Genomic DNA, 71,820 nt, shown 5'->3' on the forward strand with positions numbered 1-71,820 from the left:
GGAGCTGGGGAAAAGCATGGCACCCACAATCCGCTCAGCTACAGCCAGAAAGAGTGTCTTGCAGTCAGCCCCTGACTCCGGATGCAGAGAAGATAGTCATTCTCAGCCAAAGCAAACACTTCCCCATCTGGGAGACCCACCGAGTGACAAACAGCGTCTGATGTAGACATCACTCCCCCATACCCCCTCCCTGAGAGCTATTTGCCTGGAGGCTTTGGGGGGAGAGGAAAGAAGCCTGTCTGCCAAGATGTCATGCTATCACATTTTCACTTCCTGCAATGCGATCCTCATGGGTTTGGGTAGAAGCGATTCCCCTGGCACTTTCAAAGGAAAGTTGCTTCTGAAACCAGATTCTTCCTGCCAGAGCCCTGACATGCTCTTATTAAGTCCGATGAAATAATCTGCTGAGAATTGAACTCACAGACCTTTCTGACCAGAAATGAACAGAAACCCAGGTAGAGATCTGAACTCCACTGAGCTTAGCTGTCAGGGATGCCAGGTGAGGTTTGTGAGTGGGCTAGGTTCATGAGGTTTATGGAGTCTTTTTCCCAGAAAGACTGAGAAATTGTTTTGGAAAACTGAATTCCTGTTCTAAGAACATCACACTGAGAAGCAACTCAAAAGGAAGGCACCCTTGGGCCATTGCCAAGAAATAGAGTGTGTCTTAAAGCTGGTCCACCTTTGGGGAAACCTGAACAGAACACTGTATTATGGAAATTTTTGCTCAAGAGTATTCCTTAAAAAAAAAATCACTGATAAACTTCTTTATTTTAACTGGAGTATAGTTGTTCTATGGGGATCCCCAAGTGGCAAAGAACCTCTCTGCAGTGGAGAGATGCAAAGGAGATGTAGGTTTGATCCCTGGATCAGGAAGATCCCCTGGAGAAGGAAATGGCAACCCACTCCAGTATTCTTGCCTGGAGAATCTCACAGACAGAAGAGCCTGGCAAGCTACAGTCCATACGGTCGCAAAGAGTCGAACACAACTGAAGTGACTTAGCACACATGCATGCATACACAATTGACTTACAATATTGTGTTCCTGCTGTATAGCAAAGTGAACCAGCTGTATGTATCCATACATCCCCTCATCCTTGCTCTTCCTTACCATTTAGGTCACCACAGAGCATTGAGCAGAGTTCCCTGTGCAATACAGTAGGTTCTCATTAGTTAGCCCTGGGCTATACAGTAGGTTCTTCTCATTAGCTATTTGTTTTATACACAGTAGTGTATATATGCCAATCCAATCTCCCAGTCCATCCTACCTCTTTCCCCTCTTGGCCTCCATAAATTTGTTCAACCACTCTGGAAAACAGTATGGAAGTTCCTTTAAGAACTAAAAATAGAACTACCACAAACAAATGATTTGTAAACTTATGTACATTTATGAATTCAGGTGGTTCTCATTAAATTTCATCCTACATTTTCCCTAAGCATTGAACAATGTACCCCACACCCAAGTCCCATGAAATTCTTTATTGCAAGGAACTCTGGTGGATGCACTGCCTGGAGTCCTGCTAAGATGCCATGTGTCCAGCCTTGCAGCCCTGACTCAGCTAGGCTGAGTCCCATTTCAGAGGTTCAGTGCTGGGCATATTGGGACAGCCATGTTAGACACCTTCCATGCCATCTAGCTGGCATCTCAGTGACATTCAGACTCAGCCTTAAACTCTCCCAATGCACGGTGAACAATAAGCAGCTTGAGCAGTGTGAAACTCCTGCTTCGTTTCTGCCCATGGAGCCTTGGTTCGGGGCACGAGATAGCACTTGGTGTTTGGAGCCGTCTCGCTGAGAAACCACACTGCTGTCTCTGACCAGTTGTCCTGCCTGGGGCTGGGTGCCAGGCTGACAAGCCCGAGGGAAGAAGACACCTCAGGAGAGGGACTGTGGAGTCACAGTCATTTCAATGCGAGTATCTGCCTGGGACATTCCCCACGTGACCCCCTCTCCCCCTCCCTGCCCCGGCCTCAGTGCAGGGGAGGGGTTAGAGCATGGCAACCAGTCAGAGTTGAGCAGAGGGTCGAGGAGACAGAATGCTCTTCCTCTGGGGGTGCTGTCATTCTGGGAGTGCATCTAAGGTAATTCAGTGGAAAACGGTGCTCACAAAACTCATGTGCATCTGTTACAGCCCACCGCATTCCTACACATTTTAGAGGGATAGTGTTGGCGTGACATGCCTGAGAAACTGTAAAATGTTCCTTTGAATTCAACTTTGGATATTAGTTGTGGAGCTCACTATAGGCACTGTTGAAGTGGAAAAACAGAAAGACCCTTAGGTGTAAAAGACAGAGGCTTTGGGGGCCCCTGTGTGAATTGGGGTGTGCTATTTTTCAGGAACGAGGGTGAGACAACGCTGGGTTTGGCCACAGAAGACGTGGCTCCAGCCTGGGTGCTGTCACTCACCAGCCATAAGGACTCTCCGGCAGGTCACTTAGTCTCCCTAAGCTCTCTGTGTGCTCTGACCTTGGAGATCCTGAACCACCGGTGAGCACTGGCATGCAATGAGGCTTGTGAAGGTGCTTTGGCAGCTGTATGGCCTTGGATGATGAGTGGGGCATTGTTTTTCATAAGCAGCGGTCCCAATCATCCACTGTAAACCATGCATTGGCCTCAATACCATCAACACATTGGTTAAGCACTGACTGTGTACAATATAAGGGACTGGGGTCGTTTGAGACTTGGTTGATGTCCTCAGGGGGCTCAGGGTCTACTTAGTGACAATGAATACACTCCATCATCCTTCTTATTATACTGAGAGAAAAATAGGACTCTCCTGTCCAAGAGGGAGCCAGGAATGAGTCAAGAATACTGGGTCAAGGGAGACCTCCAGATGGAGTGAGGGCAGAGGTGAGATGGAAGCTAGCTTTCCTGGGTGGGATAAGGCTTGATCTGAATGTTGAAGGACAGCCAGGGTGCTGATGGGTCCCCAGGAAATTTGTGACCACACAATGATGGTTGGTGGAGATGGAAGTTATGCAGTCTAGATCCCAGTCCTGCTTTACATTTCACCTATCAGTTCACCTTTCCAGACCTTCAATTCAGTTCAGTTCAGTTGCTCAGTCATGTCCAACTCTTTGCAACCCCACAGACTCCAGTACACCGGGCTTCCCTGTCCATCACCAACTCTCAAAGCTGACTCACACTCATGTCCATTGAGTCGGTGATGCCATCCAACCATTTCATCCTCTGTCATCCCCTTCTCCCAGCGCCTTGAGTCATTCCCAGCATCAGGGTCTTTTCAAATGAGTCAGTTCTTTACATCAGGTGGCTAAAGTATGAAGTTTCAGCTTCGGCATCAGTCCTTCCAATGAATATTCAGGACTGATTTCCTTTATGATGGACTGGTTGGATCTCCTTGCAGTCCAAGAGACTCTCAAGAGTCTTCTCCAACACTACAGTTCAAAAACATCCGTTCTTCAGTGCTCAGCTTTCTTTATAGTCCAACTCTCACATCCATATGTGACTGCTGGGAAAACCAAAGCTTTGACTAGACAGACCTTTGTTGGCAAAGTAATGTCTCTGCTTTTTAATATGCTGTCTATGTTGATCATAGCTTTTCTTCCAAGGAGCAAGCATCTTTTAATTTCATGGCTGCAGTCACCACCTACAGTGATTTTGAATCCCCCCAAAATAAAGTCTCTCACTGTTTCCATTGTTTCCCTATCTATTCGTCATGAAGTGATGGGACCAGATGGAATGCAGAATTCCAAAGAATGGCAAGGAGAGATAAAGAAAAAGCCTTCCTCAGTGATCAATGCAAAGAAATAGAGGAAAACAATAGAATGGGAAAGACTAGAGATCTCTTGCAGATCTTGATTCCCTCTTAATATGTAGATTTCCTGTCTTGATTCCTACATATATCAGATGAGTGTTGTACCAAAGCAAAATGATATTTCTAGCACCAGGACTTGAAGCCGTTTGGAGAGTGAAATCAGGTAAACAAAGAGACTATTATTATGTCACTCATACTTTTCCAATATTTTCATTAGACAGCAAACTAGAGACTTCTGTTTATACAACCCAGGGAGTCCACAAGTGAAAGGTCGCCTGGATGAAGGCATTCCTTTCTCAGTGTTCAGACCACAGAGGTGTGTGAGTGAAAGCTGGACGAAGAACCTGGATTTCTTGCCCGGTTTCTGTTCACTAAGTCTCATGGTGTCCACTTACAGACACACTGATACCAAACAGAGCCCAGCGGTAGCGTTCCCAGGGCTTGTGGTCTGCTCTTCACAGCATCACTCCAGGGATATTAAGCGTTGCTTTTCTTCAGCCTTTCTTTCCCTTCATGGTACTGTTGGAGGTACTACAGAAGAGAAATTCCAGACCTTCCAGGGTTTGTCCCCTAAAAGGTGATAATCTACTCTCCAGTAAACTGCTCCCAGAGAGGAGCTCCTAGAGAAAGCCCCTTTGTGGGAGCACTTGTGAGCTGGATTTGCTTAGCAATGCTTATCCTACCCAAGGGGCAGCAACCTCCACGTCACAATGCCCTTGGTTTTCTTCATTCCAATGCTTTCTCTGATGGTCTGTTGCCTTTTCAGAGTTGAAAAGAGGGGGCGCTGCCCAGCGATTAGGGATTAGGCAGGGCCCACAGCTGGCTCAGGGCCTTCTGCAGGATGAGGGCTGCAAACAAACACGTGATTCATAGCTGAGGGGAGGCTGCTAGCTCCAGTTGCCAGGGTATGATTGGCACTGGTTGAGAAGGTGCTCTCTGCTCTGTGCCCTTGTGTGTCTTGTGCACTGGAAACACAGCTCCCCACTCCCAGCTTCTCTCTCCCATTTCTTGTCTCCACGTGGAGCTGTTCGACTGGACGGAACAGCCAGCAAAACCCTTCATTCTGTCCATATTCAATCAGGTACTTGAAACGATTCATGCTGAACTCAGTCAAGACCAATAGTATCAGGCTCCTTTTGTTGAAGTGTTAACTCTAAGTTCAACTAACAATTTCCACCAGTGGAGTTCTTGTTGCTTACATGGCACTGTCTACTGTCAGGGAAAAGCCACGGAAAGGCGAAGCCACAGAGCAGCACCATCTTTTCCCTCCTTGAACACTCTTTCTGGAAGATCATCCCGGGAGTGTTCTCCTCTGAGACCTGGCTATAGTCAGGTAAGGGCTCAAGGCAGAGCTTATCAAAGAAGTGTTGGGTTCTAAGTGCAAGAACCAGCAGTACCACTCCACAGAGGAGTGAGGGTGAAGGATAAAAAAATTCATCATTAAACTTAGGGTTCTGCTGACTGCCGGTGGTTTGGGGCAAACCTCAGGATTTCTATCTGGGACTAAAAACAGTTCATATCTCGCCATGGAAATGAAATCGGTTGAACTGAGGAGCTATAGTCCTAAGAGATCATTAAAACTTTGGGGGATGAACACTCTTCTAGCTGTGCAAATGATGCTTTTAAATACCAGGGTAGAAGGTGATGAAATCCTGTCAATTCTCTGAATAATTAAGTGAGAGATCAAGTTGCCTCCCCACTTTAAGAAAGCTTCTGGGGGGCTTCCCGGTGGCTCAAGGGTAAAGAATCTGCTTGCCAAGCAGGAGATGTGAGTTCAGTCCCTGAGATGGAAGATCCCCTGGAGAAGGAAATAGCAAACCAGTCTAGTATTCTTGCCTGGGAAATCCCATGGACAGAGGAGCCTGGTGAGCTACCATCCATAAGGTTACAAGAGAGTCAGACAGGCCTTAGCGACTAAACAACAACAATGAAGCCGAGGACTGGGAATCCTTGAAAGACCCTAAGAAGTTTCTATCAGTCTGGGAACACAAGTATTTACCTACACTGTGAAGATATAAACATCCGCTGAATATGCGTCTGTAAATATCATGATTAGTAAAACTTCAAACATTTTCATAAAACAAAGAAAGCTTCTGTAAACACACTGCTAAGAGAGAAGAGTGAAGTACTCTTATATCGCCAGTCTACTAACTTATGAATGAGACAAAAGAAATATATTTGCCTCTGTACGTCCGTGTTCGTGGCACACAGGAAGGATAAAGAAGAAATGATTGGGTTTGGGGACTGCAACAGATGGGTGGGAGCAGGTTAGAAAGGATGGAGAGATGGTGACAGGGGCTGGGGGGGGGCGGTGGTGACACTTCTCTGAGTATCTCTTTTTGAATAGTTTGGGCTTTTAGTGCCATGTTATGTTTTACATTCCCCAAATAAAGAAAACGAGTAAGACTGAGGGGTAGAGGAGAAGGCAAGCTCAGCTACTCCTTTGTGCTTAGTCGTCCAGTTGTGTCGGATTCTTTGTGACCCCATGGACTTGTAGCCCACCAAGCTCCTCTGTCCATGGGGATTCTCCAGGCAAGAATGCTGGAGTGGGTTGCCATGTCCTCCTCCAGAGGATCTTCCCGACCCAGGGATTGAACCCAGGTCTCCTGCTTTGCAGGTGGATTCTTCACCGTCTAAGCCACCAGGGAAGCCCCCTAGGAAAGCTGAAAAATCATACTAGTGATGGGAATAGTCAATAAAGAAAGGTCATACATAAAGGGCACAATTCTTAGTCTTTCAGATTTTTTTTTTAAAGGAATTTGCTATAAACTCGGAAGTTGAAATCTACACAACCTGAAGTTCTACAGCTTCTGCATAGCTGGAGCTCTTTGAGAACACAGTAGTGATTGTATGACTCCAGTAAAGGTCTGACAAGTGATGCCGTAGACTGAATGTTTGTGTACCTCCCACTGCCCTCTCCCCTAAATCCAAAACTGAAACTCGATCCCCAATGTGATGGTAATATTAGGTGGTGGGGTGTTTGGGAGATGCTAAAGTCATGAGGTTGGGGCCCTCATGCATGGGACTAGAGACCCGTTTTTAAAAGAGACCCCAGAGAGCTCCCTTGCCCTTTCTGCCATGTGAGGATACAATGAAAATATGGCCATCTGTGAACTAGGGAGGGAGTGTGCTCTCATCAGAAATGAATCTGCCAGCACCACGATCTTGGACACACCAGCTTCTGTAACTGTGAGAAACAAATTTCTGTTGTCATAACCCACTCAGTTTATGGTATTTTGTTAGCAGCCCTATTGGACTATGACACAAGAATATCTTTTGGAGGGTTGTGGGAAGTCCTCGGGGCTGGATCCAGGCAAGTGGGAAAACAGATGGTTTGTCTCTGAATCTTGCCTTCTCATTTCCTGCCTTCTCTTCCACCCTTAGAAGAGTTCAGTTCCCATGCCCAGCTTCCTTAACCTGTCTCCATGCCTGATTATCTCTGATAAGGTTCTAAGGTGGGAGCCTGAAGGATGACCTTTAGGTCCTAATACTGTACATAAACATTTTGGTCATCTAATCACATCCGGTGTTCAGGACAGCATTTTTGTAGGAAATAGCTGCAATTATTTCTGGTAAAGGGTCTGGAAAGATTTGAATCCCGCCTTCAGGATATGTGAAAAGTGTACATGTTCAAATCCCACTGGGATAGTTCTGTACAAAGTTGTCTTGCTGGCATGCAGAAAGATCCCAAGTAAACTTGACTTTGCTTCCCTGACTCCAGAAAAGAAGACTGAGTACCCAAGACAGAGCAAGTTTCCAAACTGACCATGACCCCAGATCCTCCTCAATCAGTGATACTGTGTTTGGGTTAATCTGGATGCTTTACCTGAAGATGACCTTCTTTCCAGGGCATAGGTCCTCCAAAGGCATCTCTGACCTGGAGTAGGTCTCCTGGAGTTTTGTTAACTGTGTTAATTAGCATTGGAAAAGAGGAAGAAAGAGTAATTTGTCAAGACTTTCATCCCATAGAACTTGCCCCAGATGTTTTGTTCTTGCCTTTTATTTTTAGCAATGACAGCAACTGGTTTAAATTTTGGTTTCTAATAAATCAATTCCATTTACCTCACCCTCTATTAAACATGCCAAGCAGATTTTACATTATAAATCTATTACTTTAATGGGACTTAATAAGCTTACTCTTAGATCTTCAAAGACTTATAGACACTCATCAGAGTGGGAAAGGGCTGCTGCCTTGACTGGCGGTATATTAAAAGAATACATTTCAGAGAAGTCATTAAAGGAATGTGTGTCTTCCTTCTTCAAAATCTTCGTCATTGTTCTCTGTACATGTATGCCTCACAAGAGGGCTTTCTCCAGCCCCAAGCCTTTGGAAACCAGGATGCCTCACACAGAGTGGTAACTACAGCTCCCCAGAGCCCCATCTTTTTAGAGCTGAACCATGTGCTACCATAAACAAATCCTCCCTGAAGTACTTATCTTGCTTCCGGCAAGGATACAATAATTTAGACACCTGCCTTGTAACACCTGCAGAAAAGAATTTAGGAGAAGAAAACGATTCTACATCTGGGCATGGGAAAGGGAAAGGCCCGTTAAAAACCCAACGTATAATGTGGAAAGGCTATGTGGGCGACTTGATTCAGAGTTGGAGGGAAAAGAACCTAGAGGTTTAAATACTAGTAGTTGGGTCTAAAGCTGAGAAGAAAGGAGAGGAGATGAACTCACAGATAACAGGACTATTAGATAGCCAGATGTTCCAAGACTGTCATTATACAAAGGTTGCTGCCTCTTTCTGAACCTCGGTCCCCTGTGGAAGAAACTCTTTGTTTCTGGATTTAAATTTATTTGGTGCTTGACGTTTCTGTGTAAATGCATCCCAGGTATATGTTGGGGTAACAGAAAAAAGCTATATTTGGAATTCTGTGTGCCTGAAGCTGTTTGCCAAACCTAATATTTGTAGCCGTGTGATTTGTCGTTCATGGAAAAGGCTGATTCGTGGAGTTGAGTGAGTGGCAAGGGCCCTGCAGAATCATCTCAATGAAACTAGGCCTGAATGTTCATCTGTGGATTTCACCAATGGTGGATATAAGGAATTGTCCTATCTAAAAAAATGTCTTTTTAATTTGTGTGTGTGTGCTGTTGGGAACATTATTTAATGCCTTTGAACAAGGAAATCCTTGACAAAATCCCTTTAAAATCAAGCATCAGGAAAAGGTTTGTTCCTGCTGATGAACTGTCTCCTGAAATTACCCAAAGAATTACCCAAAAGTAGAGAACACCCGGCTGTTCTCCACTTTTCTTAGGTTGGTGGACCTAAGCTCAGAAGTCTTATGTTTGATCACTACCATTCTTCTTAATTAGAATTTACTGCTATAGTTCCTTCTCTTTCCACCTTTACTTTGGGGTTCATTTTAGTTCTGAAAATCTTTTCTACCATCTCAGTGTTGTTGGTGTTGTTTTTTTCTCCCCTGAAGTGGGTGGCATATAAAAAAGGTGCAATTAATTCAGAGGTTTAAAATGTGCCTCTTGTGACAGTTATTTCCAAATAGCATCATTCCCCCTGGCAGAATATTTGCTTCCTCCCTCTCCATTGTTTATTTATTTGATGTGAGAAAGAACAAGAAAGCAAAGACAGCAAACTGAGGGTGGAGGGTTTGCCTGGAAAATTCCCAGGAAGAAACAACTGACAAAATAATACCCTCTGAAACAGATGGGTCCTATGGAGAATTATGATTTCCATGTTCAAAACTCTTTGTACAAACGTAGCTGGAAGCTGGTTTTTCCCTCAATGCTCAAGCAACCACTGAAATAACACAGGTGCCTTGAAGCTCCAGGGTTCACTTTAGATGCCTGGAAGTGTGGGTGTGTTTACCTGGAGTCCCAGGCTGGAATGGCTGCAAAAAGAGTGAAATTAATACGCAGAAGGAGCACTTGCCAGTGGCTCAGTGGTGAAGAATCCTCCAGCCAATGTAAGAGGCAGGGGTTCGATCCCTGGTCTGGGATGGTCCCACATGCCATGGAGTAATTGAGCCTGTGCGCCCTAGAGCCCGGAAGCCGCCACTACTGAGCCCCTGCGCCCCAGAGCCCGGAAGCCGCCACTACTGAGCCCGTGCGCCCCAGAGCCCGGAAGCCGCCACTACTGAGACCCTGCGCCCCAGAGCCCGGAAGCCACCACTACTGAGCCCGTGCGCCGTAGAGCCCAAGCTCTGCAACAAGAGAAGTCACCGCAATGAAACGCCCACACACTGCAACTTGAGTGTAGCCCCTACTCATCACAACTAGAGAAATGCCCTCGTGGCAATGAAGACCCAGCACAGCCAATAATAATAAAATTATTTTAAACATATGCAGAAGGGGACCTGGGAGATTTTGCCATCCTGGTTGCTGGCCACTTTCCTAGATTCCTAGGATCCATTAAGATCTTCGAATTTATTTTAAACTTGTCCATTGTTATTAAGAAGGTTTGAGAAATTCGTTCACAACTTCAAAGATAATCTTTTAGGTAGCAATACAAGGCTCTTGGGCTATTTCCCTTCAAATGGGTGTTTATTGATTTTTTTCTGTGTTTAGTTTTGAGGAAGAAAGATCTGGTGCTTCTGAATTTTCTTTGAAGCACTTTTTAAAGGCATGGTAACAAATGCTGACTCTAGTAGGTGCCAATAAACGTGTCAACTGAATGAGTTTTAAAAAATGGAAACCCAAAGGAGCTTTGAACAGCAGGTGGTTGAGTGGTCTGAAAGTGGAAACACTGAGTTCTTGCACTGCCCTTATCTAGGACAGCATTAACAGCGGGCTGTTTCCCACCCGGCACTCCACTCTTTCTTCCCAACCCTGCCAGGGAAGTTAGTCTTGCCAGCTGTATCACCAAGGCCCCCTTGCTCTCTGGCATCTCACTGGTCTTGGCCTGGGGATGACAGGTGGGGAACAGATTGAGTGAACCCTCCCCATTCCAGTCCTTGCTTTTTGTCTCACCATCCGTTGTTTTTCTCTTAATCCTGCCCGAAACTCTCTAAGTGGTCCCCTGCTAAGTTCTTGTCATTTGAACCATCTGGGGTGGCTTCCGCTTTCAGCCAGGCTTCTGATGCAAATGATAACCAGCTTTAGCAAACTGGAAATGGATTTCAAGCAGTGGGATTAAATTCTGAAACTCTGGGTCACACCAGCTGTGTCTGGCTTCTTCCTAAGAGGCTGTTAGTTGGAGAGAGAAGCAGGGAAGGTGAACTGGTCCCCACATGCCTGGGCTCTTGTGGCCTGATGTTCCTTCTGATGAGAAGTGGAAGAACAGGGACAGTTCAAGTGGTCTTGAAGCCACTGTTTCAAGGGCTTAAAACGATTTTACCTACCAAAGGTATTAACGCACTTGGGAATAAAAGAGCTTTGCTCACGAATCGACCAGCAATTTTAATTTAAAATGGAGGGTTCTTTTTGGTTTTAAATAGCCACTTGACAAGAAGGTAAAGAGACCCCTTAATGGGGTAGTGAGACCAGAGTCCAGGCTTCATTCTGTGGGTGGCACTGTCCTCATGACCTTGCAAGAAGCTAGAAATGTACATAATTGCAGAGAAAACTGCAAGACTACAGGAGAAAAGGAGGCTAGACCACGGTGGGGAATGACATCCACAGTCTTTCATATTTATATCTTATATATATATATATTACATCCAAGTATGACAGTCATTTGTACCATTTCCCAAGAGACATGGATGTTTCCAAGGCAAGGCAGGGCACGGGGAAAGGGGTAGGATGGGGGTCCAGCCCAGAGGAGGGGGCCGGGAGCTGCCTCACAGAAGCTGTAGGAGCTTCAGCGATTGTAAGAGGGCTGCAGGCTCGGCCGACGCCAGATACTGGCAGCAGAGCCAGTCCTCCAGCTCCACCCCGCGCCGGCGGTCCACCGCCTTCTCGGCGAACTTCATCATCATCAGGGCTCGCTTCATGTCGATCCAGTTATGGAGCGTGGCGCACAGCGCCTCCTCTGAGGTGCCTGGCGGCTCCACCAGCTCGCGCCGGGGCCCCCACAGCAGGCACTGCAGCACGCGCTTGGCCTCGCCGATGCGGATGCGCTTGATGGGGTCGGCCTCCAGCAGCAGGTGGGCGAGCCGCTGCAGGCCCGGCGAGTAGAGGGACAGTGCGGGCAGCGGGGGCAAGTCCTCCTGCCGGTAGTCCTGTTCCCGGAGCTGTGCCCGCACCTCGAACGGGTTGGGCTGGTGGAGCAGCTCATAGATGAGGATGCCCGTTTGGAATTCGTCGAACTTGCGGTACTGAGAGGCAGACACGATCTCGGGAGCCAGGCGTGCCTGGCTCTTCTTCTGCTGCAGGTTGGCGGTGCCACCCGGCTTCTGCTTGGCCTTTAAGAAATTGCTGATGATAAGCCGGGGCAAGTGTTTCTCACTGGACCCTCCTTGAAAGGCGGGGGCGGCTGGAGGGGTGGGGGTGACGCTGGTAGGGACAGTGGCTGAGGGGCCAGAGGACGGGGTGGCCGCGAGGGCAGGGGATGTGGTGGTGGGAGGAACGGAGGCGGCGGGGGAGGGCTCGGGGGAGGCCTGGGGGGCGCAGTGCACCAGGAGCAGGTTCTCCAGGCACAGGTCTCGGTGGATGATCCCGTGCTCCTTCAGGTGCTCCAGCCCGTTGCAGAGCTGCAGGAGCAGGAAGCACACCCGCCGCTCGTAGACCTCGGGCTCAGACTGGTGGCTGGTGGCCAAGTCCCGCACAAAGTCCGAGGCGGTTTGGTGGGGCACCTCCCGAGTGATGACCACCACGCAGTCCTGCTCCTGGGTGGGGGGATGTGAGGGCAGGGCAGACAGAGGGTCCTTGTGTGCGTCGGGAGAGGTGAGCATGCTGGAGGGCACGGAGGCCACAAAGTGGCCACAGTCCTGCTGGATATTGAAGTGCACGGGTACTGACGGGCTGCAGTAGGAGGCTGCTTTGGGCTCGGGGGTCTTGCAGATCTGTGGGGGAAAGCGGAAGTGAGGTCAAAAGCCAGAGCCTTCATTCTACTCAGTAAATAGTGCTGGGACATTTAGACATCCACACGCAAATGGTGAACTTACACCCCCACTGCCCACTGCACACACACCATTTAACTCAAAATGGGTCACAGAGACCTAGGTCACAATGGGGAGGCTTAGGTGTGAGAGCCAAAGCATATACACTTTTGAAGAATACACAGGGCGGAATCTTTGAGGCCTTAAGCTAAGCCAAGATTTCTCAGTGACCACACCAGAACCATGGTCCAAAAGAGAAAAAGGTGGACAAACTTGACCTTATCAAATCTTAAAAGTTGTGTAGTTCAAAAAGTATTAAGAAAATTGGGAAGACAAGTATTAGAGTGGGAGGAATTATTTGCAAAACACCTATCCATCCAGAATGTACCCAGAATTCTTGCAAAGCTGTCGTATGATAAATTATCCAGTCAAAAAGTCAGCAAAAGATATTCACAAGCATTTCACCCAAGAACTATGTAAATGGCCATAAGCACATGAAAAGATATTCAACATCATGAGTCATAAGGGAAAGGCAAGTCAAAAACACAATGAGAGCCCAGGAGATGCCCACCAGAATGGCTGTAATAAAATGGTAATACCAAGCGTCTATAAGGATGTACAGAAATGGGAAGTCTCAGATACAGCTGCTGCTAAGTCGCTTCAGTCGTGTCCAACACTGTGCGACGCCATAGACGGCAGCCCACCAGGCTCTGCCATCCCTGGGATTCCCCAGGCAAGAACACTGGAGTGGGTTGCCATTTCCTTCTCCACAGATACAGCTAGTAGGATGTAAAATGGTACCACCCCTTTGGAATACAGATGGTCAATTTCTTAAAAAGTTAAACCTAAAATGATCATACAATCCAGCCAGAATGAGTTCCCTTGATAGGAAGACATCTCTTTGCCCACAACGTGGACTGGAAAAATTCTCAGGAAGCCAGATAAGAGCTTCCTCAGGCAACCAGTCTCACTCCCCAGCCCCTGCACCTGACTTGGCAGCTACCTGACAGCAGATATGTTTGGTCTCTGGGATGTTCCCTTTTTGGGGAATCTCAGGGGCAGAGATGCAGGCCCTACACCTCTAGGACTTGGTCAAATTCTCTTAGGCTGCCCTGGTTTCTAGATCCAGGTTAATATGCCATGCCTACCAATTGGCACAATCCATGGGGCTGATTTTAGTGGAGCTGCTAAGTGCAAGAAAACAGAAAGCTCTCCAGCGAATAGGGAAGCCCAAGGGCCGAAAGGCACCCTCTGAACTGAAGATGGAAATAAACGAGTGGAGGATCTCAGGTTCTCTGGGGAGTTCCTACGCTGTGCCTTTCCCTCTTCTACATCTTTTTGTACTAATGACAGCGTCAGCCACCTAAGGATCCTGAGCAACAGGAATCTTCATCTGGTGGCCGCACAACTGAGAGTCTGGAGTCACACACAATGGCCTCCCATCAGGCCTGATCCCCTCTAATTAATTATACTGAAAGAGACTGCAGATGGTCTGTGGGTACTCCTCTGCAAAGGAGATGGTGCAGCCCCAGCCGTGCTTTGTAGAAGGGTAAGGATCAGTATGTAATCCTCAGAAGAAAGGCATCTGCCCCATCTGCAAAATATCACCCAGCAAACAATCTCAAAACAACCCTTCGGCTGCTGCATGGCTACACCTGAATGGTCATGGCAGTGTTTATGGAGTGCCACAATGCTTAGAGGTGACGTTTTTAGAAGTTCTGTTGCAAGCGCCTTTTCAAAGAGATTTATTTATATTGCAGCTCTACAAACCTCAGCATGAAACCTGGCATAAAGGAGCTCAGCTACTAAGAAAACTTTTTAATAGATAATCGGAGGGTTGGGGGATCAGGGGGAGGGAACACATTAATTTAGTGATCTCTCATATTAGAAAAGTAGAATAGAAATAAAAGGGAAGCTCATTTTATCCCAGACAGTGTTTCCTCTTCCATTAACAAAAGTGATTTCAGGATACATGTCGAAAAGGCACTGCTGTAGGTTCCTTCTTATCTGAGCCCAGCCAGCTATATTCCATTTTTAAATGGCAGTTTTCTGGAACATCGTCGGCTTGGGTGGTCCTCAAAAAACAGTCTAGTGTATAAATACCAACAACCACTGTGTATGGACTGTTTGCAGGGCCATCCATCCATGGATACAAGTGAGAGCTTCTCAACTACAACATACCCAGAAAACTTTCACATGGTGTCTATAAAGCATATTTCCTGTAGTGTCTCTTTAAATCTCACTGAACAACTCGATAAGATAGATGTTACTACAGAGCAGAAAGCTGAAACTTTAAAAAGTTAAGGTATTTTGCCCAAGATTGTACAGCTGAGAAGTGTTCTGGAGGTGAAGAGTATGAGCTTTAGGGTGAAAAGGACCTTAGTTTAAATATGAACTCTGCAAACATTGGCAAGTTACCCTTGATTCTTATTCTTTTCGGTTGGTCGTTATGTTCTATTAAGTAGTCACAAACACTGAACGCATGAATGCTGAGCCACTGCTCCTAGGGAAATGCAACGTGAAGTTCTTACAAATCTCTGGTCACAAGAGGTTCATCAACCGGCCAATGTATAACCCTGCTGTATGTGTGTTTCTGTTTAAAGACTCCTTATTCATAGATACTGTTGAGTATTTCAACTGTGCTAACAGTGACTCATGGCTGACAGCAGTGTAGCTCATGCCTGAAAAGAAGCTGATCTTTCATCACAGTCTTCCTGACCTTAGGATCATGAGACAGGACTTCATTGCTTGGCACGGCCATTTTAAAGGGTGAAATCACCCTTAAAAAAAAAAAAGTGTGAATATGAGGCACTTGTTTATAGTATGAGAGCTGAGAAAGAAGGTGGAGAGTCCCTGTGTAGCACCTCAGCTAGGGATTTGTGTGTTGAATAACTCAGATCTCCCCAACTCTGCACATGGCCAGGAATGACCACTAAAGCACCCCGGGTTACAAAAAAATTTCAGCACCAAATTCACAAATATGAAATCCCCAAATATTGAGAATTGACTGTATTTATCTCAAAGTCTGTTTCTTCTCTGTATCTCAAGGGCAGTGTCCCTCCTCACAGGGCCACTGGGAGCATTAAAAGACACAACACAGATGCAGCTTTCAACACAAAGCCTAGCCCAGGTGAGCATTCACTGGGAAAGGCTGCTATGGTGACTGCTCTTGTGGGTCTGATGGTAACCTGGTGGTGGAGCCAGGCAATCCAGAGGTGGCTGGCAGGTAATTGTACAAACCCAGAGGGCGCAGCTGCCGGGCCTGGGATGCGTTTCCAAGGATCCTTTTCTCCAGGGTATCAAAGGCTTGAGCCCAGCAAAAACTCTCCTTGGGAGTCCAGGCAGTTTGCACAGAGATGTAAATGAAGGAGCAGAGTCAATGACAACTGGCCTGGATGGGATTCAAAATCAGTGAGCTGGTCTTCTGGCAAGACCTCACTGCCTCGAACAAAAGACGGGGTGCATGTTAACCAGTGGGGCAGCCCTGGGCAGGGCCCCTCAAGATCATTCTACAGAGTCAAATTAGGAGTGAAGGTAGAGGAGGTGGGTGAAAGGCTTCTCTTCCACCCCCACCTCCCCTCACCATCCCACAAGGTCATTTTCAGGGGTCTGTGCTCAGGTTTTGGCTCAAGACCTTCACACAGACTGGTTCAGCTCCAATTTCAAAGGTTTCATTGAGCCAAGTCTCGCTTTAAACTTTGATGCCTTGGCCTGCTTCGTGGTTGAAAATCTGGGCTAAGTCATGTCTGCGAAATAAAAAAGGCCCAGCCAACTTAACCCAGGTCCCTAATTACTGGAGTTCTGGCTGACTGAGGCCATGAAACAGCTTCGACAGCACACGTAACAAAGGCTTTTTCTCCTACCCTGTATTCGTGGAGCAGGGCTACACAAGCTGGCTTCACTCTCTCACTGCCGCAGGAGGCAAAGCCCGCAAACAGAGGAACCAACACGAGCCCGAGCAGGTGCGAGCCTGCAACCGAAGCTCCTGCAACCCAGATATGGATGAGCTCGGCCTCAGCCGGGCGGCTCGGGAAGGAGCCTGCTCCCCTCCTGGGGACCCAGAGGATTCAGATGACTATCTCATCCAGAACCAGCACTAATGAAGCGGAACGGCGGCGCGGGCAGGAGTATGCTCTGCACCCCGCCTCCACCCCATCACCAGGCCAGGCACATCTCCAAATCGATGCTGCTGTTCCCTAGACTCTGAATACTTGAAATTCTTTTTCAAATTTCCTTTTCATAAAATATTGAGCTCCAATATTAAAAAAAAAAAGTTCAAATTTTAAAAAGAAATTTCCTTTTCACATGCTACAGAGATATACCCTGATCTACCAAGGCTCCAGCAGAATCACAGAGAACACTGGGACTCTCTTCCTTAACAGGCCCAAGGTCTATCTGCTGGTTTCCTTATTATTATTATTTTTTGATATGGACCATTTTTAAAGTTTTTACTGACTTGGTTTCAATATTGCTTCTGTTTTGGGTTTTTCGGTTGGGAGGCACGTGGGACCTCAGCTTCCTGACCAAGGATCAAACCAGCACCCCCAGCATTGGAAGGTGACGCCTTAACCACTGGACTGTCAGGGAAGTCCCTCCTTATGGTTTACATTTCAGATGAAATGAATAACACTACCTTCTAATCTTCTCTGGGAATGCGAATCTTCTGTACTGTTCTTCAGAATTGGCTAACTCTACATTATTACAGGAGGTCTTAGAATCCAAGCTGCATATCACAATCATGAATCTAAAAAACCAAACCCCTTGATCCAGAAGTTCAAGGGGTTTGAACTTGAACTAGACCTTGTGCTAAGTGGCCCCTTGGTCCACATCACTTTCTACCCCATGGGCAAGAAGGATTAAAAGCCTGTCCCACCAGGCTTGTTCCTCCTCAAAATGGAGAGGTCAGCTCTCTCTTGACAGTGAAGGAGCCCCCAGGTCCAGCCCCAGGAGGCAGGGGACAGTAACTGATGCACCTGAACACAAGAAAATGTTCAGGGTGGAAGCAGAGAGATGATTCAAAGATCATTTTCTCAGGTCCACTGGGTCAGCAGAAGCAAAGAACTTCCTAAAGGCACCTCTACTCCCTTGACTTTCAAGGAGCTCAAATTTACATCCCTTCATTGGATAGGTACAGATCCCGGGCTCTGGGCTGCCAGTGATGACCAGGCTGACCACATTCAGCTCGCTCTTTCCTCCACTGAACACGTGCATACAAATCACACTGCACCATGTCCTGGGCCAGGCAAAGTGAACTCACCGAGCATTTCCAGGAAACGACCCTCCTCTGGGAGGTGGCCGAGGGGACAGGAATTCTCAAGCCACAGGGCTGCCAGTCAGGATCACCAGCCACATGGCGGGGGAGCGGGAGGTGGGGGTGAGACCTACCTTCACGGCGTAGGTGCTGCCGGGGTCCTCGGAGCAGGTGGCGCAATAGTAAATGGCATCCCCCGAGTCACAGCAGGGCTTGTTACAGGTCAGCTTGAACAGGGACCAGTTATTCTCGCTGAAGTGCAGCTCCTTCTTCTGGCCGCCCATGAAGAGGTCCTCGCACCTGGCCACGAGGCGGACCAGGGACTGGGCATACAGGCCCCCCAGCTTGGCGTAGGTGCCCTCCTTGCTGCTGATGCTGTTCAGGAGGCTGTGGAGCTGCAGCTGGGTGCTGCCCGCCGAGGCCTGGCTGGATACGCTCAGCTGGGAGGACGAGGTGGAGGAGACCCCTTTGCCCTGCAGGCCTTTGCTGCCCCCTAGCCCTGGCGTAGGGCCCCGGTGGCCACTGCCTTTGGAAGTTTTCTCCAGCGGCTCTGAAGCGGAGAAGACGTGCTGGTGGCGGCCGCCGGGGCCTGAGGCATAGCTGAAGTGGGAGTCCTCATGGGCACAGACGTTAGTCTCTGAGTGGCTGAGGTTCAGCTTGGGACTTGCTGTTCTGGGCTTGGGGGAGCCCTGGGGCCAGAAGAAGCCATCGGGGGAAGAGGCCGCCCGACTCACGAGCTTCTTCTGGGGAAGAGGCGGGGGCTGCAGGGGATCGCCGGGGGACACATCCTCGGTGGAGCCCGAAGGGAAGGGGACGGGGGCAAAGAGCTTCTTCCTGCTGTTGGTGGGCGAGTGAGCTGGCTCAGATGATGGACCTGAGAGAGAGAAACAGAAATTCTCAGGCTAGAAATCCATGCTGCTCAGTTCCAGGATCCTGTGGGCTTTTTTTTTTCCCATCAAAGTAATTTATATTGTTTTTATCTATTTCTTGAAAAGACAACATATGCATATGAACAAATTAAAAGTGCAAAAAAGGTATACAATGACAATGAGTCTTCTTCCTATCTGGTCCCTCAGCATCCAGTCCCTCTAATCTAAAGGAAACCACTGCTGGCAATTTCTCATGCATCCTTCTGGAGATCCGCCAAACAACCAAAACAAACACACATGCAACATACACACGTTTACACAGAGGAGAGCAAACAGTGCCCACTGATCCCAATATTCCTTTTCTTCATTTGCCACTATGGATTGGAGATAGTCCACATCAGATGATGTCCAGGTGTATTTCATTCCTTTTAACAGGTGCCCCATATTATATCATTTTATGCAAGTATCATAATTTGCTGGATGGCTACTTAGGTTGCTTCCAATATGTGGCAAACAATGTTCAACAGCAACAACAAACTTGAACATGTGTGGCTTGGCTGGATTTTTTTAAAAAGTCAGTTTATAGAGGGTAGTGTTTAGCTGCAGTAAAATGCCTCCTTTTAATGTGTAATTCTATGAGTTTTGACAAACTCCCTGATGGCCTGGGGGACAGGGCAGACCCACAGACATTTTAGAAAGCAGACAATGGTGGTGGTGGTTTAGTCATTAAGCTCTGTGCATCTCTTACGACCCCATGGACTGTAGCCCGCCAGGCTCTCCTGTCCATGGTATTTTCCATGCAAGAATGCTGGAGTGGGTTGCCATTTTCTTCTCTGGGGATCTTCCCAACCCAGGGATTGAACACGAGTCTCCTCCATTGTGGGCAGATTTTTTTTTTTTAACCACTGAGTCACCAGGGAAGCCCAGAGGGCAAAGGAAGGTGATTTTATAGAAGAAGAAGCAGAAAAGCGAGTGGTTCCTAGGCCTCTGAGTTCCCAGAGTGGTGCACATGGATACTGATATGATTCTGGGAAAGTTCCGTCACTGCCCCAGATCTCCACAGCACACAGGTACGTCCAGAAACATCACAGAAGGTGAGATGGATGGCCAGTCTAGGCAGAGCGAAGACTGGACTTAGTCTTCGTGTCACTGCATGAAATGGAGAGTTCACAATGAAATAAGAGTTCAGGTAAAAAAACGTTTAAGAAAAGGTACTGACATTGGAGACAAGGAAGTATCAACTGAAATAATACTCATTTATTTCATTCTAAGAACTGATTCAAAGATGTAGCCATTATTTTAATAAAAGCTTTTAGGGGGATTAAAAGAAACCCATTAACTATATCCATATGTGGTAAAATGCATGCTATTATCCTGAAGGTTAAAATGTGAAAGAAACAGGGGTCTCAGATTTAAGGAAATGGACACTTATGATGTGCACCCATCATTTTCAGGGGGCCCCAACCTCCAGGATCTAATGGCTGATGACCTGAGGTGAAGCTGATGTAATAATAATAAAGTGCACAATAAATGTAATTTGCTTGAATCATCCCCAAACCATCTCACCCCCCACCACCCACAGTCTGTGGGAAAACTGTCCTGCAGGAAATCAGTCCCTGGTGCCAAAAAAGTTGGGGACCACTGTGACTGTGCATGTCCCCTCCTAAGGGCCGGGTATGCCGTACCTCTCTGAACTCCTCTCCTCTCAGCAGGACGACTAGAATGAAAGACGCACAACAAACACAGAGGCCTGAGACACGTGGAGAGAGCCCCCATAGGAAGGCCACTGTTAGTTTTGTGTCACTTCACTCAAGGCCTTTGTAGGGCTGCTTGTGCATATGTGATAGCTGTTCATGCCTGAGTCTCTCTCTGCTTTCTCCAGCCAAAGTGGGACAGAAGTGGCCGGCACCAAGCCTTTCATATCCACATAGGGCAGGGTGGGGGATGGGGGGTGGTTTCCTTACTTAAGATGCTTCTTCACAGGCAAGAGAGAGCAAGGTGGATGACCACGTCCTCAGGCATTGACATCCGTGCCCCAGCCTCTCTGACCAGCATCAGTGAGCGACAGCAGAACAAGCCCAGTGCGAAGCCCCCAGAAGGACAGAGTTAGTACACGCAGCTCACTGAACCCAGGAGCTGGGAACCAGGTTCAGGCAAAGAGATGTATTATCAACACTCAGAAGATAAGGGTGGGAGAGGCGTGGAGTGTGATCAGAATTCCGGTCAGTCAGCCCTGATGTTCACTGGAAGGATGGATGCTGAGGCTGAAACTCTAATACTCTGGCCACCTGACGCGAAGAGCCAACTCATTAGAAAAGACCCCAGTGCTGGGAAAGATTGAGGGCAGGAGGAGAAAGGGATGACAGAGGATGAGATGGTTGGATGGCATCACCGACTCAGTGGACATGAGTTTGAGCAAACTCTGGGACATGGTGAAGGACACGGGAGCCTGGCGTGCTGCAGTCAGCCCATGGGGTCACAAAGAGTTGGACACGACTGAGCAACTGAACAACAACAACCAGCAACAGGGACACCCTGCCTATGACTCCTGGTCCCCAGTTCAACTGGCCGGGGAGGTCTGTGACAAGTCAGTTTGTGGACTAGTCCCCTCTTTTAGCCCCATGCTTATACCCACCCCCTTATCTGGTGTGCTTTTCTTGCCTTCTTTGTACGGCTCTCACCACATCCCTTTCTGCCTCTACCCTGATCTGAGGGTGCACAGAGAGATGTCAGCTGTCAATCTTACTCAGCTGAGCTTCCTCATTTAAAGCTGACCAGACTGCATCCCCATGAAGGCCCCTTCCAAAACTAACAGTCTACAATTTCAGCCACGGTTTCCATTTTCAACAGCTCCTCATGTGTATTCTGTCTCAAAGCTGCCCCCGAAAGAAAATACCTCTATACTGATGGTTATCTGGCTTCCTCTGTCCCTCTAGCTCTAGCTCTCCTACGCTGTGGCTGGAAAACTTTTCAGTCTTTAAGAATAGCAGGAATCTTAATCTACATATATATATATAATCAGCAACACTTCTTACCCTGGATTACCAAAGAAAACCAAGAGGTTGTGCTTTAGCACAAAAAATAACGTGTGTGTTCAGGCAGTTGGAAGGAAGTGATTTTTCTCTCCTTTGCCCTGTAGGTGTTCCCTTGCTTTCTTGTGGGAACTGTGAGTCAGTGGCTTTGATGAGATCTATATCCTGCAACATGTGAACTAAGTCAGGCCAGGAGTACTGGATATTAGCAGGAGGCGTGGCTTCAAGGATTAGTGTGTAGGCTGGCTCCTTTTTCTGTATTTCTTAGATGTTAGGTGTTTGTCACCCAGCAAGCACCGCCTAAAGCGCCGAGCGGTCAGATGATGGCACTGCACAGGAAGGCTCCCAGCCAGGCGCTTGCCTGGGGGAGGCACAGGACTACATGACACAGACCTCATCCAGTGAAGTGAGGTTCACCGGAAACGTGCCCTTTCCCTGTACAACTGGGCATTACATACGTGTGTGTGTGTGTGTGTGTGCGCGTGCATGCCAACTCTCTTCAGTCGTGTCTTGACTCTTTGTGACCCTATGGCCTGTAGCCTGCCAGGCTCCTCCATCCATGGGATTCTCCAGGAAAGAATATTGGAGTGGGTTGCCATGCCCTCCTCCTGGGGATCTTCCTGACCCAGGGATTAAACCTGTGTCTCTTACATCTCCTGCATTGGCAGGCGGGTTCTTTATCACCACCTCCACCTGGGAAGCCCTTTACATACACACATTGTCATTTTTTTCAAATGAAAAAAATCACCTAGTTTGGTAACAGGCACCCCACCACCTTCTGTCCTGAGGCATTCTTAATCCACGCTTCAGACTTGGATCCATGACTGATGAGAAGACTGTAATTCTCTCTGATGGCTCCCAGGCACCACGGGACTGAATAAATAACATCTCAGCTGTTAATATTCTTAGGGCTTCTCAGAAAGAGATGTCCATGTGTGACCTTTCTCAATGAAAGTGTGATTTCTCCACCGCAAGACAGGCAGCAGCCGTCTTCTATGGAATCACCGGGAGCCCCCGAAAGCCCACTCTGGATCTGTCATGCTCTTGACTCTTCCTTGGGGCACCTCCTCAGAAACATGGCTGTGACCTTGCAGAGGCTAGACTCTTACTATGTGTGGCAGCTGCCACTCTCTGCATGTAGAAAAGCCAGAAAGAAGAGGGAACAAACATGCCTTGACACCTAAAATAGTCTCAAAACTCCCAGGCAAGCCACTGGTTTAGAAAAATGTGCCTAAAAAAATCATGAAACACTTTGGCCAACAGCCCATATTCTCAGGACTTGGATCCAAGGGCGCACGAGACAGAGTCAAATATATCCTGGGGTTTTAGGCCAGTGTTAGGTCACTCTGTTTCTAAATTCTGGCTTACAATTAAGGGTATAAAAAGGGTAAGAATGGAAAATACTTTCCTGGGACGTCTGCCTACATCACAGTTACATCATTGGTAGTTTTTTAAAAATGACTTTGGGTACTAATAGGGCCAGAGAGCTACAAACCCCTTTTCCTAAGTTTTCCTTCCAGTTTTCAGTTCTGCATATCAAGCTGGTAGCTAGCTATACAGCAGAACAGCTCCGCATCTCTTTAGTGCCCGTGCTTCAGAGAAAAATGTTTCCTCGGACAAAACTATCGTGTGGTGCACGGGGTGGGATCTCAGAACAACCGACGGGAAGGTGAACTCATTTGGTGCCATCCTATTTAGAAAGCAGAGAAGAGGAACCAGGATTTCAACGGTCCGGAAAAAGAGCTTAACTCCTATGCAGAAACGCAGGCCAAAAGTTCAACCCCAGCACTGTGAGGTTTTCTTATTATAGAGTCCTCTCTTCTGGCTGGGTTTTAATAGGTACTTTCATTGTTCTCTACAGCCAAAATGAGAGCTGGGCTGCAGGAGGAAGTGGTCAGTCCAGTTTTGAAACGTATAAATAAGCCCGTGCGGCTCCCTTGGCGCCCGGCTCTGCCTTCTGACGGCGGATGTAAAGGACTGAATGACACAGACCTTGACAGCAGGGAGGCCAGATCAAATGTGGGGACAAAGGGCAGGGTCCCAGCTAAGAGTCCCCCCGCCCAGCTCCAAACTTTAGCTTCGGCATCTGACTGTTCTCCACCTTGTAAAGGAAAGTAAATGGAATTTTCTTTTGTTCGAAACACTTAAGTGTTTTTTGGATCTTTTTTTAAAATGAGGGTAAGAGGAAATGACTGGCTGGCTGGAAATGACTGTATAGATTAATCCATTCATTCACTCATATTTCCTGAGCACCTACTACAGGCACGGCAGAGGGAACAAAGTAGATGGAGAAACCTCGTCCGCACCATGGCCTGCTTCAATCCCTACATGTTCAAGGTGAGAAACTGAAGCCATCGGTGGAGGCCAGCATCACACAGGAAGTGGTAGTCTTGCAGATTTTAGCCAAAACCCCTCCCCACCCCTCCAGAAGATGTTAAGGGTCGGGGTGGCGGGTATGTTTTAGACTCACAGAGAGTAATTTTTTCCTCCAAAGGAGAACTATACAAGCTCTTGTTTGGTTCCACAATCAAAATAGACTAAGCTCTATTTTGTTGTTGTTTTGTTAAAGGAAGGCATATGGCATTCCTTCAAGAGAAATGCTTACTTTTTCAAGAAGGCAAACGTGGTCTGAAAATGGAAACACATTATTAGCATTTTACAGTTGTATGGAAAATGCAGCATTTGTGAGATGTTTCTCTGGACTGCTTAAGCATCCCAAGAAACAGTGATCAAGATGGGTAGGCCATTGACACGCAAAATGGGGAAGCACTGTCTGTTTGGAAAACAGGCTCATGGAAAATATTTCATGTCTACAGCCCGTGTGTGTTTCCAGAATCATGATTTTTCCCATTATAACACAATCACTAAGGGTTTGCTTCCAAATTAACAGTAAAATTAAATGTTCAAGGCACTTTTGCATGCTGCTAATGGAAGCATAAATTGACATTTTTAGAGGTTAATTTGGTAACATCTATTTTAAAATGCATATATGTTTTAATATATCAATTCCACTTCTAAGAAGTTATCTTACAGATATGCTCAGCAAATTATCTCAGTGTGTGTCCCAGGATGCTACTGTAGACTTCTAATGAAAGGAACCTACATATGCATCGACAAGAGGAGGGTTTAACTCATTCAGACAATGAAAAAATACGCACCATGAAAAGAAAATGACATTGACCTAGAGGTTCTGATTTGAAGGACTTCAAGATACAGTAAGTACAAAAGTGTGTAGAACTGAAGCTTATGATATTTGGAATATGGATACAAATTCGTGGGATGATATAGAAAAAATGTTCCAAGTGGAGGTGGGAGCTGGGGTGGGAGTGTCTGAAGACTGGCTTTTCATTTTATATCTTTCTCCACTGTTTAGATTTGTATCATAGACATGTATGGACTTTACTGAAATAACATACGTTTTCAAATTTAGTTTAAAGGGAATAGCTCAATCTAAGATGAAGCTTTACGTGTGGTGATATTGTGAGGGCTCAGGCCACACTTAAAAATGAGTTATCTTTTCTTTAGGATAATTTCTCCAACCTTTAGTAATAGATCTTTCAGAACAGAACCCATTACTCAGTCTATCTCCATGGAGGGCTGGGAGGAGAGATAAAGTGTTAGAGCAAAACACGGATGGAATATATTAAACTGAACCCATTCAGTTAGGATCAAGTGTTCTAACAAGCCTGCTTAATTAATAGAAAACACACTATTTTTGGTTTAGAAGTTTTAGATGTCTTTTTCAGGACCACCTTTTTTTTTTTTTTTTTTGGTTGCTTCATGTAGCTTGCGGGATCTCAGTTCCCTGAAACAGGGATTAAACCCAGGCCACGGCAAAGCCCAGAATGCTAACTACTACACTGTCAGGGAATTCCCAGGACTACCTTTTTGAAAATACTATTTCTTCTTACAAAGGCTTGGGTGATAGCCTAAGTGGGTGAGCAAGGGCTCAGTGAGGGTGAGGCTGATGTATGCTCTTTGTGGACTTACTGCCTCCCCTTGACAGGTGCGTCCCACCCCCTTGCTGGCTGACTTTTCCCTGTAGCACTTATTGCCGTCTGACACACTGGCCACTTGAGTTCTTTATCTTCCTCGCTATCCATGTCTCCACACTAGACTGTGAGCTCTATGGAAGAAGGGATGCGGCAGGGAGAACCTTCTCTCCCTGCTGTGTCTTCAACATCTAAAACTGTACTCAATCCATAGTTTGCGTGGGACTTCCCAGGTGGCTCAGTTTTAACTGATTCTTTAGAATCTGCCTGCCAATGCATGAGACGCAGGAGACCCAGGTTAGATCCCTGGGTCAGGAAGATCCCCTGGGGAAGGAAATAGCAACCCCCTCCAGTATTCTTGCCTGGGAAATCCCATGGACAGAGGAGCTGGGCAGGCTACAGTCCATGGGGTCACAGAGTCCGACACAACTGAGCAACTAAGCATATCGTGAATGCGTTAATGTCTATATTTTAAAAATCCTCTTGGCATTATTATCGAGAAATGCAAGCTCACTACTGTAAAGATAGTTAATGAACTTTCTGTGCCTCTGGTTTGCCAGTGACAAAAATCAGAACAGAAACACTGCCTGGGTATGTTTCTTCGTGGGAGTTTATAGTCACTACTGTCTGGTTATTTAGACCTCTCATCTATCCCTTGTGACCACATTTTCAGTTCAATTGGAGATGGGAGCCTGGCATCCATGATGTTTGTTTAACTGTGGAACTCTTAATTGAAATGTTATCCTATATCAAAACGGAAAATGATCTTAATGCAGTTATGAGGTTTGCAACATTTAAAAGCAACCATTTAAAAGCACAGGAGTCTCCTGATGACCATTCCTCCCACCCCCATCCATCCATTCACTCCAGATGACCTTCCCCTTGGCAGCGTTCATAGATCTGTCCTTACACATGCAGTTTGTCCCTCCCTACCCAAGCATAAACCTGACAACTGCTTAGATGGATTTTTCCCTTCACCGAGTTGACCCACTGTTCAATGGAACTGCCCACATGGACAAATGGGATAACAGATGTGCTCAGAGGAGTAAGAAATGCAACACAAGCACAAAGAGCTGAATTAACATTGATATAAAAATATTTTGTCAAGTTTAGACAAACTCGTTTTTTAAAAAATGCAACACAATTACAGCTTGCAATTGTGTTTATTTTTCTTATAAAATTAAAAACTTTTGCAAGGGGTGGGGCACAAAACCTGGATAGAAGAAAACTAACTTTCACCATGAACCCAGATGAGTTTCCAAGAAGTTTCTAAAAACTACTACTATGTACATGCCCTGGAATGACTTTGTCCTCAGCTCACTCAGGCTTGCTCATACCACAGACTCAGAGTCCACAAAATGCGTCATTTTCATGAGTTGAATTCTTACTGACAAAATCAATAATCGAATGGTCTCTTTTGATTTGGAATATAATATTAAAGAGGTTGATGCTACATTCTTGAATTAATTCTACCTCTCCTGTCTTGGTTCCCTGTCTCAGCTTCAGCACTGGATGCCAAATAGTAACAAAAGGCAGGATGGGTAAGTATTTCTGCTCCAAGGTAAAAGTGAGTAAGGATCCATGGGACGAAAAGCTCACTGTTCAACAACAGATTGAAGCCAGCTGCCTTGGCTAATGATGAGTGGCTAAATGAAGGGTTTCTTACATTTCATGACTGGTGGTTCTGGATAGTCTCCAGATTAATGTTTAAGAGACATTAAAAAGGAGAAAAGAGAGAATTCCTGTGGTCTCTTGCCAGTTTCAAAGCAGGGTTCTGGGTACAGAGCCATACGTAGGAGCAGCAGATAGAAACTGGTTTGCTCTGACGAGCCAGAGTCTGGTTGAGAAGGTATTGGGTTGGCCAAAAAGTTCGTTTGGGTTTTCCATAATGTGTTACAGAAAAACTTGAACGAACTTTTCGGCCAATGCAATATACACCTTTTTGTTATTCCAGGAATTCTAGATTTTGAGGGGCATTTCCACTGACTAGCTCATAGTAAAAGGATAACCATGAAAATGCATCCTTTTTAAAAAATCGAAGCATAGCTGGTTTTACAGTGTCATCTCAGTGTCAGATGGACAAGTGTTCATTTTAATTCTAAAAGTCAGAGTTAGGTGTCACCAACATACTCATAAACCCCCAAGTGGCTCCCTACTTCCAAATTCCACAGACTGGTTTGGAGAGCTTTGCACCAGCCTGCCCCCGGCCTCCCACCACCTCGTAGACTAGTGCCCCTCATTCGCTTCCACTGAAGTGTGTCAGGCTGGTCTCACCCTCTTGCCCTGTGCATCGCTAACCTTGTGCCTTTTTTCCTCCTGAATTGATTCCTTAACCTACAAAGATCCCCCTTCCTCCCACTGCCTCCTCAAGTTTAACCACTCTTGACATGAGAGCTGAAGTCTCATCTCCTCAGGAAGCCTTCTCTGAACCTCCACCAGCCCTCACTGATTCCTCTCTCTCCGGACGCTTTCATAAACACTCTTGTTCTGAGCAGCCCAATTTGCTTGCTTACTCCATCCACCCACGGGTCAGGAATTTTAATCTTACCTTCCTGGCTAGACGGTAAGAGCCCAAGAGCAAACGTCATGATTTGCTGGTTCTGAGAAGAAAAGTGCTGGAGCAATTTAGTCCAGTTCTCACCAACACGAGCTGGTGGGTGGCAGATGGAAGACCCTCCCACAGAATTGCTCAAAATCCCAAAAGAGCAGGTCCCTGTGGACCAGCACAGGGTCTAATGGTTCACATGCCCAGCCCAGCCCTCCACAGAATAATGTGCTTTGTAGAAATTTCTGCACAATCGCAGGGGGAAAGGAAAAAGATAGACGCCCAGGACAACCTGTAGAGAAAGAAAATGTTCTTTTGCTACATCCCACCCAAATCAAGGCTAAGATATTTCCTGTTTTTAAGTCAGAGCTATCGGAAGTTTCCCATCAGAACACACCACAGACTGACTTCTATGCTTCTGTCTGAGTGGCACTAATCTTTTAGATAGAAAAATGTTGGTGACAATAAATTCACACTGGAACTTTCTACTCTAAAAATACCTACGGAGAATAAATATTTCCTTAGGACTGAGAGGGTCATGATAGCACATGTTCAAATCTATCGTGCTAGGGCAAGTCAATGAGAAATACAGGAGTCAACACACACACACACACACACACACACACTCACACAAATGTTAAAGGCTGAAGGTTCTAATACTACCCATCAAAACTACCGGGAAGCGAGAGTTCTTTTTTTTGGAATACAGTTATCCCTCATTTTCCCTGGGGGAATTGTTTCCAGGAATCCCCTGGGATACCAAAATCCGTAGATGTTCAAGCGTCTTATACAAAACAGCATCAGAGTACTGTCAGCCTGCTGTATCTGCAGGTTCTGCGTCCATCGATTTAATCAAAGATTTAACCTTGGGAACCTGTTCGAATCTGTGAATTCAGAGCCTGCAGATATGGGGGTGGGCAGGGGAGTGGGTGGGGGTGGGGTGGGGAGGCAACTGTATACCCAATCAGGACATGTGTACATATGTGATAAATTGCTTCCGACTCTTTGTGACCCTATGGACTGCAGCCTGCCAGGCTCCTCTGTCCATGAGATTCTCCAGGCAAGAACACTGGAGTGGGTTGCTGTGCCCTCCTCCAAGGGATCTTCCCAACCTAGGGATCGAACCCATACCTCTTGCTTCTCTTGCATTGGCAGGTGGGTTCTTTACCACTCGTGCCACCTGGGAAGCCCAATCAGGACATACCCACATATGAAGCCTTAGAGCTTTATCCAGAAGCTCTGGGATTGGTGGTGGTGTAAACCTCCATGGTTTAATTCAACAAACACTGATACAAACACCTGCTGTGCATCCAAGTAAGTGTGTGCATATGTGTGTGTGCATGCCTGTGAAAGAAAAGGGGAGACAGAGGGTGGAGGGAGAGGGAACTTGGGATTGCCATTGTGAACCAATCCTGAGGATAGAAATCAAGTGCAGACCTATATATATAATGACTCATTACCCAGGAGTCAGGAGTCTTTCGATATGCTTCCGACCTCCCACCGTATTGCCATGTGGATATACTATGTGTGATTGGAGAGGGAGATATGGGGTGAAGCACCTTGCCATAAATTCAACAGGGAGTAAGAATTTCTCTGGTGGTCCAGTGGTTAAGATGCCACCTTCCAGTGTGGGGGTATGGGTTCCATTTCTGGTTGAGGAATTAAGATCCCACATGCCATGCAGTGGGCTTCCCTGGTAGCTCAGCTGGTAAAGAATCCACCTGCAATGCAGGAGACCCCAGTTCAATTCCTGGATCAGGAAGACCCCATGGAGAAGGGATAGGCTACCCACTCCAGTATTCATGGACTTCCCTGGTGGCTCAAACAGTAAAGAATCCACCTGCAATGTGGGAGACATACGTTTGATCCCTGGGTTGGGAAAACCCCCTGGAGGAGGGCATGGCAACCCACTCTAGTATTCTTGCCTGGAGAATCCCCATGGACAGAGGAGCCTGGTGGGCTACAGTTCATGGGGTTGCAAAGAGTTGGACATGACTGAGTGACTAAGCACAGCATAGCATGTGCTGTGCAGTGCAGCCAAACAAATAAATAAATAAAAATAAAGAGAACTCTTACCAAAAAAAAAAAAAAAAAAAAACCTCCTCGGTAGAGTCTATTTTGTGGGGAAAGTGGAACCGAGACAGTAGGCCTAGCTCAATGCTTCCGAATCTTGGCAGTTAACCCAGGCCTGGCCCTCCAGGCTCAGGAGGACCTAAGCCTCTCCATCAAGGTCAAGTGTGTTACCTCCGTCGCTGCAGGTCCTGGAGTCGGAGGCCAGGCTGTCCGTGGAGCCCGTGGTGAAGCTGACGTGGACGCCCCTCAGGCTCTCGGCGGAGCCCTGGCTCACTTTCTCTAAATCAGAGCTGCTCTTGTTCATTTTTAAAAGGTGCCTGGGAAATGTAGAAACAAATGATAAAAGTAATTAATTTGGTTTCTGTTAAAAAAAAAAAAACAGCCAATGGAGTATGAACCTATTATGCTCTTGAAGCCTGACCAGTGCTGGCAAGTTCTGAAAAAATAATTTTGGGGAAGAGAGAACAGAGGCTCTTCTGAAACCTTATACACATGAATGGCAGGTGATTTCTTGAGTGTGATTAAAGATAAGTGAATCTATTAAATTTGGAAAAGCCCCCAAACCATGATTTGGGAGGAACTGCCTTCATACTCTGGCCCTCTCTGCCAAAACATGTATGTCAGCTATTATACCACGTGTCATCTCTACAAAGAAAAATTGAACATTATAATACAAGCCAATGTACAGAGATATACAGAGATTGGGGAGGTTTTGCAAGATCACAGGACAAATGAACTGTGGACCAAAAACAAAAGATTTCTCCTGTGCCTAGTACTCTCTTGATATAGCTTCAAAGGATCTAGCTTGTTCCATGGAGTTAAAGGAAACATTATTTCAATTTTAATTAGATTTGTAGTGCAATGCTTAGATAGAACCATATTAAACCTTATACCAAAACTATGGAGTGAATCTGCCCTTAGGCTTTCTATGAAATCTCTGATTGTGTCTCTAAGATAGAATGACTGTTGCACTGGGGACAGGAATATCAAGTTCAAGAAAAGAACCTCGCCTTGGAGAAAATGGTTCCCTTATTAAGTAGAAGGTTTAGCTGATTGATTTCCCTCTTTCCGAGGACCACATGAATATTCACTCTGACCTGACATTTCCCCACACAGTGGGACAGACCACAATCAATCCAGCCCTTTCCCTGTTGGTGGTAACCTAGATTTGTCTGGACTGATATCTCCTGATGACACTCTCTCCCACCATGGTGGATCTATATCTCAATATCTGCTGTAGGAAATACACAAAACAGTATTGATTTGGTATCAGAACTGCCTTATTTAATGCATATGACCTTACAGCCAAGAATGTATTGATTGTTCTTTGTGTTCAGCATTGCCCAGCCCTGTATGGTCCTCACAGGCAGTGGAATCTCTTGTTTATTAACAGAAAAGTTTAGAGAAAGTTTGCTTCCATGAAACATGTTCTCCAAAAATATGCTTCTCTCCCCACCTCCTACTCCTAGGACTGCATTTTTAAAAGTTTTAAATCTATTAAAACTAAATATGACAGTGATGGCAATGTTACAAGTAATAATATTCTTTACATTCCAAAGTCGCTCTAGGGGCCTTGCTGCTTCTAAGTCACTTCAGTCGTGTCTGACTCTGTGCGACCCCATAGACAGCAGCCCACCAGGCTCCACTGTCCCTGGGATTCTCCAGGCAAGAATACTGGAGTGGGTTGCCATTTCCTTCCCCAATGCATGAAAGTGAAAAGTGAAAGTGAAGTTGCTCAGTCGTGTCCGACTTTTAGCGACCCCATGGACTGCAGCCTACCAGGCTCCTCCGCCCATGGGATTCTCCAGGCAACAGTACAGCAGTGGGTTGCCAGTGCCTTCTCCCTAGGGGCCTTGAGGATATCAAATCTTAGAAAGTGCTATGGTAGTAGATTATCTTTATTTTATCCTTTGGCAAAATATCATCAGAAGTTTTCATAAAATATTTTTATCCATCCTCATCAGATCCAACAACAGTGGTTTTGCAGATGAGGCCAAGATATGAAGTTGTGAATAACGACAAGTCCTCAGTCTAGGGAAAAAAAAAGCTAGGTCTCTCTGGCAATCCAACCACATCAGAGTGGCCCTACAGTCTCTTGGTCTACAGGCTCAGAAAACTGCCATGGGAGAAATTCCAGCACCACAGCTGCTGAGCTGCTGCAGAAAAACACCAGAAGAAATGTATATAAATAGAGAAAACAAAACAAAAAGTAAATGTGGTATGTGTGAGAACATACACATGATTACTTAGTATAAAGTGAAGCATTAAAAGAAAGAAAAATGTTGTTGCCAGATGCAAAGGGAACAAAGATATTAAATGACTGGTAGTGAATGAATGGCCAGCTCAATTTTGTGAGTCAAGGCAGTTTAAAGGAACAGACCAGGAAAAAAAAAAGAAAAGAAAGAAAATAAAAAGAGTAAGCATTTGTGAAACTTTTGTTTCAGGTGTGTGTGTGTGTCTGTGTGTGTGTACTGGATCACAGTATTAAATATAATTCTTAAAATATATTTTAGAAACTTAGTTTTAAAAAGGTTAAAAGTCATCGCTCTAGAATAGGGATGGACAAACCTTTCCTTAAAGGCCAGATGGTAAACATTTTAGGCTCGTGGATCATATAGTCTCTGTTGCAAGTATCAGCTCTGCTTTTGTAGCAGGGAAGGAGCCATTGACAATACGTAAACAAATGGGCATGTTTTCTAGTAAAACTTTTTACAACACAGATAGATGGGTGACCTGTGGGTGGTAGATGATGACTCCCGATCTAGAACAGTCTTGATCAATAGAAATATAACACAAGTTATTACATACATATAAAATTAAAAAAAGATTAGTAGCCAAATTAAAGGTAAAATTAATTTTAACAATGTATTTTACTTCACAAAATACATAAAATATTGTCATTTCACTATGTAACAAATACAAAATTAATGAGATATTTTATAGTTTTTTTATTCTAAGTCTTCAAAATCTGGTTTGTATTTTATATTTATAGCACATTGCAATTTAGGCTCCCACATTTTAGCTAGTGGCTACTGCACTGTGTAGGGCAGATTTAGAAAAACTCATACATGGGGAAGACTGTTCACAGTGTTACTAACAGCAGAAACAAAATCATAGGCAGTCCAATGGCCATTAGTAAAGGAATGGGTACACTGTGGTATAGTCTTGTATCAGAGTACCATATAGCATTCAAAAATAAATAAACTTGATTTTAAGGTACTAGGATGAAAAGGATTCTTAAAACGCTGACTATTAAAAGTAGCTTGCAAAAGGCTCAAGTGTGACACCATTTATATACAATTTTAAAACACATTATGATTCTATGTATTTTTTACACATTTTGCCACATATAACTGGTAAAATGGAAATGACACTCAACTTCAAGACAGTGATGACTCTGGGTAGCAAGGGAAAACTGAAATGGAAATTGTATAGGGAGGGATATTCCACTGGATCTGTAATATTTCCTTTTAAAAAAACCCCAGAGAACAAAATGGTAATTATTTGAAAAACCTTGGACAAGTGCGTGTGTGAAAGTTACTCAGTTGTGTCCGACTCTGCTGCAATCCCATGGACTATACAGTCCATGGAATTCTCCAGGCCAAAATACTGGAGTGGGAAGCCTTTCCCTTCTCCAGAGGATCTTCCCAAGCCAGGGATTGAACTCAGGTCTTCCTCATTGGAGGTGGATTCTTTACCAGCTGAGCTACAAGGGAAGCCCTTGGACACATGAAAGTGAGTTTAATCATTCTTTGAACTTCACTGCATGCTTGAAAAACTTGGAAATGAACATTCTTAGAAAGAAAGAAATCACTAGGGTCTGACTAAGCCCAAGGATGGCCACTTCTATTGACCTGCTGCTGAGCCTCTGAAGGGCGAGGAACACAGAGATGACCCAGTGAGATTTCAATCAGTCCTCATGGGACAGACAGGTTCTATGAGGGTTGATTTCACCACAGAAAAGCCTCATGGATGGAAGTTATTTTTCAGTCCTAACAACTCATCTGAGACTGTGAGGGTTAATTTTTCTACATCTACTCAGTATGAGAAGTCACAGTTTTAAAGCCCCACCAAGTGAACGCAGACAAAATCAGACTATTATAGTGGCTGCAGGATAAATTCTGTGTGTGTGTGTGTGTGTGTGTGTGTGTGTGTGTGTGTGTGTGTGTAGGGAAGTGGGAAGCCTCCAAAGGTAGACTTTGGTAAATCTTCGTAGCCAAGCCACAAGTGGAATTTTCAAGGCTTCTGGGGATTTTACTACTGTTTCTCTACCAAAAAACCCTCAAGAAGTCCAAATTCCCAACCAGTAACTAAAACCCCATAGGTAGCTGGGATGCTTAGATGTAAATCAGGAGGAAAGGGGTAACCTTTCTAAAAATCTTTCATATGAACTGCATCAAATATCATCCACCTTGGAAACCTGTATGATCTGTTGTCTTAGAGAATGGCCACTTCAATTATCGAAGAAACACAACCACACCAGACTTGAAAATGCAAAGGGGGAAGCTGGCCATCAAAGCGGGGACAGACAATCACATCATTTTTGTGTCTCCAGTCTGTGTGTGCAATAGATTTCTCAAGAATCCTTGCAAAAGGCTTAAGATTCCAAAGATAACTTTTCTGGGCCCTAATAGATTGTTCCATCAGATGCAAGGCCAGATGAGAATCCAAAGGCACTCAGCAATACACAGCCATACTATACTTTTTTCCTTTTAAAGGCTCTTTTCCTTCATTAATGATAGTTTGACTTGCCTTTCAAAAAACTGGTGCAAACCATCTACGCGATGAACTCTGATGTCACGTGATTTAAGGAAGTGGCTTCATGAGGCCAAAGCCACATGCTCTAGTCTTTCCTCTCTGGGTGGCGACTAACACTCTTATCAGCTGCAGTGAGAGCACTGCCTGCACAGATGTCGTTGCTCTGCACTGTGAAAAATGACTTGTTCTTGCTCAGACTTCCTTCCCTACCTCCCCCCGTGATTAGACACAGTCACAGGAGAGCAGTGTGAGATACGCAGCCAGTGGCACAGTGTCCTTAGAGATCTGAGCCCTGCAGCTGCTGCTCAGTGTTTGCAGAATGGCTTTTCCCCCCATTGTCCTTAGAGAAAGAAGCCTTGCCAGAGTTTTCTCCCTACCGTATTGGTAGAAAGCTGCGAAAAAATAATAATAATCCAGCCGGAAGAGCCATCTGCCAGACTTCCTCATTCATAGGAAAAAAAAAAATACCAAGTCTAAAAATACCCCCGAGTTTTCAGAATGCCCAATATTCTGAACAGATACCAGACCCCAGTGGGGGCAGAGACTATTTCTCAGACACGGCGGCTAGAATCCTCATAAGCAGCACAACTGAAAGTGTGACCGAGGCAAACGTTCATTCTCACAGCTCTGAGTCTGGGTTAGTTCACATCTATCTGGTTGAGAAATTTTTGCCTCTGGGGTGGAAGGTAAGGAAAGTCACACAGCACCAGTGTGCAGTTTGACACTAGTTCTCCAGACCCCTGTACACAGTTATACCACCCGGTCTTCGGATGAATCAAGTTCACTGCTATGTCTAATGTTTTGGGGAAGCCCTTTCAGGTAGCTCAGAAAGCACAAACATGTTTGAAAACTCAATAACTTAAGTTACCAAGAAGGGAAAACAAACTGGCTTAGATGCAACTAAATCAAGTCATGCCTTAATCAAAGAATGAGAGCCTCTTACCATCCCAGACTCCAGCTCTCGGTGCTGTGATCACCCACATGGCCTCCCAGAGCCCAGGGCTGGGCTGGGCCGGTGCCGGCGGGGTCCTGCGGAGCAGCCCTGAGGATGGGCCAGCTTCAAAGGCGGCCGAGTGTGCCCTGTCAGCCTGCTGTGAATTCACCAGCTCAGAGCTCTCCGTTTCCCCTCAGTTCCTCTCTGACTTTTCTATAAAATGCACTTCCTGCGAAAGCACAGGAAAATAGGGACGGCTCTGCCTCTGCGACCTGCGGCTTTCGATCTCCAATTGTCCTGTTGGGCTGCATCATCAGAAGCCATTCAAATACCCTCTCAAATACACTCAATTTCACCCTATTTCATTCTCTACTATTTGGCCAGATCCTAAAGTCAAAATCATTCAATGACTGGAGCTGAAACACTGGGTTAGCTTGGTGAATACAAGCACCCCGTTTTTATTTATCTTATGCCTGTATGACCAGCAGTGCATTCCCCAACCCTGTCTTTTTTGAATACCATTCTCATATTTTCCAGTAAATAAATACTGCCTGCCTGCTCTGTGCCAGGCACTGTGTCAGGATTTGTGGGTGCAACAGCGAGGAGAGGTGATACTATCCTTGCTTCAACAACGTGGTAGATAAATATTGATCAATCTCCTCTAAAAAAGTATGCAGAGGGCTTGAGCCACGGTTGTCAGAAAACATCTGCAGCCTTAGTCATTCTGACTCAAAATCTCTCCAAAATCCTTCTCGCATAATGATGGTCAACCTTCAAGAACCCTACACAGAGCTCGTGCAAGTATTCTTGACCTCTGCCGCCATACCGAATCAGCTCTGGTCTCGCACGCTAACAGAAACACACCTCCAGATTGTCTTTGATTTCAAATATCCCCCTCACCCCACCCCTGCACCGTGCATACATTAGAAAACATGCCTAGCATTCTGTTTGGAAAAAAAATTATCACCATTTTGGTTAATCAATATCCACTACTTCTGCTCATATATACTCTGCTCCGGTGGGGCGAGTCTCTCCATTGTCCCCAAAGCACCCTGCATTCCTGTCCCTGCCCCATTTTGGCAGAGAGGGAAACATTCTCTCTCCCCTCCAAACCTTTTCCATACCCAAGACCTAGCAGCAGCAGCAGCATCACTTACCTACAAACCCTTCCCAAGCCATCTCAGTCTTCTCTGACTGGTCTGTGCCCTCTGGAACTCATACCAAACTGAGTCTGATTCACATCACTGAGCATTTGGTTATAATCCTGGTTAGATGATTCTGTTTCATGTGAAACAGGCTTGTTACCACCACAATTATAAACTGTTTTGAGGAGCTGTGTCCTAGTCAGGACATGCTGGAACACAGAGTCATTATTAAACACTTCTTGATTAAGTTTATCTGCCTCTGTTTCAATAACTGGGAGGCATCTAGGAGGATAAATGTTTCCTTTAAGAAAAGAATCACACTTGCCCGGCTACACTTGCCCAGCAAAACTTGCAAAAGGCAGGAACACTGAGTAAACAACAGCCCTCCAGAAAGCTGGACTCAACAGCTGAGGCTTTTTCATATCTACAAAATACCACAGTTCCCAAATATCCTGAATTTATACAATCTAACAATCTTATAATTTAAAAAATATTTTTTTTTCAAGAGATGGGATGAGAAAGTAAGATCGCTAAGCTGGAAAGGTTTTTATTGTTTTTATCCTTAGTGCTGTTTGATGAAGATGCTATGGGAGTTATTCTGCAAAGTGTCTAAGTGCCAAATGAAGGAACTAATGGACCCAGTCTGCTCTGGCGACAGGCTTCCCCGCTGACTTATCAGTACATATAAAGATAGGAAATCAGTTTCATTTTGGGTCAGATGACCTTTACGGTCCCCACAGTGCAGGCTTTTTAATTTGCATTTGCAGTTAATGCACTGGTGACTGCTGGGGCACCTCAAGTTGAAAAAAGCCTTTGGTTTAACCCCAAAATGAAAGCACTTTGCATTCAGTGGAAACCATTTAAAAACAGGAATAAAGCCATGCTTATTTTTAAAGACAGCGGTATGCGTGTGCATGCACGCAAACCTGCACCTACATACACATCTTTAGGTTACTAGTTAGCTGGTATAAAAACAGATAAAAATGCTTCGATCGGTCAAATGGAAATTTGCAGCCATTTGTCCTAACTATACACAGATATACTTTGGCACTGAGAGATACAAATGGCCCCCAGTCTGCATGGCTATGTCCTTTCCCGAAGAATTTCTGGTGCAGGAGAGAGGAAGGCAGCAACTCCCTAGTGTGGGAAGGTTTAAGCCCAGGTTGAGGACAGGAGACCAGCTATGGAAAGCAGGTAAGAGGGTGCAGAAGAACTCGGTGGCTGGACCCCAAAACCTGGTCCACTACACTTGCATCTCCAATCTCATTACCTAAGAACAGTGAGTCTCCAACTCCTGGCCTGTTAAGGAAGAAACGCTGCATGTTTAAGAGCTTGATCATCTGTTCACACAGGGGCAGATCGGAAGAGGTGAAAAGGCAATGAATGACCAATGGAAAGTAAAGACTGAACTACAATCCACAGATGGGGCCCTCCCACCAGCTGCCCTGCCCACAGGTCAGCATAGTGTGGAAGAAACCTCTGGAGCCTTTGGGAACAATAGCAACGAAAACATTTGAAAAGCTTCCCAGATGAGTTTCATTCTTAAGAGCATGGGCCCTGGGGCATCCCATGCACAAAATGGAGCTAATACTACTACTTACCTCATTGGGGGGTGGGAGGGGTAGGTGGTGGTTAGGAGGAGCTGATGACTTAATATTTAATAAGTGCTAAAAACAGCACCAGGTACAAAGAAAGTACTAGTTATACAGAAAGATGGGAGGATGGATGGATGGATAGATGGGGACAGACAGACAGAAGACTTCAGCAGCCTCCAGCAAATCCAGTATCTTGCTACCTGGATAGAAGATACCTAGATATTTTTTAATAGATAGGCTAGAGATTTCACTTTCATATTTTAAAGAGACCCAAAGATGAAACAAACATCTCCCATCTGACTTCTGCACTAGTGCTTCTCCAGGAAAGCACACAACCATGACGACTGGTACCACAATGAACTCAAACTTCCTGACAGCTGGCTCTTGTGGCTCCTGGGCCATCCTTACATGAGACCTCCCATTCTCCAAAGCAGCTATTCCAAACTTTCATCCCATTATTTGGTATTCTTAGCCACTATCCTCACCTCTCTCAAGTAAGCCTGGGTTTGCTCCAACTCCCAGCTACTATAAACAATATTGTACTGATCCTCATTCTATTTTAGTCGAAGGCATCACTCAGGAATGGAAAGGGCCCAGTGTATTCTTATATTTTATTTTCCTGGGTAATTCATTTTAGCTTCCTTCACACCTAGACCTCAACAGTTAGTGATTAAATGACTTTCACAAGCAGGAGGAAGGGCAGAGCAACACTGAAGGAGGCAAAGGAAAAGGATTGAGGGGCTGGATTTAGGATTTACTATTTACTGTGCAGACAATTCCCTGTGTCACGCTCTAGAGAAGACACAAATATCAAGGAGGTATTTTGAAAGATCTAAAGGAAAGTCACCAAGTAAATATAATAGATCAGCAAATATTCCTGTCTGGGTTTTCTTCTACTTTCTCCTCATGTTGAATATTTTCATAAAAAAAGATGACCTCACTTACCACCAGTCAAAAAGACTTGGAAAAATTATATGTAAGTAATTACAAAAACAATAGTTTTCAATTTCTAAAATATAAATTTATATCATAATATTTAATATTAATTTATATATTATATATTTAATATTTACAATTTCAAACTACTCCTCCAAAAGATTCTGACATATACCTCCTGCCTCGACTCCCTTACCCCAGCCACTTGGGGCACAGAAAGTCAGTGCTAAAAGTTGAAGAGGGTGAGGCTAACATTCCTTGTTTAACATGATTTAAGGAATGAAAACAAATTTAAGGTCTTTAAAGAGAAATAATACATTATATAATGGATACTAGATTTAATGGTAACTGTTGTTTACTAAAATACAAACTTCCAAAAATTCATGGAATATTCATAATCACTCATTATAATTCACAAAATATTCATAGCCACTCATTAAAAGTCAGAAAATATTCATAATCACTCATTAAGAGGAAACAAAACATTTTGGCACAAAATGGAGGTTGTAATCAGAAGACCCTCTTCTGCAAACACTTCGCTTAGGGCTACATGGGCTAGACAGACCACAGATCCTCTCCCAGGTGTAGAACTTTCAAATTAGTACAGTGAAGTGTTAAGTTGCTCAGTCATGTCCGACTCTTTGTGACCCCATGGACTGTAGCCTGCCAGGCCCCTCTGTCCATGGGATTTCCCAGGCAAGAATATTAGAGTGGGTTGCCATTTCCTTCTCCAGGGGATCTTCCCAACCCAGGTATCAAACCTGGGTCTCCTGTATTATAGGCAGATTCTTTACCACCTGATAGGAAACAGTTATTGATCCCCAATGATTTTGCAATTACTGATGGTAAATTTTGGATTCTTAAGCTGGACAGGCAAACAGCTGGCACCTGTGGCTGTACACTGCTCCCCCCTCCCACAACCTGCAGACAGTATTGATGGGAGTATGGCAAGCTGTCACAGTTTTCCATGTGAAACTCCAGAATGCTACTTCAACTGATTGTAGCTGGTGTGGAGGATGCAACCTAATTGCCCTGGTGTTGCAAGAACATGCAGTCACAAAACCCTCCCTTTGATCACACATTCATAAGGATTATTTTAAGTGACCTCCCCACCATGACTGATTTTAAAATTCCAAAGATTCTTCTTCCCTTTCTTATAATCTTCAAAGTCTTATTACTACTTAATGCATCAATTTATCTCAACTATTCTTGTCTTTATCCAGGGTATCTGAATTTTCATTCATTTTGACTGTCTATGGAGCTCCGGGAATCAGGAGACATTGTGAAGGGACATACAGCGGAAACACTGCCAATCATTTGCCTAAAAGACAAGTTTTAAATTGTTTATAGCACATGTATAAATGGGCATGAAATGGCTAAAACCAAACTGCCAGGAAGTCACAGGGATCATCTGGTAGAGAAAGATACTAAAATTAACTGGAGAGTAAAATATCTGAGTAAGAAGGGAAGAGTTTTTTTTTTTTTTAAAGCAGTCTTTAATCTGGAAGTTCCCCTTTTCCCCCAGTGAAGGACACTTGTTTACGTAAGTCTGCCTGTTAGAAAAGTGCAGAGAATAAATGTCCAGAGTACCAGACAAAAGCTGACGGAAGCGGAGGATTTTACAGAGTTGTATGGGGAAAGAACAAACACTGTTAATGCCCACATTTTTAGGGATCTGCCCAAAAGCCAGTTGAAAGAAACAAGTAAGCGATTTTAGCACAGAGGCTGAAGACGCTGCTCTTAAAGGGAAAATTATTCGTTGAGAAATGGTTGCTAATGATTCTTTAAAGTTGGTCTATCTACCCTGGTAAAGGGAAATGCAAGTCTTTTTGTGAGCACATCAATGATAATCAAACAGCAAATTGCCTGCACTACAAATAGAGAAAATGTCTCAGCAATTGGTGAGTTCCACACCTCGAAGGTAGGCTGGCTATTCTAGGAACAAAGTGCTTTTGATCACGTGATGGCAGAGGGGGCTTGATCATGTGGCCCATGCCTGTATCTCCCAACCCACTTCAGAAAGCATGGAAAATCTATTCTCAGAAAAATGAAACCACACCCTAGAATTCCTTGCAATTTATGGGTGGGGAAAAAAGTCCTTAGGTGATTACTGCCTGAAAAGAACATTCTTGTGGCAAGAGAGGGCTGGGCTCCAAACACCTGCTCAGCTTAAAAGAAAAAAAAAAAGCAAATGTACAATCGTTGGAGAGTAATTAATCCATGAAAGGGTGCATTGTGCTCTCACAGTGTTTGCCCACCTTGAAGCATTAATAGCATTAATAATTATTAACTTCAGTTTCTTTAACTCAAGCCACAGAATTATAATGGGGTGTCCAGTGAAAAATAAGGCCAAGATTTGTAGTTCCTTCTGGCCTTTATTCCCCTCTAATTCAATAATCTTTCATTGAATACCTACTGTCTTAAGGCATCCTATGGAAAAGTCAACGAAAGTATATAAAATGTTTCCTGTATTCTCAACAGTTTACAAGCTCTTAGAAAGATATGACTTATGAATGGAGTTTAATTCAAAATGCTGTGTTAAGTGCCAAAAGAGAGGCAAGAACAGAGCACGGGGCAATCTGAAACTTGGGTATCAGAAAGACACTTTGATATAAGTATTTAATGATGCTACTTGCTCCTTTCTCAGTATTTTTTCATGTGTAAAACATACAGTTAGGTGCTTCTGGCCAAAATGAAATAAATAGGCTATGGTCTCTGCCTACTACTGTCAACTGAATAAAAGTTTCTTGAGCATCTACATATGCCAGGCATTAAACAGCATATTCTGAAATGATGGCTAAGAATGTCTTTTATCTTCAAGGAACACCTTTTTTTTTTTAATAGATGGCTATCTACATGCCTGTACTAAGTGTGATTTGTATTAGGTCAAAAGACCTTAAAGGAAGGATTGTTATTTCACTACTCCTGGACACCAAGCTGAGCTTATCTTGGCTTTACTGGGCAGAACAGGAAATTCAGTGAGAATCCAGATGCTGTGATAACCAGTCTCAACAAAAGCAATCAAAGCAGGAGTGCACTTTTGGCGGTCCTTTTGCACATCTGCTAATTTAATTCCTACCAAGTCAACCCTCAGGGGCCTTAAGAGGTGGAACTCCAGTAACTGGCTTTTTTTTAGCACCGTGCACAGAAAGTAGGCAATTAGTAGATATCTGATGAATTAAAGAATCTCTAATCCCTAAGCCTTCACCATGGATGCCTTCTCAAAAATGGAGAGAGTGCTGTAAATATTTTATATATGCTACTGTTCCACTTAGTGACTAAAAAAAAAATTACAGAATAAGATAGGAATCAATGTTAGTTCTCCCTGCTTCAGCATCACTAGATGTCCCACATCAGATTCTATCCATAAACTCATGGGAAGACGCCAACTATAAATTTCCTGGCACGGAGCAGGATATAAAACTGTATTGTTGATATATGTGCTTTGTTTGCCAAACTTTGTGTGTGTATGTGGTGGGGCAGGGGGGGTGGTTTCTCCCCTGAAGTATGCCCAGTATTCAGTCTTCACCAAACCAACTCAATCTCCAGCAGACTTATTTCAGTTTTGTCAAAAAGGTAAACACAGAGAAGATTCCTGAAGCGCGTATAATGCTTTCTGATACAAACTGTGATTTTCAAAACGCCACTGAGAAAAGCATGTTATACATGAAGATTGTGGGATTTCCTGGTCAATTGTTGCCATCCCATCACAATCCACTACAGTAAGAGGTGCCTCAAGAATAAAGCATTTGAAAGATATATTTTTTTTTGATGTGGCCCATTTTTAAAGTCTTTATTGAATTTATTACAGTATTGCTTCGGTTTAATGTTTTGGCTTTTTGGCCACAAGGCATATGGGATCTTAGCGCTCTGACCAGGGATTGAACCAGCAACCCCTGCTTTGGAAGGGGAAATCTCAACCACTGGACTGTACTCTTGCCTGGAAAATCCCATGGATGGACGAGCCTGGTAGGCTGCAGTCCATGGGGTGGCTAAGAGTCAGATACGACTGAGCATCTTCACTTTCACTTTTCACTTTCATGCATTGGAAAAGGAAATGGCAACCCACTCCAGTGTTCTTGCCTGGAGAATCCCAGGGACGGGGGAGCCTGGTGGGCTGCCATCTATGGCATCGCACAGAGTCAGACACGACTGAAGTGACTTAGCAGCAGCAGCAGCAGCCAGGGAAGCCCCTAGAGATTTAATCAGATTGGATATAGGATCTAGAGACAGTGACCCATCTCACTCATCCAATTCCAATCCTCAAAGTCATGCTAAGAGAGCGTGTGATTGAGAGATCGTACAATGAAGTTCTTTTGGTTCCTCTGGGGAGTAATGTGGCCACTTAAGCGTGCAGAAAAGTCCTCCATCTCTGACACCATCACCACCTGTCTGTGAGAAGCCATGTGAGAAGGATGAGAATTAAGAATGAACAAAAGCTTAGGACAGACTCAATCTCTGCTCCCCAGAATCCCTGCAAAGAAGGAGGAGAACTTAGTATAAGTATTGGGTTAAAATTATAAGCATGAGTGATAACTTTAAAACAAAATCATCCCTCACTTTCTTGGGGAAATGTTTTTCTTTTTGATTAGTCTCATCTGGGGCCAGATCATCTGGAAACTAAAACCATATAAACCTGTCTTATTTCTCATTCACCTGCTGTCTTCTAATTCTACCTCTGAGTTCAGGTCTACCAGCCTAATTCCTATTTTGGGGTTTCTTTGTGAAATGCCTGTTTGGCACTGATCAGATGATTTTCCCTTAACTGACCTTGTCACTGAAAAGCCATAAGTCATTTAAAACCAGGTTTGCATCTGTGAGGAAATAAAAGGCGGAAATAAATTTGATTTTTTTCACATCTTAATTACTCCCCCAGGCACTGGCTGCTCTCATTGAACTGCCTTGTCTCAAACGTGACATTTAAACTAAGACGTACATACCTCTTTCCTGTGGGTTTTTGTTTTCTAACCAGCAGTATGGGTTGCTCCTTACCTTCTAAGTCTGCCCTATATTGGAGCAGGGGTGATCCAGAGACTCAGTGGGATTGGTCAGGTTGAGCAGGTGTGAGCTTACACAGGTAGGAGGCTGCCTTGGCAGCAGCAGGTAAGAGACCCAGATCTCCTCACCTGCCTGGGAGGAAGGCTGAACATGTACTTGAACACCTCTACATGGCTTTCAGTCATTAAATGAGTATTGAGAATCTTCATCCTACATGGTATTGCAACAAGAGTTTTCTTAGGAACCCTGATGGGAGTTTGCAGAGGACAGTATCTCAGAAAACAGAAAAGCTACTGCCAAACATTCAAAACAAGACCACAGGAAAGCCAGGTCACTCTCCACGTCTATTTTTTCCCCCTCCGAGTCGGTCCGTTTTGTAAAATGGGACCAGAGGAAAGCCAGCATATGATTTCTTGGTTCTATAGTGGCCCGAGAGAGCACTAACTTACCTGCTTAAGTGCCTGTTACTAAAAAGTAACACTACTCTGCATGGAACAGCCCCTCTCTCTGGAGTCCTGAGTGGACCTCATACCCATCATGACAGTTGTTATCTTTGTTCATAGGTGAGGTTGAGCCATAGAAATAAAACCCACTGAACAGATGACCCATGTGAAGAAATGAAGTTAACCTTGGATGTTGCTCAAAGACCTTCCAACATTTTCCCATCTTGGAAAACTGACATCAGCCTGTCACAGCCACCAGTGGTGCTGGATCAACCATGGGCTATACTCTGGTCAATACTCTGATTTGCCATCACCCAGACCAACTAGGTTTGAAGGCTGTGGGTTCCTGGCACCCACCTCAGTAAGTACAGTACCAAGTTCCAGAATCAAAAGTCAGTTTATGGTCAGTTTATGGTATGGATGTGAGAACTGGACTACAAAGAAAGCTGAGCACTGAAGAATTGATTCTTTTGAACTGTGGTGTTGGAAAAGACTCTTGAGAGTCCCTTGGACTGCAAAGAGGATCCAACCAGTCCATTCTAAAGGAAATCAGTCCTGAATATTCATTGGAAGGACTGATGCTGAAGCTGAAACTCCAATACTTTTGGCCACCTGATGCGAACAGCTGACTCATTTGAAAAGACACTGATGCTGGGAAAGATTGAAGGCAGGAGGAGAAGGGGATGACAGAGGATGAGATGGTTGGATGGCATCACCCACTTAATGGGCATGAGTTTGAGTAAACTCCGGGAGTTGGTGATGGACAGGGAGGCCTGGCGTGCTGCAGTCCATGGGGTCACAAAGAGTCAGACACAAGTGAGTGACTGAACTGAACTTATGGTCCTGGGCCTGTCCTCTTATATCCTCATGGGAGATGTGCGATGATCCAAAAGATAATGCTGGTAATGCTTGAAAAATCTTCCCCAAATGAATATATATACTAGTTCAATTTATTTTAAATAGTACCAGATGCTCTTTTCTTTTTTTCTGTGTTCTCTTAAGCTAGTTAATTTTATTTCCTAGATTTTTCTCCCCAAAGTTCTGAAAATAAAAACTTTTTTTTTTAAAGAGCTAGCACCTAGAACCTCTGAGATTCCCACCTGTTGTGAATTGTATATAATCCAATGGTTTTGTTTTTTAATAAACTGGCCTCCAAAACTCTGATCTCACCCTAGATGCTAATGATGGATTCTACTTGAGTCACACTGCTATGGTGACTGGTGTTATTCCAAACCCTGTGATTCTTAACCAAGAAAGTTCTAGTTCCTTCTCCAAGGCTCAAGTGGTGTTCCTTGGATCAGGCCAGTCCCATTTCTATAAGGTGTGGGTATCCCTGCTACTGTTGACAGATCGGGGTGGCTTTTGCCTACAGAATTAATCTCTGCATTAGATTCTGTTCATCCATTTGAGCCTTTCAACAACAGGGTGTTACAAATGTATTGTTATTATTAGCCCATTTTGGAGAGGAACTTGAAGCTGCTCTGTCACAGTGAGTGGCTTGCTCGAGATCACTTAACATGTAGGTGAGACGGAACCAACAGGAACTCAGTTTTCTGGCTCCAAAGCCCGTGCTTCCTACTAAGCCCTCCAGGCCTGAGGCAGACAGACATGATGCCCATGTTTTATTTGAATGCCCTGCCCACTCCTCCATACACTGATGTGTCTAAGGTGTTTGGAAGCACATACTACGGAGGCAGCCTGCCACGTATGCCGTGCAACCCTGGCACAGGTTACTCAGCTCTCTCTCTGTTTTGTCATCTGTAATTGGGGATGGTAATTCCTACTTCCTAGATCTGCTCTGAGCATCAAATGAGTTAATATGTCTAAGTCCCTTAGCTCCATGCCTGGTCCATAGTAAGTGCTATATAAAGTGGGAGCTCTTCTGAGCTGAGGAACCCCCCATTCAGTCAGTGAGCAAAAACCGTAGCCCAGAGTCTGTGCTCCTCCAAAGATCTGGAGGATGGCTATCTACTACACATGGCAGGAGGCCAACTCAACACCAGAACAAAGCAGTGGTTCCAGAAAAAGCCCACGTTAGGACGCATCACTGCCCAAGACACCTTGATGTTCAAAGTCAAGTGTCACAGCTGCTTCCCTCTGTGGCCAATTCCCCGCTTCTGACATCAACCTGGAGGCACATGAGTTGAAACAGAACCACTGAAGATGACACGACTAAAGAAAATGTTCGGAAGGGCTGTCATCTTTTGAAAAACAGCAGGCTGTTCCTTTCCCTGAGAGGAATTGGTTTTGCTCTAATTGAGGTCCATTTCCCCTTTCCTTCTCCCCACCTCAGAATCTGAATTCTGTGCACAACTCAATACTTCAAAAAAAAAGAAAAGAATTTATTTTTCTCAGGCCTTTGAGAGGAACTTTAAACTGGCAGGAGAAAATGGTGAGAAAGCTGTGAGTTTCAGCGCGCTACCGTGAAACTATATATATGTGTTTTTTTCCTTTAAAAACCCACATCTGAGAGTTCTAAAACATGTGCAGTGCCTCCTACAACCTGCTTTTGCCCCCAAAGTCTAATCACCATCATGGCTACAATTTATGGAGCACACTGGCATTGCTCCTTTGCCTGCCCATCTCTTTGCTTCGCAAGATTCTGTAGCATAGCCTCCTGGAGCCTTCGTCTGCATGTTTAAATAAATCAGGAACTTTAGGATTTGGGTGGGGGGAAGCCTGCTGAAGACACTTCAGAGAAATGGAGAAAACAAGGACACCCAATGATAAGAGGGTAGGCACCAGCCAAGAGTGACAGCCTCTCAGTGCTTCTCAGAAAGACGCCTTCCCAAGGGCCAATTCCAAGCAGGGCACTGCTCCTAGGTTTGTGTGCTGGGCACCGAGGAGAAATTCACACTAAGGCACACGTGCCTACAGGCCCCAAACCTTGGCCTGATGTCTTGCAGGCAGCAAAGACCTTGGTTTCTGGAAGGCGCCTCCGTCTTGCTGGACGAACACCCTCTCCAGGTCCACCCAGACACCAACTTGCACGCACACACACTTGTACTTACCGTGACTTTGGAGGTGGCGGGGGAGGCGAGAACGCCTCAATCCCACTTCTGTCCTTGGGGAACTCAAAGGCAAATGAGGCCGACTTGCTCATCCCAGTCCCAGCTTTGCTGTTCTGCCCAGAGGAGCCATCTGTGGAGCAAAGACGGTGCCAGGCGGAGGAGCTGGCTGGGTCCAAGGGGCCATTTTCCACCTCTCTCCCCCAACTTTGACTCAGCAAGTCCTGCTCCACCTCATCCTCCTCCTCGATTCGGCACTGGCGACTCCAGGCACCGGCCTGGGGCCGGGGCCGCCTCTGCTCCAAGACTGACGTGCTGGTGGCAGGCGGGGGGCCCCTGGCAGAGTCACTGGTGGGGATGCCGTTGGCCCGGCAGGAAGAAGTGGGGTCAGCGGGGGCCCTGGATGGAGGCTGGGGCCCAGGGACGCCCGAGTTCCCTTCACTGAGGTCGGACAGCGGGGAGGCAGAGGGGGATACTGGGGACCCTCCAGGGCTGCTCCTGGACATCTTGGGGGGGATGGCAGGTCTCCCCTTGGCCGTGGTCTCGCTGGCACTGCGATGCCGGCTCTCCCTGGAGCCGAGCCCCTGCCTAGCTGAAGGCTCCTCTCCGCCTGCCTCAGGAGCCTGCTGGCTCGGGGGCCCCCGTGGCCACTGCACCCCCACCGAGGAGTCAGGGCTGCTCAGGTAGATTGTCCGGTGGTCCTCTTCTGGGTGGGCCGCCATGACTGTGATGGTGGCCGCCATCTTGGGGGCCACCTCTGGGCCTTCCCTGTCCTGGCCGCAGCCAGATGCGGCTTTCTGAGCCCAGGTGTTAACCGTCCGCACCTGGGCCTGGCCTGGGGTGCTTGCCCCCTGTTCTGCCTTGGCCTGCAGCCTGGAAGGCACTGGAACGGCCTTCTTCCTCTTGGTACTCTCAGCATAGATGGGTTCAGACTGTGCAGCCTCCCTGGAGTGGGCTGGGGGCTGGGGCTCCCCAGTCTGCCCAGGGCACCTGCTGGAGGCCACGCTGTGGCAGCCGGAGTCCTGCGGCTTCCCCGGCCCAGGCTCCTTCCTGAGGGAGCAGTAATCGCTCTCAGGATGAGGGGCCAGGGGGCTGCTGGCGCGGCTGTTGGCGCTCCCGCACGAGAGGCCATCCGAAGAGCTGGCAGCCTCTGAAGCGAGGGACTGCTTCTTGGGGCCCAAGCGGGGTGGGCTCTCCGTCGGGCCCTGGCTGCAGCAGTCCCTGGGGAAACTCAAAGCCCGCTTCTCCTCCTCAGGTGGCCTGGCACACACCCGCGGCTCCCAGCAGGCTGCCGAGCAGTCCCTACCGCCCTGTCTGTGTCGGGAACCGCCGGCCCGGGCGGCGTCCTCCGCGCCTGGGCTCCCGGGACAGCAGTCCAGGATGGAGCAGTATTCTCCCCCTTCGCTGTCCCCCGAGGGCGAGCACCTTTGATCGCTGTCATCCTCCGAGGGCAGGGACTCCCGCAGGGGCTGAGCAGACGGATAGGGCCCCAAGCCCTTGTGGCAGCCGGAAGTCATCCCGGCGAAGGCGGCCAGCTTGTGGCGGAAGCTCTCCTGCGGGGAGTTTAGCTCTTGGTAGGGGATCACTGGTTTATCTTCTCGTCCAAGCTTCTCGTCAGGGAAGCTCACCGGGTGGAAGGCGGCACTCCGGTCCCCCCGGGGCTCTAGGCTGTGCAGGCCGACCATGGCATAGGCAGGGGGGTTGCGGGGGTGACCCCTGTCTGTGGGACCCGAGGGCCCGGCAGGCTTCTGGACGCCTCGGAAGCTGCCCAGATAAACTATTGGCGCATCTTCCTGCTTCGGGACGGGGAGCTTGCCGGGGGCTCGTCTCCAGATGACCTACACAGCCCCAAGGTTAAAAGACTTACATTAGACCTTGCCAGAGAAAAAAGGAAGAGAGAGAAAGTGAGAGGGCAGGGCCATGACACTGGAAACCGTCTTCGGAGCCACAGTTAAGGAGCCAGGCTGCCTGCCTACCCTCTGATCTCCCCACGGCCTTCTCATCATCGCGGGGCTCCCCTGGAGCCGGCAGTCTTCCCAGACACTGCGCTTCCCGCCCATGTCTGTTACTCTTTTGGCTGAGGGGAAAAACGCTAAAGAAGAACATTTTGCCTTTTCCCTCGAAACTGCTAGATGAGATGAATTCTCCCATGGGCTTTGAAAATAAGAGTTTGAGTTTTAATTTTTGCTTAGTGTTCATTAGTCTTTTGATAAGAAAACAAAGTCATAAGGCTTTTAAAAACACCTTGGGTTGGGGGGTGGGGTTAGAGGGCAGGAGGGTGAGGGGTGCCTTCTGAGCTGGGCCCTGGTTCCCTTGCATCACTCACTCTGAGCCACAATCCTTCTCCCAGTGACAGGCAGTGACCTCAGCCCAAACCTGCATAAGTGGCTGGACTAGTTGAGCCTGAGACAGTGATGTAGGCTAGTCATTCCCATCACTGAAATCACAGTCCCCTCCTCCTTTCCTTCTAAAATCTCCCCTACCTCCACTTTCAAAGAAGCCTCAAGGCAGGGCTGGCCTCTGGCTCCTTTCCAACATGATCCAAACTAGAAAGAGTTCCTGGTTTATATCTGTGAAGGTTGAAGGTGCCAAGAAAGGCCTAGGGAATGAGTGTAACCAGCTTCTGGAAAATGGAGCAGCAGCTTTGCAGGCGACTTGAAGCTGAGAGCAACCCCAGGAGGTGGCTTGCCTCATTCAAGCCTCCCTTGATTTAAAACTGACTTTTGATTTCACATAAGCTCACAAAGCCTTCCTGACCTACTCACCGTGATAGTTTAAGAAAACTAGAACAGGTAAAGAGGTTATAAGAAGTCCCAAGAATATGTTTTAGACATGCAGCTTCTTAGAAGACATGTCTAGAGGCAGCAGGCTTCATACACCCTCTAAATAATTAGACCTTGGTCAGGGTCAACGGTGGGGTGAGGGGTGGGGAAGGTGGGCGGGGGATGAGCAGAATGGTCTACTCTCTAAGGATGTAATTGTCTTTAGTAATCCCAGATCAAAGGTGGGAAAATCCAAGCTTCCAAATTGGAAATATGAACACTGGCTGGGAACTGGATGATATCACAGAACTACTGCTGACATTTTTAAGTGTGATAATGATATTTTGTATAAAGACTTAATTTTTTAAGGAGGTACAATCATGATGCAATATCTGGGGTTTGCTTTAGGGAAAAGGAGGGGAAGGGAGAGTAGGGGCAGGGATAAAGATGGAAGGAGAGTGATCATGAGTTGATGACTGTTCAAGCTCTTGAGGCAGGGTGGTGGATGCATGGGGTTTGTTAAGCAATTCTTGGTAGTTTTGTATATATTTAAGATGATCTCTTAAAAAAATATTTTAACTTTTTAGAAAAATGCTTCATTTTAGTGGCTATGTCCTGATACAATCTCCAAATAAACTTGGAGGGATTGCATTCATGGTTCTTGGCCTGAAGGGACCGAGAGAAAGGAGGGCAGAGAGAGAAGAGAGGGTAGCAGTCAGGAAGGAGCAGTCTAGGGCGAGCTGCCCGGGAAGCCAACCCGCAGGAGTCCTGCTGGGACAGCTCACCCTGGCTGCCCGCCAGTCACAGCAGCCTTACAACAGGAGCAGCCCCTGTAAAAATACCATGGGGCTGAGTCAGCCTCACCTGTGCGACGTCGGTACTCATGCCGGCCTCTGTCCACCCATCAGACGCCTCAGAGCTCATCATGGTGGGCTTCACGGCGATGGTGGGCTTGGAGTAGGGTGAGACGCTCAGGCTGTCATCTTCCGGGCGGCCGGTCTCCGGCCTGGGGTGCAGGCGAGGCGGAGGGGGCAGGCAGCCAGCTCGGGGCTGGGGGCGGCCAGGCACCAGCTGATGGTCACTGCGCAGGCAGAAGCAGTTTTTGCAGGACCCGGGCTTCCAGATGTGCTCCACAAAGTCGCTGCACGCAGACATCTTCGGGCTCTCGGGGTTCAGTGGAATGGTCTCAAGCATCTTGAGCAGCAGATGGGGTACTGGTTCATCTTGCACTCAGCTTGCTGGTGTGGTCTCCGGGAAGGTGGAAGGGGCTCACTGGGCAGCTTCCTGGAAAAGCAGAACACTTGCCTGATCAGAGATCTCCCCTGCCAGATCTCCCCTTGGTGTATGCTCAGTCCTGTTTGACTCTTTGCGACCCCATAAACTGTAGCCCACAAGGCTCCTCTGTCCATGGGATTTTTCAGGCAAGAATACTGGGGTGGGTTGCCACTTCCTATTTCAGGGGATCTTCTCCACCCAGGGATCCAATGCCCATCTCTTTGGTCTCCTGCATTGCAGGTGGATTCTTTAACTGCTGAGCCCCTGGGGAAGACGGGGCATGATCAATCAGAGTCTGATGATATGACTATGGAGCAGAAGGGGAAGAAGAAAAGAGGTGAAGATGACTATTCTATTTATTCCAAGGCCCTCACCCACTTGTCATGAGGCTCTTAATCCCTTTCTAGTGGGGTGGCCTTAAAAAGCTGTAAAATCTAAACACAGCTCTGTTGCATGTGTGGGTGTATGTGCGTGAGTTGCTCAGCTGTGTCTAACTCTGTGTGACTCCAAGGACTGTAGCCCACCAGGCTCCTCTGTCCATGGGATTCTTGAGACAAGAATACTGGAGTGGGGTGCCATTTTCTTCTCCAGGGGATCTTCCTGACCCAGGGATTGAACCTGGGTCTCCCACATTGCAGGAAGATTCTATACCACTTAAGCCACCAGGGAAGCCCCTGATGCATGAGTAGAGAGTGTAAAAGATACTTCAGTCCCCTAAAATCCTGAGCACCTGGAGGTTCTGGGGGCAGTTCACAGGAAGAAATCACACAGGGCTGGAGATGAGAAGCGTGTGACTGATCTGTGCATCCCCTGCTGCTGTGGGGCCTAGAGCCTGGGTCTTGGCCCCAGAGAAATGAGAACTTCCAAACAGGACAGCAGGTAGAAATCATGGCTTCTGGAAAATAAGCCACAATTTCTAACCGAGAATGATATGAGAGGGGAGGCAAGCCTGGGCTCTGAGATCAACACTGCAACACATACTTGTGAGGAGGTGGAGGCAGAAGGGGTGAGAAAGTGTGGTCTCAGCTGTTCCCCAGGGGGTCCTGGTTGAGAGGTCTGGCATCTTGGGAATTCTCCAACCCCTCTACTTAATATGCCTCATTCAGCCCAGGGCTTAGTGAAATCAATAGACCTAGAGCTTCAGGCCTGGGGGAAACAGAAAGAGAGACTCATGGTCATGTAGCCCTGTGGTCTAGGTCTGGATAGACTGTACTAGAAGAGTCATTGCTCACAATGATTTTCCCTATGAGAACCCTAAGGAATCCTAAAGGAAATCAGTCCTGAATATTCATTGGATGGACTGATGCTGAAGCCAAAGCTCCAATACTTGGGCTACCTGATACAAAGAGCCGACTCACTGGAAAAGACCCTGATGGCTGGGAAAGATTGAAGGCAGGAAGAGAAGGGGACGGCAGAGGATGAGATGGTTGGATGGCATCACCTCACCAACTCAATGGACATGAGTTTGAGCAAATTCCGGGAGTTGGTGATGGACAGGAAAGCCTGGTGTGCAGTCCATGGGGTCGCAAAGAGTAGGACACGACTGAGCGACAATGAGAACCCTGGAGGGGAGGCAGTCAGCTTGCTGAAAGAGTTTACTTCCTCTGAGAGTAAAACTGAAGGCGGAGAGTTTGCACCACAGAATTCACTCAGTAAATTCACCACTGAGGGGGAAAACTCGAAGGATTGCAGACTTTAACCAGTTCACCTGAATGAGACCCGTCAGGTAGTTGTCATCTCCATTTTACAGATGGGAAAACAAACCCAAGAACATAAACTGAAGCATGTCCGCAGGCGCAGAGTGCACAACGGTTCCTCGGAGAGAAGCCAACTTTGCTGGCAGCCCCTCATGTCATCACCTCACACGTTACACTGAGTCCCTTGCCATTATCTGTTTACTGCTTTTTGCTCTCCTTTTTTCACTTAAATGAAAGGACTTCCTCAGAAGGACAGTGTTCAGGAGAAAATCATCCTGAAGAATCTACAGTGAACAGACTCATTAAATAGAGAGGGTTTGGCCCCAGGGTCTGCTTTCTGCTTTCCTCTCGTGAGAACTGGCTCTGAGGTTGCTGCTTTCCCTACCATCAACAGGACTAACCAGGTGGAATGAGCCAGGAGCCCCAAAGATCATTCCAGAATCTCTATGGGAAGAGCTCTCTTTCTGGTCTCCCACACTCGCAGACCAGGGTGCCTATTCAATGAGAGCTGAAGCTACATTGGGCCTCTTTTTCCCTCCAAAGCTAACCAGGAAGCCCACTGTATCTTTAAGTTAAATGAACTCTCTGAAATAAAGACAAGTATCTGTCTTTCGTGACCATTGTTAGGATCTTCTGCATCAAGATGATTACAAGTTGGGTTCTCCTCCTCCTATAAATATACCCAAGTGGCAGGTTTGTTCCTTGCCAAGTTCCCCAGAAGAGGTCACTAAGCTTCAACAAGCAGAGGATGAAAGCAAGGGTTTTTCTTTCTCTCACAATCCCACGCCAGGGAGGATTTTGGAAAGAGGAAAAAGTAGAGGAGGTATTTTGTTGTTCAGTAAGGCAAAGCTCCATACCCTTGCCCTGAGGCAGGGAGAGATCCTTTCCTGGGAATCCTGGCCCCCTCTACTGCAGGCAGAGGCTTCCACATCCCAGACAGGATGGAGGGAGAGAGCTTGGGTATCTGGTCTGAGTGGGCTCACCTCCTTCCTGCAGCTCCTCACAGGGCTGGGCTGTCTGAGGAGTGAGACATCCACAGAGGGGGCAACCAAAGCCACGTGGGGTGGCCACACATCATTTCCTGCTCAGATAACCGACCCAAACGTGTCATGGTTGCTTGGTGCCAAAGGTCCCCTCCTGTGAGCAGATGGCTCACCCCAGCCCTGGGACTTCTGGTTGGATTACCAACATTCAGGAAGCTTCCTTCAAAACCCCTCACCAGTTCCTGAACACCCTCCTCGCTCCCATCCTCAGCTCTGAAATTCTCCGATGGTGGGTACAACTTTCACTACGCCAACCGCTCAGAGACTGGAAAACGTTTTTCAGGGGAAAAGAATGAAATGAAGCCCTGGGCTCCTTACCATCACTGACTCACTACACATCCTGTTAAAACTGGTTCCTCAGTCACAGCAAACAGAATTTATCACTACATCAAGCCAGAAAGGATTCTCTCTGTCTAGAGAGGTTCTGGGCTTGGAACTATCTATTTATTTTAAGTCAAAAGACAGTGGAAAAACTCAAGTGGCGCTCACCAAGCATGAGCGTTGCCTGCCTCGCGGTGCCAGCTCTCCACCGCCTGCGAATGGCACCTTCCCAGCCCACATTCCTTACCTCCAAGGGCAGGCAGCCCTCAGAATTATGCAAATTCCCCCATTTCAGTGGGAGGCAGCAGTGTAAGATTAGAAAAAGATCTTAACATTCTTTCTGATCCAAGTCATGATAAAATCTTTGCCTCTGCAAACTTCTGCACCAGTTGTGGCTAAAACGTGCAAGACTGAAGCTGTCAGATACACACCCACATCATAGGAAAAAGAATCCAAACAATGGTGACCAGATCCACAAAATCAAATCTCTGGGCTCCAAATGCCCTTCACACTTGCACTGAAAGTTACTCATGCCTTACCCTGAAGTAAGAGAATTCCGGAAAACAGTCATCTAAAAAAAAATCTATCTATTTTTTCCAATTAAATACATTTAAATACAATTAAATGAATGCAAAAGAGGTATATTTATGGAAATTTGTCTGGATTTCAACACTCCATTGACAGGGGTTGCCCAGGCAGAAAGGAGTAAGTAACCGGCCTTACCTCCTGTCTCCCCCCACCACCCACAGGCACAGAGGGTAAGTCATGCTACTCACCCAACTTTTTATTTTCTTTTTTCCTTCTCCAGCGCTATGTAATCTAATCTCAGCAGCAGGAATGTGGTTTTTGTGGGTTAGACCCACTACAATCTAAACCAGTAAGGAAGATACCCGCATTCCACAAGACCCCAAGATAGCGAAATAACCGCAGAATCCCCCAGTGCTTCCTGTAAAATTTCCGGCTCAAAAGGGGAAGGGGTTTTTCAGGCCAGTGATCAATAGGGCCTTCCCAACCTGACTCTGGGCTGGATGCCCTGCAAAACTCCTCCCTCCTAGACCTTTGGGCTTTGCTGTGGGCTCTGCAAAGCCATGTGCTCGCTGGCTGAGCTTCACCTGAGAGAAATACACAGTCAGCCGGCCCTGCCTCCTCGCGTTCTCACTGAGGACCGGAAAGTGGAGAGATTCTGTTTTCTGTGTGTGTGTGTGTGTGAGTGATTCTATTTTGTGTGTCTGTGGCGGGGGAGGAGGAGGCGACACAAGCAAAGGTTAACAACGTGCCCACGGTAGCCTCTCAGAGGGCTCCGCCACCGCTCAGGAAAAAGGTATCGTCTAGTTCCCCCTGGAGACCCCCAGGCTGGCATCCAACTGCGGGCTGCCTAAGAGGCAGCTACTAACCTGGCGTCCCAAAGCATCACGCCCGGGGTTCCGATCCGAGCCGCCGGGCGGTCTCTCCCTCTCTGTTCCTGTGACAATCCTGCAGCCGCGGAACGGCAGTCTCCACAATAGCAATCCCCAAAGCGCTCCGGTCTCCTGCCCCAAGTCCAGCAGCCAGACCAGCTAGACCAGAGCAGTCGGTTCCGCTGCCGGAACTCGAGGAAAGTTTCCCCTTCCGAAAGAGCGCGATTCTCGAATGAATCGAAAACATACCTCTGGCTCCCGGTCCTTCCCCTCCGCCCCTACACCCCCTAGCCCGGGCTCGGCGCTTCCACCTCGGGCGCAACCCCGGGCGCACGCGGTCCGAACGCTCCACCCTCCTCCAGCGACCGCCTGTCACCCCCGGGGGACGCCGACGGGGGTCGCCTGCTCCACAATCGCCGCGCTCCCCCGGAGCTCCCCTCTGCGGCCACGTTTGCCAGACAAAAAAAGAGGCCGACTTGGGAGAAGGCGCCGCGGGCTCACCTCGGGGCCGCGCTCCCCCGGCCTCGCCGCGGGTCTCCGAGCCGCCAGCCGCCCTGCTGGGCGCCTCGGAGCATTGTTTGGAGAGTGTGCGCGCGGTGCGTGCCCGGCCGCGGGCGGCGTCTTCTGCCGGGGCCCGGCGGCCGGGTGGCAGCTGCGAGCGCGGCTCCGCCCCCTCCCGCCTCCGGTGGCGCCGCCCGCCCGGCTCCGCCGCACCTCCGCGGTCCGGGACGCCGCCCCGCGCCCCCAGCCGGCGGGCTCGCTCCCCGACCCCCGACGCCTCCTGGCGATCCCCGCCCCGCCCCTCCCTCCGGCTCCTGACGGAGGCTCCGCCCCCAGCCCGATACTTGGCGCCGTCCGACCCGGGAGTGAGCGCCCCTTTGCACCCTTGTCCAAGGATGGCCCCACGGGGCTCTGCAGGGACGAGTTTCGGTGTCTGCAGCCTTCCCTTTCCCATAACGTGCGCGTAGGTATGTAGGTGACCTGCATCCCTTCGTCCAGCCTGCTCTGCCAGACCCGGAGAGGACGAGGGAGAGGCGGTGAAGGGTACAGCCCCAGATCTGGGGGTGCGCAGGGGAATGATGAAATCAGGAACCCAGACGAGTCCCGAAAGTTGCGTGGGCCCCGAAATTGTCAATGACTTGTTGAGGGTAGGAGGAGGCTGACGCACCATCCAGCCTGACTGGGAGTCCTCAGTCCCTCGACTGAGGCTTCAGGCACCTGGCATAACGCCTTGAACTTCAGTTTTCTGAAAGTGGAAGGCAAGGGTTGTTGTAGGAAGAGCTGGTCTTCCTCCAACCTCGGAGAGCCAGGGCTTCTTAGGCCAGTATTACACCTGTGTTTACACCGTTTCCGGTTAGTGACTCATTCACCGGGATAGAATGAGTTCGAGATAGTCCTAGGGCTAGAAATCGTTTAACAAAGAGTATGACAGCCTATGACCCAGTCAGTCCTCTCCCTTCCTCCCGCCGCCTGCAACAGGCTTGAACCTTGACCTGGGTGTTTCTTCAGGGAACCGGCATTCAGGTCACCACCTTGTGCCTGCCTGGTAGGGAGAATTTGGGGAATGGAATAGGAAGAAAAGACCTCGAAGAACACCTGTGGCTTTCTGGGTGCTCCTTCCTCCTCCCCAGAGAGGCAGTGAGTCCAGTAACTCCAGCAGGTCCTCCTCCTCCAGGGAGCCCATCAGGATTCGCTTGTGAGCCTCCACCCATCCCTGATGAGGAGGCAGGTTCTCCTTGAGATTCCTGGGCTTACCTAGTGACATGGCATTGACATGGCAGGGCAGGTGGGGTGAGGGTGGACAGAAGACATGTATTTGAGATTTGGCTTCTGTGTGAGAAATGGAGAATGTTAGCAGGGATGTTAAAAAATAAATAAACAAAAACTTCCTTTGCTCCAATGTCACTAATTTCTGCTGAGTATGAATAGAACTGGGGGGTTAAGGTTTAGTGAAGTAGAACTAACATTTGTCAAATACCTACCCTATGCCAAGCAACCCCATGAGAGGGACATCATCCTCATTTCAAAGAGAGGACTAAGGGGCACAGGGCCATATGATTTGCCAGGACCCATGGGCTGACAGGCCTTGGTCCTGGAATTGGAACCAAGGGCAGTCTGGCTCCTCCGATGGGCAGTTCCACTCTGCCACACTACCCTCCCCTAGTACTGGTCATCCAGCTCTGTTTTTCTTTCTTCTCGAAATGATGGGAAACCATTTGAACAAACATGGAAAGAAAACTCAGTTTAGGCTCCAACAGCAGCCAGCAAAATTGAAGGGTCAGTCCCATTTGTTTACAGAGAAACCAGGAGGGGAAAAGGGTTGAAAAGCAAGTAGAGACAAAGTCACTGGAGAAATATAAAAATGACATCAGGAGGTGCTTGCAGTTCTGTTAGAAGGTGTGCATGAGTGTGCTCAGTCGTGTCCGACTCTGGAACCCCATGGACTACAGCCCACCAGGCTTCTCAGTCCACGGGATTTCCCAGACAAGAATGCTGGAGCGGGTTGCCATTTTCTACTCCAGGGGACCTTCCCCACCCAGTGATCGAACTCGCGTCTCTTGAATCTCCTGCATTGGTAGGTGGATTCTTTACCACTGTGCCATCTGGGAAGCTTCCGTTCCATTAAAATGGAAGAGGGAAAACCCCTGTGTTTGAGAAGTTCCTAGTCCCCATGATTCAGGTTGGATATTTCTTCTGTAAATGTTTTACATTCTTCCTCTGTAAAGCCCCATTGAGGACACCCACCCCAAGAAGGGAGCACACAGGAGGACCTCTTGTTCCCACTTTTTTCCTTCTCTTTATTTAATTTGTCTCTAGTATATTAACAGGTTAAAATACGTAATTATAAGAAGTAAAGGCTTCCCTGATAGCTCAGTTGGTAAAGAATCCACCTGCAATGCAGGAGATCCCGGTTCAATTCCTAGATCAGGAAGATCCTTTGGAGAAGGGATAGACTACCCACTCCCATATTCTTGGGCTTCCCTTATGGCTTAGCTGGCAAAGAATTCGCCTGCAATGTGGGAAACCTGGGTTTAATCCCTGGGTTGGGAAGATCTCCTGGAGAAGGAAACGGCTACCCATTCCAGAATTCTGACCTGGAAAATGGGGTTGCAAAGAGCTGGACATGACTGAGTGACTTTCACTTCACTGCAAAGGCTATATAGTATGGCAGAATTGGCAGTTCTGTGGCATGGGACAGCAATTGAAGGATTAATTCAGTCTCTGCAAAAGAAACTGTTTTCAAGCCTCTTGCTGTGCTCACATGAAGTAAATGCTGTAGTTGCTGACGTATAATATATATCTTTTAATGCCAGTGACATGGCCTTAAAGCTGGCTTCTTCTAGCCTAATGAAAAGAATTTAAAAAAATACTTCAAGAGTTGCTTAGATCCACACAAAATACCCATTCTCTTATGCAGTGCTCCACCAGTAACTGTTAAGTATGTTATCTCCTCCTCGGTGAAGCTATGGAAGCTCATGCATTTTAATAAACAATTCTTGCTTGAACTTCCAAACTGCGCTCTGCACTGCAGTGGAATTTGTGTATACTCAGCATTTTGCTTCTAGCTACTTACCAGTTCATTTTCACGACATCTTTAACTGCAGGGTTTGGCTTCCTTGATACACATCAGACCTCAAAGAAGAGCGATTCCCTTCAGGGTTTTCATCCTGGAGCACCAGTCTGCATAAGAGCAGTTAAATTTGGGGAAATTAGGACAAAGGCTGGGGCAGGTGGTGTGCTTTGGTGTGGATAAGGTGAAGTAATTTGGAATTAGAAAGGAGAAAAGGTAAGATGAGGAAGTGCACATCATTAAGTTATACAGAGAAAATAATGCTAACGGGGTACTGGAGGGGTTAGTGTCAAGATTGGACCAAAGTAATCCAAACCTGCATCTTCCCAACTGGAGAAGTGATCTCAAATAATAGAAACACTTACTGAGTGCCTTCTCCTTATGTGGCACAGGATGAGGGCATATAGGGGAAAAAAGAAAGATGAAAGAGAGGCAAATATAAGCTCTAGGAGAGGAAGATAAGCTAGGGGTGGTGAGAATTCAAAGGAAGAAAAGACAAAAACACAAAGTGGCTTCAGGGAGGAAGAGGCTTTGCAGGATAAGGATTCCAGTTTGTGAACAGTGGGGACTTTCCAGACCAAGGGAATGGCATCTGCCAAGGAATGGACGTGGGCGAGACAGAAGACTTTGAGAGATTTCTTATCCAATCTGACTGGAACATAATTATTAGAGACAAGCCTGGAGATGGTGTGGGGGCACTGGACAGGAAAGACTCGCTTTTCAAGTAAACCAGCGGGAGAGGATTGACATTTCTGAACAACTGAATGACGCTCTCCAAGTTAATTTTTTATTAGCGTTATCTGGATCTTGTATCTCAAGTGGATCAGAAAATGGAAGAAGAAATTGGAGACAAGGAGACAGGCTTAGAGTGTCTAACCCTGGTCCAGGTGGGAGGTCAGGACTTGATAAGGAATGTGGCAGGAGGAATGGAAAGTGTGGGTGTTGGATGGATGGTTTGGAAAGACATCGGGAGGGAGATACGGGGACTGGATGCTTCCTGATTAGTGCTGTGGCTGAGGGAGAGGAGGAAAATCAAAGAGAATCAACAGAACTTCTGCCTCAAGAGACTGGTAGAAGGTTGGTGTCATTAGTACAAATAAGGAGGTCAAAGGACTTCATTTGTGGTCTCTGGAGTCTGAAGCGTGGGATAGCCATCTGTTGGATGAAGTTCTGGTAGAGTGGTGTCTGGAGCCACAGGAGAAATGAAAGAACTTGGAGGGGCACGGCGAGGAAGGAGCAAAGACGAGACAAAGGGGGGAAAGATTGGAAACATGGTGGTCTAGGGGAGGCCATGAAGCAGAGGACCTCTCTTCCAGACCGTGTGTAACCCAGAGCCATGCGAAAAGAGGTCTCTTAGAGGGAAGGGAGAAGCATTATCAAGAGAATTCCAGGTTTCTGCTAATTGCCCATGGTGGGGTATTGCATGTGGGGCATTGCATTGCGTATTTGAGACTAGCTTAAATTCTTCGTTACTTTTCTTCTAACAGCAGAGGTTTACAGCAGACCCCATGGAAGAAGTAAATCAAATGGGAGCACTGATGGAGTGGGAAAGATAGGCTTGACCAGGATGCAGGGAGGGAAAAGGCGAATTTAGAAGGGGGAGAAGGGTGATGGCTTGTGAGACAGGATGAAATTCCTGAGAGCCATGGGCTGTGCTGGGTCTGCCTGGGAGGCAGCTGGAGTCCCCAAGCCCTCACGGAGGGGACTTCGAGTGTAAGGAGAGAAGAGAAAAAGGTCTTTTGAAAATCTGCTGTGAGGAGCCCCTCTGGGTTCTCTCTGTCCTTCTGCTAGAAGATGATACTCTCTGCAAGCCAGTTAAAGTTCACTCTGGCAAGGGAACACGGCCCCACACCTGTCTCTCTCTTTCCTCCTGAGTGATAATCAGGTTTTTCAATTGCCAACCTGAAATTCTCTCTTCCTTCTCCAAGGTGTGGAAATTCAAGTAATCTGATGGATTAATCCCCGTCCTGTGATTATGGAATCATATCCTTGTGTTGCAATTTTTTAAAAAACCATTCCCAGCATCCCATTCTTCCCTGTCTTTAGTCCTAGGAAGCACTACCCAGGATAAACCATGTTAAATAATTTACAGTATTTTATCCCAAGCGCTGAATAGATCCTCTCCCTCCTCAGACTGAAGGCAGTTGTTTAAATGACTGCAGATGTCAGAATCTCAACCCACATGGGACTGAGAGTCAAGGGCTCAGGATTGTTACGTTTCGAAATGGCAACCCACTCCAGTGTTCTTGCCTGGAGAATCCCAGGGATGGGGGAGCCTGGTGGGCTGCCATCTCTGGAGTCGCACAGAGTCGGACACGACTGAAGCGACTTAGCAGTAGCAGCAGCAGCTATAGAACTCAGATGTCAGGTGTTGAAGAAGGAAAACACTTTCCCCTCCTTTTATAATATAATTACAGTTAGATGTGCATTCAGGGACAGATGCATTATTGTAAACCTCATTTTTTCCCCAATTGTTACTGTTATGAATTGAACTTGTTCCCATACTGCCCAGTCCCCCAAAAGATATGTTTAACTCTTAACCCCCAGTACTTCAGATGTGACCTTATTTGGAAGTAGGATCTTTACAGACGTGACCAAATTTAAATGAAGACATTAGGGTGGGTCCTGATGGCATCACTCAATGGACATGAGTTTGAGCAAGCCCTGGGAGATGGTGAAGGACAGGGAAGCCTGGTGCAACTGCAGTCCATGGGGTTGCAAAGTCGGACACATGACTGCACGACTGAACAACAAGCACCACCCAAGATGACTGGTGTCCTTATAAAAAGGGGCAATTTGGGATCAAAAGACAGACTCACAGAGGGAATACAGTATGAAGACACGGTGGGAGAAAGGCCGTGTAAGTCAAGTGATGCATTTACTAGTCAAGGAAGGCCAAGGATTGCCAGTGCATGCCAGGAGTTGGAAGACAGGAGGAAAGATCCTTCCCTGGAGCTGTCAGAGAGAGCATGTTCCCTGCAATGCCTGATTTGGTGCTTACAGCCTCCAGCAGTGTGAGACGATAAATTTCTGTTGTTTTAAGCGACCCAGTTTTTGGTACAGCCAGACTTCTGTTTCCAGGACTTTCTATCTGCAGTTTGGTTAAATCCAAGGATGTGAAACCTGGGGATACAGAGGGCCAAATGTATTCGTTGAACTATGTCACTTTATAAGGGACTTGAGCATCCTTGAGTCTGAGTATGTGGGGCACTCCTGGAACCAGCCCCCTCAAGAATGACTGTACTTTATTAGAGCAGCCCTAGGAAATTAAGACAGTTTCTAAGATAAACAAGTTCCAATGAGTAATATACACTACCACTTCCAGACAGATGATTAAGATTTTTAAAAATCAACTCAACAGAAATATGACCTCAGAGGCATGTTAATTAATGTCCACCATACATGTTATGCCAGGCAGTTCCCTGGAATAAGAAGGTCATAGTGTCGCTTCATTCAGCTCGCCTTAGGAAGAGAAAGGGTCATTCTTTCATCTGTTGCTCCCTGTTTCTCCAATTTTAGGGGCCACATTTAGGGGAAAGTCCCAGTTCCCTGAGTTTGCATATGCATGGTTGAGAAACTCTTCACCTCCACACCCAGGCAGTGTAAACTAAGTATCTCAAAGCCAACAAAGGATTGTTGTGTGTCCATAGATACCTCCATAGATGCCATTAACGGACATTAGAAGTCACCTTGGTCTCATCTTCTCTGACAAGTGGGACCCTGAGGCCCTAAATGACCAACATAACTTGCCAGAGGTCTCATAGGCTGTTTTACAACACTTCTTCTGAGCTTTAAAGGTTGTTTAGTTTTAATGTGAACTCAGCTGTGAGTTAAGGATGTGAAAACGAGAACTATTTGAAGAATTAATTCATCCCGCCCACTGCCTGACTTTCTGACTGAGCTGGGGTCAGAGTTGAAAAGCAGCAGAATATTTTACATTGGGAAGGGTCACAAAATAAAAACAAACCCATTGGAAAGATCTGTTTAGTTACCCGAAAGAAAAGTTCCTCATGGCACATCCACTTTGGAAGACAGTAGACAATTTCTTAAAACGTTAACTGTGAAGTTGTCATAAGGCCCAGCTAATCCATTTCCAGATATCTACCCAAGAGGAATGAAAGTATGTCCATACAACAACTCGCACACCAATATTCATACAACATTATTCGTAACAGTTAAAAGGTGGAAGCAACCCAAATATCCATTAGCAGGTCAATGGATAAACAACAGGTGACATTTCCATACAATGGAATACTATTCAGTAATAAAAAGGAGTGAAATACCGATAGGTATGGCAGCATGGACGGAATTCAGAAACATTATGCAAAGTGCTATGTGAGAGAAGCCAGACACAAAAGAAGACTAAATGTATGATTCTAGATACAGGAAATGTCCAGAGAAGGCAACTTTTCAGAGACAGAAAGTAGTGGTTGCCTATGGTGGAAAGTGGGAAAAGATTTAGAGTGATGATGAACTGTCCATGGGCAGGGAGGTGATCTTACTGAGATGATGAAATGTTCTAAAACCGGATTGTGATGATGATTGGACAACTTGATAAATTGCATGCTAAAAATGGTTGAAATTTACACTCAGTAAATTATACTCAATAAAGCTGTTTATAAAAAGAGAAAGATGAAATAATATTTAGTCTTTAAAAGGAAAGAAATTCTGATACATGCCACCTCAAGGGCATTATGCCAAGTCAAGTAAGCCAGTCAATAAAGGACAATTGCTGTATGATTTTACCTACATGAGGTACCTAGAGTAGTCAGATTCCTAGGGACAGAAAGGAGAATGCCGGTTGCCAGGACCTTTGGGAAGGGGGAGTGGGGAATTGTTGTTTAATGGGTACAGTTTCAGTTTGGGAAGATGAAGGAGTTCTGGAGATGGATGGTGGTGCTGGTTGTACAGCAACGTGAATGTGATTAATGCCGCAGAGTTGCACACTGAAAAAAAGTCAGAACAGTCCATCTCATGTTACATGTATTTTATCACACATAGAGAGATCACCTGTGTCACTCTGAGAGAACTGCCAGTGTGTGAAAGATACAGCAGGTCTGAGAAATCTCATGTGTCTTTAGGTCAAACGGCTTAGTCATTCAAAAGGCCATCGGTTTTTAAACTCCCGTAAGAGATAGATGGATCCATAATTCTATACCATCACAGAAACTCCAGGCTGTTTGCTGCCAGATAAATCAGGGTTGAGAAAACATCGCATGCTTTACCGTGGTTCAATAGCCCCATCACTGCGACTTTCCCCTTGTCTTCCCCAAGGCAGCTTCGGTTTCGGTTTTACTAGGTCAGTAGGCTTCTGAGTGTCCAACCTCTGTGTTGTTGTTGACTTTTACAGAAAGCCTTCTGTGGAACATTACCTCTGAGACCAGTTGCCAAAACCCAACCATAAGGATGTCATCCCATGGACCATATCTTAGAGGTTTTTACTTACAAGGTAAGCCAGTGCTCTAAATCAATTTTTCCTGAGTACTTTTCAATGACAGGGGGAAGAAAAGGTGGGGAGGGTTTTTTCCGTTTATTTAAAAAGAACATGGCGTTTGCCATCTAAACCTGTTGAAAAAGTGTTTCCTTTGCATATTAACCCCTGAAGTGAGGTGGACTTGTCCCTTGTCCCTTTTCCTTTTTTTTTTTTTTTTCATTTTTCTCATAGGAAATATATCACAAAAGGATCTCAGGACAATTTTTTGGGCACAGAGCATTTTACCAATAACCAGCTTTGGCACTTTGCAGGAGTAAAATCTTGTTTTGATACAAGGGACTCTGAGGGGAGATCTTATTTCTCTCCTTGGTATACCACATGGTGAAACTGAAAAAAAAAACAAACCACAACTAACCTGCTTCCTCCTTTCAGGTCTCTGAGCACAAGCACTGAGTCAAGAGACAGATATTGCTTGATTGCTGCATGGGGTGGGGTGTGGTGATGTGGGGGAGCAAAATAAACCTTCCCATCTAGGGCCTTCAGGTTGCGAGCTGCTGCTGCTGCTACTAAGTCGCTTCAGTCATGTCCGACTCTGCGACCCCATAGACGGCAGCCCACCAGGCTCCCCCGTCCCTGGGATTCTCCAGGCAAGAACACTGGAGTGGGTTACCATTTCCTTCTCCAATGCATGAAAGTGAAAAGTGAAAGGGAAGTCGCTCAGTCATGTCCTTGCGACCCCATGGATTGCAGCCCACCAGGCTCCTCCATCCGTGGGATTCTCCAGGCAAGAGTACTGGAATGGGGTGCCATTGCCTTCTCCTAGGTTGTGAGCAGCCTCCTTCTATTTCAGGTCCAGAGTACGTAATTGACAGAGTATCTGTCTATGCCAACCTTGCACCTTCTACAAACACTGACTCTTACTAGTAAATTACTTCTTCCCAAGTCATAATGTCACAGAATGAACGTTCTCATTTTTCATCTCAGTCAAGTAGTGGGGGAAAGACTTGCCTAGGCAGACCAGTTAATAATCAAGTATAGAAGACTGGAGGGAAAAAAAAACCAACAACAACGACTTATTTGTCTTCCGGATCCTTAGTGTTAAAACTACCAGTTAGCATCGCACACAGTGTCACCAGTGCTGCGCTGTGTGGAGTCAGGATGATCTGCGTGTGGATTTACATTCCTGACTGGGGCTGGCGTATAAGAGTAGTGGCCGTGAGGCTCCTGGAGGGACACTGGTGGAGTGCCCAGGGACCACAGAATGTAGCAGAATCAACAAGTTTGCAGTGACTAGTGACTGAGGGAAGGGGGACCCAATGGCTAGAAGAGACAGCAGCGCAAAAGCTTGAACTAGTTTTCTAGAAAGCCCCAGGCCTTGTTAAGGAATCTTTGAGATAATAACTCTTTTGACTGGCCGTTGGTTTTTTTCCCTTTTAGAAGTAGCAGTGGTGGTTGGCTGGGAGAGATGTGGAGAGAGCAGGGTAGGAAGGGGGTCAGAAGACACGTGATGGCGCTGATTACAAGTGGGCTTTGTGAGCCGTGGCCAGGGGACACCTGCAGCTCTCCCAGACATGCCTGCCCAGTAGGGGTGGTTTGAATGAGAAAACAGCTTCCAAAAAGATGTAACACAAGAGCATAAAAGGAAAAGAAAACTGTGCATTTGTGAGATGAGGGAATTGTAGAGTTTTATCTCTGATTCTCCTTTAAATAAACCTTTTATTATCTCATATTCTCACCCATAGGTCAGGGCTCACCAGATGACGAGAGAGAGAGAGGACTCATTACCAGGGCTCCAAGCTGGTGTTTTGCTCAAAAAGGAGTTTGCTTTCAAACAGACATGTATTCACTAATCTCTTTTCTTTAAAAAAATAAATAAATAAAACAAACACAAAATCTCTTCCAACTCAGCTGACTAAGTCTGAGTGGGGATGACAGCAGCATTCACTGGCGTGATCCCGCAGAGCAAGCATCCAGAATGAAAATAAATGTGACTTTTCATATCAGGGCATAGTGTTGCTTTGTTCGTAATTCAATTAAAGAACAGGCATGACAATGCTCTTGTATGACAGAGGAGATAATAAAGAGATTCCACATCTTCCAGGCTGAAATTCAGCTAAACCTGTGCTTTACAGGTTGGAATCAGTTATCTTAAGAGAGCCGGAGCAGTCTTTGGTGTCCAAAGAGCTATACTTTGGGGAGTGAGGAGAAGCAAAAGAAAAAAATCCCCATGCATTATACGGTCAACCAGCTTAGCCCAGATCTATTCCAGATGGTTATTTCTCATATTTGTTGACATCTTCCATAGCTAGTCAAGCCTTGATAAATACCAATTGTGTGATCATATATGTGAGATATCACTCATCTGTCAATCTATCTATCTGTCTCTCCCTATTAAAGTGCTCAGTCATCCAATCAGGTCATCCACTTAAAACTGATTTTAGCAGGACTTGGAAGGAATTAAGTGTGATGTCATCATAGTCACTTTTGGAAAACCTTCCCTGACCGTGGAAGCTGAGTTGGATGTCCCTTCTTGGCTTCAATTTCTTTGTCTGTAAAACACAATTAGTGATTTCTTCCCCGAAAGGTTGTTTTGAGAATTAAATAAGCTAAGTTATGTGAAATGCCTAGTTGAGAACCTGGTGTCTCAGTCCATTCAGGTTGCTATCACAAAGTACCATAGACCAGTGACTTGTAGGTATTTCTCACTGTTCTGAAGACTGGGAAATCCATGAGAAAGATACCAGCAGATCCAGGGTCTGGTGAGAGCCCACTTCCTGGGTCATAGAAGGCTGTCTCTTTGCTGTAGCCTCACATGGTGGAAGGGGTAAAGGAGCTCTCTGGGTTTCTGTTTTATAAAGGCAATAATTCCTGCTCATGAGGGCTCCATTTTCATGACCTAATCATCCCGTCAAAGCCCCCGTCTCCTGGTACTATCACTTTGTGGGTTAGGTTTTAATACATGAATTTTGGGGGGACCCAAACAATCAACCTATAGCACCTGGCATATACTCTCAGTAATTGACGGGTAATATTAGAGCATGTACGTGCGTGTGTGTGAAGTCACTTCAGTTGTATCTGACTCTTTGCCATGCTATGGACCATAGCCCACCAGGCTCCTCTGTCCATGGGTTTCTCCAGGCAAGGATACTGGAGTGGGTTGCCATGCCCTTCTCCAGAGGATCTTCCTAACCCAGGGATTGAACCTGCATCTCTTATGTCTCCTACATTGGCAGGCAGGTTCTTTACCACTAGCGCCACCTGGGAAGTCCATCAGAAGCTAAATCCATTCATTTATCCATTTGGCACTTTGTTTGAGGACACTGCCTATACTAAACTCTAAGCAAGGCCTTGATGATGCAGCACTGAGCCAAACAGACCAGCTTCCTGACTTTCTGAATTAGACAGTATAAATGGAGGGGAGGAGGGGAGGTGATGACAGAGTGAAACAGGATCATGTACTTACATTGTGGCAGGTACTCCAAAGGGACCATGCTTTGTAAGTTCCCAGTGCAGGAAAATGCTATCATCTAGGAAGTAAAACAAGTCTTCCTTTTGAACTGACATTGATGTTGAGTTTGCAGAGATAAATGTGGATGTGGGAGGTAGGACATGAGACAGGAGCAGGATGTGGGAAAGGATGTCTGTTCTGTTGTGGTTTAATTTCATACTCTAGAAGGAGCAGGAGACTTGCTGGTGTGAACTTAGCAGAGTAAGTTCCTCCAGTGCCTTTTCTGGCATCAGTTGCCATCCTCTGGCGTCTCAGGGATGGGTATGGGGGGAACACAGACAATGCAAGGGAGAAATGGTTTAGGGGTCTGTGGGGAAGCGGTGTGGGTGGGGATTACAGAGGCAAATAGGAAGGATCCAAGGCGATCGTGGAGTTAACACAAAGAGCCGCAGACTGAGAGGCAGTGGAGCTGCATGTTGGCCCCAGCTAGCAGTCCTAGTTTACAGATGAGAAAACCGGACTTCAAGAAGATTGTGTATTTACCCAGGAAATAACACCTGGTAGGTGGTAAAGTGAAGTGAAAGTTGCTCAGTCATGTCCAGCTGTATGCGACCCCAAGGACTGGAGCCCATCAGGCTCCTCTGTCCCTGTGGTTTTCCAGGCAAGAGTACTGGAGTGGATAGCCATTCCCTTCTCCAGATCTTCCCAACCCAGGGATCGAACTCTCGTCTCCCACACTGCAGGCAGATTCTTTACTGTCTGAGCTACTAAGACTAAAATCCAGACCTTTTTATTCCAGGTCTCTTGCCTATACCACAAATGGAAGGATTTGAGAAAATAATTGCTGAGGTCCCTTCTGTGTCTTAATTTCACTATTATGAATGATCCTCACAGTGCCTTTTTAGTAATAAAAAGGAAAAGAAAGAAAAGAAGGAAAGGTAAGGTAAATAAGGATGGAAGGAAGGAAAGAAAGAGAGAGAGAAGCAATAAAGACACACAGAGATAGAAAGAAAAAGAGAGAGGATAAGAGAAAAGAAAAAAAATCATAAATTTTATCTGTGATTTTTCTACTTTGGAGTATGTCCAACTTAATCATTTATAGAGCCATTAACATCCACATCAGAGTGCTCACCAGTTGAATATTCCAGCCTTCTGTCAGGGCACTCACTAGAAGAGACGCTAGACATCCCTGCTGTATTATCATAATGGTTATTCCAGCCAGTGCTTGATTATCGGTGCCAAATGCAGGGCAAGCCGTGGAGGCACGAACCCCTCAGAGAGTTCATCACGGTTCTGAGTCATTACCTCCAATATCCTCGAAGCTCCAAAAGCAGCCAGGGTGGAGGTTTCTGCTGTGTTTCATTTCATTAACTGCTTCTGTGCTATTGTGTTGAGCCTATAGGTTCAGAAATGAAACATAACACATGGCAAAGAAACAGTTTACTTTGCACTGGGGCAGATAGCAAGTTAATCACCTGGCCAATATTAGCGTCTTGAGTGTAGGTGATGCCTTGTCCTTTTATTTTTTTTAATTGGAGGATAATTACTTTATGTTGGGATGGTTTCTACCATACATCAATGTGAATTGGTCATAGGTATACATGTCCTATGTTGTTTATTTCTGTTTCTCTGTTAGAAGAAAGGAATCATGATAAAAATTGTGCTTTATGGTTCTAATGGAATTTAAGTATTTTTTAAAATGCTGTGCCAGTTATTATATACATGTCCATAGGTATACATGTATCCCCTCCATTCTGAACACCCCTCCCACAACCCTCCCCGCCCTCTTTGTCCTTTTATTTTTGGCAGCAAACCTCCTCTTGGCTACTCTTGGTAGAAGGCAAATATGCTTCTCCTCAAAACCTTTTTGGCATTTCCCTTTTCCCGAAGCCACGGCGACCAGACACTGCTCTTCAGGCCAATGTCTGCCTCACTGTCCTCCCCTGTCACCCACACACACACTTTTTCATTTATACTTTTGTAAAAAATTTGAATGTGTTGCCCGTTAAATACAAAATCAAGGGCCCCCAAGTTGTTTATTTCTGTTTCTCTGTTAGAAAAAAGGAGTCATGATAAAAATTGTGCTTTGTGGTATAATGGAATTTAAATATTTTTTTGAATGCTATGCCAGCTATTCTATTCTGTTTATTATTTATTTTTCGGCCATGCTGTGCAACACTTGGGTCTTAGTTTCCCAACCAGGGGCTGAACCCATGCCCCTGCAGTGAAAGTGTGGCATCTTAACCATTGGACTGTCACGGAAGCCCGAATTTAAATATTTTTTAAACAAATTGTTGATAAGAGGCATCTATCTCTTCCTCACCAAAAAAAAAAAAAACAAAAAAAACAAAACCCTCATTTTATAAAACAAATGTTTAAAAAAGTTGAGTCTGTTTTTTTTTTTTTTTCCTGGGTATAGAGACTCAGGAATGACATTGAAACTTGTTGTCTGTAATACATAGCAACAGCTCCCAGGTGGTGTAGAAAGAGCAAGCTAATAACTAAAATTGAGATATTCTGACGTGATACTACATACAAAAATAAATTGTCTCTCAAAACAGCATATTAATAGTGCACTTATT

The 71,820-nt window shown here is 46.3% G+C and overlaps 1 protein-coding gene across 1 annotated transcript; it reads right to left on the minus strand.

The window, feature by feature from the left end:
• Positions 1-11,232: 11,232 nt before the first annotated feature.
• Positions 11,233-52,246, minus strand: PRAG1 (PEAK1 related, kinase-activating pseudokinase 1). The gene is made up of 5 exons (XM_052661421.1): positions 51,917-52,246; positions 48,294-50,128; positions 30,645-30,790; positions 18,097-18,836; positions 11,233-12,675 (listed from the first exon to the last, which is right to left on the minus strand). The coding sequence occupies exons 1-5, from the start codon at positions 52,244-52,246 to the stop codon at positions 11,512-11,514; spliced, it is 4,215 nt and encodes a 1,404-aa protein (XP_052517381.1). The 3' UTR covers positions 11,233-11,511.
• Positions 52,247-71,820: the final 19,574 nt, after the last annotated feature.

Source organism: Budorcas taxicolor, chromosome 24 (genome assembly GCF_023091745.1).
Source record: "Budorcas taxicolor isolate Tak-1 chromosome 24, Takin1.1, whole genome shotgun sequence".
NCBI classification, from domain to species: Eukaryota; Metazoa; Chordata; class Mammalia; order Artiodactyla; family Bovidae; genus Budorcas; species Budorcas taxicolor.

Bases quoted from the DNA above. Each gene is read 5' to 3' on its own strand.
- PRAG1 (XM_052661421.1), bottom strand. From the start codon at position 52,246: ATGCTTGAGACCATTCCACTGAACCCCGAGAGCCCGAAGATGTCTGCG. The intron at 30,791-48,293 runs GTAAGTACAAGT...TACATTTCCCAG, and splicing joins CCGCCACCTCCAAAGTCACG to GCACCTTTTAAAAATGAACA. The intron at 12,676-18,096 runs GTAGGTCTCACC...TTTCCCCCACAG, and splicing joins GCAGCACCTACGCCGTGAAG to ATCTGCAAGACCCCCGAGCC.